Raw genomic sequence first — 71854 nt, forward strand, 5'->3', positions numbered from 1 at the left:
GGAGGGCGCCGAGCCTGGCCGTGGGCCTGCAATCCCCGACCGGCCGGAGCGCCGGGGGGAGGGCGGCGAGCCCGCCGCGGCTACGTTCTCCCCGGCAGCCAGAGCGCCGAGAGGAGGGCGGCGAGCCCAGACGGGGCTCTCCGCTCTCCCCGGCGGCCAGAGCGCCAGGGGGAGGGCGGCGAGCCCGGCCGGGGCTCTCCGCTCTCTCCGGCGGCCAGAGCGCCGGGAGCAGGGCGGAGAGCCCGGCCGGGGCTCTCTGCTCTCCCCGACCGGCCGGAGCGCCGGGGGGAGGGCGGCGAGCCCGGCCGGGGCCCCGCTCTCCCCGACCGGCCGGAGCGCCGGGGGGAGGGCGGCGAGCCTGGCCGGGGCCCCGCTCTCCCCGACCGGCCGGAGCGCCGGGGGAGGGCGGCGAGCCCAGTCGCGGTCCCGCTCTCGGGCCGGAGCGCCCCGCCGCGCCGCCCCCTCCAGGCGCCGCCCCAAGCACATGCTTGGTGGGCTGGTGCCTGGAGCCGGCCCTGGGAAGAAGGAATCGAGAGATGCTGATAGAAAAGGAAACAACAAGACTGGTCCAGTGTCTTGGGGCGGGATTCCACCCTACTATGCGGGAGAGACCTAGGTTTGGCACTGGGACTCCTGCTAACATGACTGGGATGGGAAGTGCTGTCGTGGCAACATGCATGACAAGCTGAGAGAAATGCACAGAGGTAGACGGGCTGGGTCACAGGACAGTGGGCTGTGCTAACAGCATTGGACACAGCAAGCAGAGCTGGTTAGAAAACTGACATTTTCCCCGCAAGAGAGATAAGATAGGTGAGGTTTTTATTGGACCAACTTCTGTTGGTGAGAGAGACAAACTTTTGAGCTTACACAGAGAGAGTACCTCTCCCACCTTATCTCTCTAATATCCTGGGACCGACACAGCTACAACAATCCTGCATTTCCCTGCAAGAAATTTTTAATGACCAAGCTTCATTCTAAATGTTTTGGTTGATTGTTTTCGGTTTGAATCAACACTTTCCCGTGAAAAAATTCAGTGTTTATAAAACCATATTTTGGGTCAGGAAAACTTTATGCACAAAAAATGCTGACAGCTGTAACTGTGGGATACCTGCTCCCTAAGACAGATCTCCCTATGTGCTTGCCTCCAGAACCACAATCAGCCTTATTACTGTAACAGGGTAGCCTGCCCCTTTAAGAGACATGGAGCCTGTGGCTAGCCAGCCCTATTCAATTATCAGACCCAGCTGTTGTAAAGGCTGAGCGTGCTCAACTAGCAGGAGCTGCTGGAGGGAGATGTGCTCCAGTGGTAGGTTCTGGAGCATGGGTGGGGGGTAGGGTGACCAGACAGCAAGTGTGAAAAATTGGGACAGGGGGTGGGGGGTTATAGGAGTCTCTATAAGAAAAAGACCCAAAAATCGTGACTGTCCCTATAAAATTGGGACATTTGGTCACCCTAGTGGGGGGGTTTGAAGGGAAGGATGTATTGTTCTTTCAGCCTTGGGAGAGGCCAGGGGGGAAACTCTGGGAGCTTTATGCTAGGGTGGGCAAAGGAACTGCTCTGTTTTGCCTATTTTGTGTTTGAGTTAATAAACTGAGCCCTGCAGGAAGGGCCCGAAAGAGACTTCGGTGTGGCAGTGAGCGTGTCCTGGGCTGGGGAGATAGGCCAGCAGCCTACAAGCCTGTATCCAGGGAGCTGCTACTTTGGAGAGTTTGAGACTGTACAGATTTGGGCACTGGGAAAACATGATGTTCACATTGGAACATTTAACATCATGTTGTGTCAGCAAATCACATTTCAATGTGAAGCTGGCATGACACAGTTTTGCCAGATCCTAGCATTCAAAAGTAATGTTAGCCCCTCCATCCCCCCAAAAAACATGAGACTTGCTCTAAAATCGTGAGGTTTTTAAATACAAAAATACCTTTTGAGGGTTTTTTTTATTTGCCTTCTGGTTTTTGGGACTTCAGGGTGAAACTGAGTCACATTTTCAGGCTTTTCTCTGCAAGCATCATGGCTAGAAACTTTTTTTTTTTTAAATAAAAGGTGAGATTTGTACAGTTTTATAGATTATAAGGCCAAAAGGGACAACTGTGATTTCCTAGTTTGACCTCATAAAACAGGCCAGAGGACTTCCTTGAATTAATTCCTGTTTGAGCTAAGGCAGATCTTTTTAAAAAACATCCAGTCTTGATTTAAAAATTGCCAGTGATGGAGAATCCACTGTGACCTTTGGTGGTTAATTACCCTTACCTAAAAATTTGCACTTTCTTTCTAGTCTGAATTTGTCTAGCCTCAGTGTCCAGTCATTGGACCTTGTTATACCTTTGTCTACAAGACTGGAGTGTCAGATATTTGTTCTCCATGAAGGTAATTAAGCTGTGATCAAGTCACCTCTTAACCTTCTCTGTGTTGGGGTCCTTGATTATAGACTCATGGAGCTCAACTTATTATTTTAAAGCCAAGCTCTTGACTTTTGTGGCCTGACTCACAGTTTATGGTCATTGGGGGTGAGTGATGCTGGTGTCATCAGGCCTCTGGCACCTTCCCTTTGGCTGGGTGCCCACAGGCACCCCGGCCAGGGACAATGTATCTGTTGCCTATAGAGGGGCTTTGGGGGATGAAAGATGGCCCTGGGAGCAGAAGTGAAGTGCTGCAGGGTGCCTGCTCCCCTTGCCAAGGCATCATGAGTGGGAGGGAGTGGAAGCTGCTGGCCCTATATTAACCCCACACTCCCACCCCACTCACAGCTCAGGCCCCTTCTTCTATTCAGGGGAGCCGGGTCGGGCACCGTATGCCTGGGGAGCTGGATAGCTCCCCACTGTGAGAAGGGTGGAGCGCTGCAAGCTGCGGAATCTTAGAGCCACGGCTTCCGGTGCCTGCCCGGGACGCATTGGGGACCGGAAGGCACGGAGTCCTCCGAGCGGCAGACCGCGTCTCCTAGCAACTCGCCAGCAACACCCGGAAGTGGCTTGAATGTCACGAGGGTCCGGGCCCGCTGTCTGTTTGACTGGGGTAGGAGAGGGTCACTCCCTGCGGTGGGGGGCGGAGGAGGTACGTTTGGGGGGTGAAGGCGTGGACTGCAGGGAGGGGGGCTCGGGTGGAGACTGGGAGGAAGTCATGGTGGCGAGGCTGCAAGGGAAGGAGCAGGAGAGGTCACAGTAGGGAATTATGAGAGGGAGGGAGCACGCTGGAGGATTGTGGGGGGTCAGACTGGGGCAATGTGAGAGGGAGGTGTCACACTGGGGGATTGTGGGAGGAGGCACTGGGGGGGTCACGCTGGGGCAATATGAGAGGGAGGGGGCAGTGGGGGGGTCACGCTGGGGGAATGTGGGAGGGGGCAGGCTGGGGGATTGTGCAGGAGGGGTCATGCTGGGAAGAGGTCACGCTAGAGGATTGGGGGCAGTGGGGAGAGGTGGTGTTGTGAGGACAGGCAAAGGGTGGCACTGTGTGGTGTGAACTATGGAGAGAAGTAGGGTGGGCTCACAGTGATGGTGGGGGCTGCAAGAGACAGTACAGTAACTCCTCACTTAACGTTATAATTATGTTCCTGAAAAATGAAACTTTAAGTGAAACGATGTTGAACAAATCCAATTTTCCCATAAGATTTAATGTAAATGCGGGGGGTTAGGTTCCAAGGAAAAAATTTTGGGGCAGACAAAAGGCATTATATACTGTACAGTACTGTACTGTACTGTGGTTGGGACGTGCCCCTGGATTACCCCACACAGGCACAGCCTGCTGCAGGCAAGGGCGCTAGGAAGCACCTTCGCAGCAGCAGCAGCAGCTTCTCCGAGAAGAACAGGCGCCGACTTTGCTGGGAATGCTCCAGGTCCGCCTCTTCCTACCCCCACTCCACCTCCTCTCCGGAGCACGCCGCATCCCCGCTCCTTCCCCCTCACCCTCAAAGTCCTAAGCACCGCCAAACAGCTGTTTGGCGGCGCTTAGGACTTTCTGGGAGGGAGGGGGAGGAACGGAGACAAGGCGCCTCCCCGCTCATCCCCCTCCCTCCCAGCGCTTCACGCTTAGGATTTTCTGGGAGGGAGGGGGAGGAGTGGAGACGTGGCGCTTCCCCTCTCATCCCCCTCCCTCCCTCCCAGCGTTTCCCTGCCGCCAAACAGCTGTTTGGGGGGTGCGGGGAGAGATGGAGAAGAGGAATTTGTGCAATGCTCCCTTGTAAAGTCGCTGCTGTTCCACAGAATCTTACAAGAGGTGGGCAGAGCAGGCAGCCAAATGACATTATAAGGGAGCATTGCACAACTTTAAATGAGCATGTTCCCTAATTGATCAGCGACGTAACTTTGAAACAACGTTAAGCGGGAGGACGTTAAGTAAGGAGTTACAGTATGTGGAGTATATTGGTTGGGGAAGGGTTATTGTAATCTGCTCACCTCTGTTTCATTGCTCTGATGAAGGGCATGTGTCTCTCTCGGGTCCTTGCACTGTATCCTCCATTCCCTGATGCTGGCAGCTCCCCTGTATGCTCTGGCTACCCGGATGGGATCAGAGACACTGAGCACCCACAGTCAGGCACCTTCATCCCCTGTGCTTCAGTCCTTTCTTAATCTGCACAGATCCCAGGGTCTGGTGCTTCCCCTACCTTTGGCAAGCTAAAGCCATCTGAGCTTGTGACAAGAACCCATTAAAACAAAGGGGCTGAAATGCGCCCCAAGTGATTTCCTCACCAGAATGAAATACTCTGGCAAGAGCCATGCAGTACATATATAGCCATGAAGGAGTTAAAATGAAGCCCAGTGAGTGAGCCTACTTATTTCTGCCAGCCTGAAGGAAATTGCAGTGTACACCAGTTCTGTGCTTGTACATATTCCTCCTCCAGGCTGGCCCTCTGCTTTAGATGCTAGCTAGAGAGTTTCCTCTGCCAATGGCTCCACAGCTTGTATGCCAGTTCTGGAGGCAGAGAACTCTCCTGCCTGTTGTAAGCTAGGAGGCAGCTTGGTAGCAGCCAGCTCACAGAGCAGTATTTGAACAAGGATCTCTCTTGCGGGGTTGGAAGTGGGGTTTGTGCTCTTGTATGGTTCTAGCCTGGCACCCCTGTGGACTGAAGTTCTTGTATTCATCTCCAGAGTGGATACAATCTGCCAATGTTTCTCGCTCCTGTCCTGGACAAACCATGTCTAGGGATGAGAAGGGAGTTCAGGCTCATTCGGTCTTTGGCCTCTCAACTGAGAGAGATGACAAGATGGTTAAGTGATGCCAGTTGTTGAGGTGATTTTGTGATGTGGACAGAAGTAATGCTAGGGAGGCAGAAGGAGGTCACAACATATTTCATAGAGGCAACTGAACATCCAATGACAGTAGCAGCTTTCACTCACTTCCAACCAGTACTGGATTTGAGCTGGCAACACTGTAATGCTCTATGTCCATTACCAGTACTCTGACCCAGCCAGTCGTCTGGGAATGCTTTCTCTGAAGCTTAGATCCCTTAGGAAAGAGTCAGATTTGAAAAGCAGAAAATGATACCTTAAAATATCAAGGTTTTTAATGAGTTGAGTATGAATTATAGAATCAGTACTTTAACTTTTGTTTATTTTTATATTAATGCATTTATTATATGGTGTCCCCACATTTTCCATTTCCAGTATTCCATAGATTTTCATAGTGGCAATGTATAACTGCATTGGAAAAGTTTGGGGGCTGGGGGAAGGTGGGGACACCTGAGTAGCAGGCATCTATGAGGGAGCGATAGGCAGTTTGGGACTTTGGTAAAATAAGTACATTTGGGGGATGTTTCTGCTAAAATGATCAGCAATGAAATACTAGGTCAGGGGTGGCCAACCTGAGCCTGAGAAGGAGCCAGAATTTACCAATGTACATTGCCATAGAGCCACAGTAATATGTCAGCAGTCCCCATATCAGCTCACCCACCCCACTCCCAGCGCCTCCCACCCACCGGCTGCCCCACCAATCAGTGTCTCCTCCTCCCTCCCTGCACCTCCTGATCAGCTGTTTCATGGCATGCAGGAGGCTCTGTGGGGGAGGAGTGAGGGCACTGCAGGCTGAGGGGAGGGGGCGGGAAGGGGTGGAGTGGGAGCGCCAAGTCTCTGTTCCTCCCCCTCCCTCCCAGAAAGTCCTAAGTGCAGAGCCAGGGGTTGAGCAGTGAGCACCCCCTGGCACATTGGAAAGTTGGCACCTGTAGCTCCAGCCCCAGAGTTGGTGTCTATACAAGGAGCCGCATATTAACTTCTGAAGAGCCGCATGTGGCTCCGGAGCCACAGGTTGGCCACCCCTGTACTAGGTTGTGGTGACATTTAAAATCTTTAGTTTTCAGATATAACCTATTGAAATGAATGAGGCAGTTTACACTGCAAGTCACTGGCAGAGTTGGAAATAAGCCCAGGTCTCATGAGTTTCCAGGTTGCTTCCCTGATTACCAAAATATGTTGTAGTAACGTATTAACATGATACAATTTATTTTCCTGCTGTAGAGATATTACATGTCCCCCTAAAAGTAATATCTGAGCTCCCTCTGCTCGATTTCCAGCAGTTAACAAACACACACATTCAGAGCTGTGTTGTTATTTATATTGATGCACAATTAAGGTAGTAAATAACTCCAGGTTAATTCTGGGGGGCAGGAGGAGAGAGGAGAGAAATACAATCAATGTTTCCCAAATAGAGAAGGGAAAAATAGAGACATTTTACCTTCATTCTTCTTAGTGGGGGTTATAAAAAGTTGAGAACAAAATGAATGCTAAAGCTACATGAAACAGCAATCTGTTTCTAAAATGATGGTTGAATTGGCAAGGACTCTGTGGAGGGAGAGTAGCAGAGCACACTGGAAATCTCTTGCTATAATAGCACTTTTAAAACTGCTGACACTACCTGGAAAATTTAAAAATAGAAATTCAGCTTTAAAGGTACACTGGCAGGATAAGTGTCACCATTTGAAGAAAAAAATATATATATGTATCCCTACCTATGCCATGTTACTAAAAATACCTTAGACTGTTAAAACGGAAACATCTACAATCTTATTCACCTTTCACTAATAATTATTTGAGGTTCTTCTAAGATCCCACTTCCTCAAAGGCTCCACATAGCAGAAATTATCCCTCAGGCCCAGGAGGGAAGGATGTAACTCCCTCTGTGGCCTGTGAATGCTGCTCTTGCAGTCTGCCCGAGGGGACTGTCAGACAGCAATGCAAGGAGCTCACTCCCCTCAGGAGCTAAGGGGACTGTCTGCTCTTAGCAACATTCAGAGTTCTGCACCTATGTTGCTACACTAAAAATCCCCAAAAACACTCATATGCACCCTGTTCAATGCAGGTATTGAGATGGCCTCAGCTGTTGTGAAATGACGGGGAAAATTCAGACCTGGGAGATATTTGCCTTTGATAGCAGCAATTGTGGTGCTTGCCCCACTGCCAACACATGCCAAGAAAACTTCACCTTTCCGCCTCAAGGGGCTGAAAGGAATTCATCCATGAGCAGTCAGTTCCTACCATTGCATTTGGCAGGCTGGGGGTTATGTGACTTGTCAAGTGACTTGACTTAATTGTTCCCCACCACCCTCCCCATCACAGACAAGTGTATCTTTTCATAGCAAATTGCCAGGTGCATAGATTCAGTAGATCAGTTAAACTTTATTAAATAGAGAGAAAAACACACACACCAGGGACTTCCTTGTTCTATGTACTCTCAACATGTTATAAATATACTGTGTATTTCTCTTTCCAATTGACTGCTCCCATCACAAAGATGCCAGCCTGAGGGATTCATGGAGTTTTCACATCCCTAGCACAGCACTGAAGGACAGAAAAGGACAACAGTCACCGGATGCTGATTATTCTGAGGAAGCACCCTCCTTAATGCAATTATATTTCTATTAGATGCTTCAGCATTATGTAAAGAGACATTGTCAGCTAGTTCAAGGCTCAAAATGTATTTATTTATTGTTAAGGTGATTTATAAAACCATAGAAATGTGTTCTCCCTGAATTGGGGAAAAAAACTACTTTAGATTGCAGGGTGGTCAGGGACTGCTGGCAAAACAGGGATAATAAGTGAATATAATATTTGCCCTTCTTTAGGACCTTCTATCAAAGGAATTAAATCAGACTTTAATCAGTTAAGCCTTCCAATCCTCTTGTGAAGTAGATCAACAGTTATCATTTTACAGGTGGAGAAGCTGGGACACAGAGAAGTTAAGTGACATAATCAAAGTTACACAGTGAGTCTGTGGCAGAGCATATCTGCAGCTCCAATGATATAAGTGAGTATATAAGTCCTCTTGTTTCAGGGCATAAGTCAACTTCTAATTGAAGGAGTTAGGGAGAAACATTACCCTATCGGCAGGTTATTATACAACTATCCATGTCAAGGTTTCTGCTCCTTTCTCTGGGCCATCTACTGCTGGCTGCTGTCAGAGACAAGATACTGGACTAGATGGACCCTTGGTTGGAGCCTGTCCAGCAATTTGCATGGATTTTAGTGCAGAGTTATGAGAGATGATTCCAACACTTGCAAAATGCCCTTGTGTCAGAAGCTCCACTACAAGGTCATTTGAAGAGCTTGTGTTTATCAGAAATGTGCCAAGACCCTCTTTCACCTATTATTTTAAATGCCACTTGGCTAATAGCACCAATGTCCGCTTCTTAATCTAAGATGCAGAGGCAGTTCTCAGCTTGCTCTTGAATTTGGTGTTTTGGAACTTTACTGGATCTCCTCAGCAATGGCTTTCATTAAGCTCAGGTTTTTTTTCTTTGCCTTTACCCACAGTCTCTTAAGTTTTATTTTTGTATTTATTGGCAGGTATTACGTTCTTCCGGGATTGCTGTCATGGTTCTTAAGGTCTTCTTCCCCTCTTGCTGTGCCACAGCAGAAAGTGGCCTTTTGATTGGCCGTTGGATCCCAGAACAGAACTCTGCTGTTGTCCTCGCTGTGGTCCACTTCCCTTTTATTCCTGGCCAGGTGAAGCAATATCTCTCTGAAGTCCAGCGGGTGACTCAGATCAATATGTGTGTGCTGGGCTCATGGAGTAACAGCAAACAGGAGAAGGAAGAGGTCCTGGACAAGTTCCTGGAAGATCTCAGCACAATCTTTTCCCATGAGCCCTGGATACAGCTCAGCAAAGAGAGAGACAGCAAGTTTTGGAGCTGCTGTATCTTTCAGAAATACCCCAGCAGCCCCAAGGAAGATGAATTCATCTTAGTATATTATGACCAGCGCAAAGTAATGCTTTCACAGCTGCATCCCACCGACAACCTGACCACATCTGCTGACCATAAGGGAAATGATGCCTCAAAACTAGGTGCTGTGTTTGACACCGTTGCAAAGAGCAAGGTACTGTTCATGACAGACAGATACGATGATGGGCCCATCAAGCTGACTCACTGGCAGTCAGAAGGAGTGGAAGCCAGTATAATCGTGGAACTGATGAAGCAGGCTTCTGTGCCTGTGTGTATGCTGCTGACATTCCTGCTTTCACTTGTCTCCAGTGTCTGTAAAAGCAGGTATGTGATGCAAGATGGGGCAGCTTGTGTGCTTCATTGAAATGTAGTCCAACCCAGTAGGGCACAAGTTTCCTGCTCAATCCCAGCAAGCAATGTGCATTGTGTTAAAATATCTCAGCCTAGGTGGGGGTGAGACAGTCTGAGTGGCCATCAGGGACCTGTTAGCCAACTCAGAGTCAATTTCCCTACAATGAGTAAAGACCATACTGTATCTGTCTCAAAACAGCAATTCCAACCCTGAGGAGCTGCTACTGATAGTAGCCCTATCCTATTTAAGTGGGAGGGCAGGGACCTGCTGTCTGTGATAGTCTCCCTAACACCCGTGGGCCAGCCCAGTACAAGTTAATGCTGAATGAATGATTAGCCTGTGTTGGGTGGGATTTGAGCTGGTACTGATGCAAGGTAAAATGTTGCCATATAGATAGTAACAGTTCCCTCAAACTCCAGGAGGTTTCTGGGGGAGCTGTGAGGTTTTGCAAGCTGAATTTCTTCCCTTTTTCACTGGGGGAAAACCCTCTGCCTCAGCTTCATGAGTTGAACCATGGGTTCTTCCAGCCACTGCTTGAATGACAGGATGATGCAAAGAGAGCTAACAGTTCGGTGTTTCACCCCAGTAGCTCTGTAGCCAGGATGCCCTAATCTCTGTTTGCTGTGAAGTGCCTCTGTAGCTGAGGAACACTGAAATGTTGGCAAACTGGGCATCTAATTCCAACTTTTGACATCAAATGGCACTGCTGCAGCTCTGGGACTGGATAGCAGGAGGTTAATAGGAGCACACTGGATCAAATACATCCTTGCTGGAACTTTGTTAATTTTACTTACCTCATGTACTGAAATGGAGTTTCACCAGGATGAATATGATGCCTCCAGTGTAACATCCTGCAAGTGCTGGCACCAAAGGGGAAATCTGAACAGACCTGAAGGAAAAAAGCTCTTGTATATAAAGCTTAGTACCACAGCTGGGAAAGCCGTCTAGTGAGATTGTGTTGTGTTGCCAAAAAGGGGATTGGTGTTCAGTGTTCAAGCTGGAAGAGGACAGTTTGATTAATCAGATTTGGATAACAGCTACTAAAGCATTCATGGACAAATCTTTTCAAGTATAGCCTCAAGCTATGGGGAATGGAATCTTTTAACAGGTTTCCAATTGTGTAATACTGTCATGAAAAATCACGGTGAACCATTTCATACAGAATGGTTTGTTGGATTTTTCTACTAGATGTGTAAAGCTGAAACTGTTATAATTTTTTCTAATTATCTGTTAAAGTTATTTTAGGGTCAAACTCAGACTTGGTGTAAGTAGATGGAACTCCATTGGCTCCAATGGAATTTCACTATTGTAGTGGCTCTGAATTTGGCCCCTTGATTATACTCATGGAATCATTATCTAGTTGGGTACAGCACTCAACTGGGAATCGTGTTCCAAGTTCTTTTTCCAGCTCTCCAATGATCCACTGTGTGGCCCTGGAAAAATCACTTTGTCTCTCTCTGCCTCAGTTTCGTTATCTGTAAAATGGGCAGAACACCTATCTAGCAACGGTATTTGAAGGTATTAGGCTGGAACTTAAGAAATTTGGGTTCAGTTCTTGGTTCTGCCACAAACTTCCTGTATGACCTTTACATATCACTACTCCTTGGGAAATTCTGCGCCACTGTGCATGCGCAGAATGTATGTCCCCCGCAGATTTATTTGCTTCCCCGCAGAAAAATGACTTTCTGATGGGAAGCAAAAGGAAGCCACAAGAGCGGTCATGTGACACCCCCCACCGTCCCCCAGCAATATGTTTCAGGTGTCTGGAGCAGCCAGTAGAGAGGTAAATCACTGTGTGGCGGGAAGCTGGACTGGGGAAGACCTGGCTGGTGACTCCTACCCTGTGCCGAGCTCAGCTGCTAGTCCCAGCTGGGCTGGGGAGGACGGGACTTCCTCTTCCCCTGCACGGCATCCGGAGCTGTGTCAGACCCAGCCCCCCCGTGCTTTCTGCATCCATCGCTCCTCAGCTGCAGGGGGAGGGATCTCTGTACAGGGATCTGCTCTCAGATCACTCCCAATCCCCGTGCATCCGGACCCCCCCCCATACCCAGACCCTCCCGCTAAGCCTCATCCCCCCCTTGCACTCAGAACCTCCCTGATGAGCCCCACTCTCCCTGCACTTGGACCACCCTGACGAGCCACCCGGATCCCCACCATACCAAGCCCCAACCAGTTGCACCTGGATCCCCACCCCACTGAGTCCCACTCCCCCAGCATCTGGACCCCACCACTGAGCCCCCCACACCCAGACACCCCTCCCATGCTCTATCCCCCCCCACACCCAGACACCACTTCTGCTGAGCCCCAACTACCTTCACCTGGACCCCCCTGCAGAGTCCCATTACTATTGCACCCAGAAACCCCCAATAAGCCCCCGTGTGTCCAGATCTCCCCCTGCACCTGGATCCCCTACTGAGCCACCCACACCCAGATTGTCCCACACAGAACCCTTTCAACCCACACCTGGATCCCCCCACATTAAGCCCCTCCACACTTGGATCCTGCCTTGCTGAGCCTGCCTGACCACACCTGGTGCACCTGGCACAGAGGGGCAGGGCTCTGGGGTGTTTCTGGTGCAGGCCCGGTCCTTTCACTGTGTCAGGGTTGGGTGCAGCCTCACCACTGAGTCCGTGACCCTGGGGAAAGCTGCACAGTGATCTCCCACCTCTGTGCAGCCAGTGGCCTGTGTTCCCCAGTGCCATGCTGGAGCCTCCACGTTTATTTGACAAATAAAATGTGCAGAATTTTAAAATATTGTGTGCAAATTTGTAAAAAAATTTGGCGCACATTGCCCTCAGGAGTAATATCACTTAATCTCACCGGGCATCTCATTGCTTAAGGCTCCTTTGTGTCAGCCTACTTGGTGCAAGGGTCACAGGGCAATTGTAAGGCTTCTCCCTCTCTCCCCCCCCCCCCGGAATACTTCCAGTCCTGGGCGGGGGGCATCTATATCTGGCATAGAACTGGCTCCACCGGGTCTGTGCTGCCTCCAGTCGCTGAGGGCATTCCAGGGTTTGGAGCAGGGGCAGGCAGGAAGAGGGAGGACCTGCAGCCCGGTGATTCTGCTTCTCTACGAAGCCTCCTAAGAACCACTGAAGTCTGCCCCTCCAGCCCTTGCAGAGAGGAAGGTGGTGGTGGTGGTTCAGATTTTGTACAATTTGACTTCAGAGAAGCTGGATATGGCAATGACTTTTGGCAGTCACTATTGTCCCTGGGGTAATTCTTTTTGATAATCCCTGTCGTGATAGAATTGTATTTGGTGAAGACATATGTGGTGTCCTCTCTGCCTGAGCTGCTGCAAGTGTACCTCACTGAGGTTGAAAGGTGCTTGGGGAGCTTCAGTCTGCACTTTACATATTGGATGCTAGTTCCTTCCAGCCTGTTAAAATCAAACCATGAGGTGATGAGTCTGTTATTGAGGGTGTTGGTTTTGATCTATAAAGGTCAAATGATTTGGGTCCTGGCTACCTTAAATACTGCAGCTAAGGGTACCTTAGTTACAGTCTTGTACCATAGTAGATGAGATCACCTGGGGTGCTTGAGCTAACAGTTCTCTGGTTTAATGAGAAGGGGCTTCTGGCAGGGTGATTTCAGTGAAGGGACCTCAGTTCTGGAACTCGCTTCCTCGCCTTGTGCTGACAGAGACCAAGTTTGATGCTTTTTGGGGCACGCTGCAAGGCTTATCTGTCTTTCCAAGCTTTTGTGCAGTGAGTGGGTTAGAAGGGATTATTAGTCTTGACGGGCTGGAGGATTTGATTACTGAAATCCACCCAAACTCAGGGCTTTTTGTATGTTTCTTTTCAAAACTGTACCTGCACATGCAGATAGGGTGGCACATGTAAAAATCTCATAAATGAGATTTCCCTGGCAACAACATAGGCTGAATACAGTGATTCAATGATTCAGGCTTACAAAATGCCCACACATTCTGTAGCAGGTACATTGATTTGAAACATAGGCATCTCTTCAGCACCACCTTGTGCCTAGCAGTGGTAATTGCAGCTTAATTTTTAGGGTTTGTGTGCAGAACTACCATTAACACTGAAAGGTCTCCAGTGCATTGTTAAGAGCATTAGAATAATTTAATATTGGGGCAGTAAATGCCACGTGTTCCTCTTTTTAAAAATAAGCTGCTTAATGGCTTCCTATTGATACTATCTGACCCTCAGAGTCGTCACCCAGTAGGGAGGCTTTGTTCCTGGAATTGTAGCGCAGAGCAACAAGGCAGCCAAGAGGTTCTAGTTAATGGAGCTTTCACATTTGTGTGCAGTCCAGATTCAAATATATTGCTTTTCATCTAGAATCTGCGATATCCATCCACAGTCTTGGAACAAATTATCTGAACTGGAAAATCAAGCCTCTCTGTGCAAAGTACGTTAAATTACTCGCATTTGGAAACACCCCCAATATCCACTCTCATTGCTCAGAACTTTTCCATTTAAACAGTGTAACGATATAAAAGCCAGTCATTCTGCTCCATATTAGAATTTTCTGATACATTTATAAGAAACCAGTCTGCATCCTATAAGGCTGAAAAACAAACAGGAGCATTTGTGGCAACTTGCCTTACATTGCAGCGGTAACATAAAATCCTGGAAGTATTTTTGCTTTTCTTGCTTGGATATTATTACAAATGGAAATTTCCATAGCTGATCCTACAATCGCTTTATTGGTCTCTTTCTCTGTGTGTCTGGATTAGATATATTTTCAAGATTACTGCTTTTTCTTTCTCATTTCTTTTGGCTAGGAGTGAGGAGTGGAGGCTGGTTTTGATGAAGTTTAGTACTAAGAAAAGAGAGAGAATCAGGCATAGTACAGACACGCATTGCACAGACTTCCTCAAAACAACATTTTAAGCATCCTCTGTTATTCCAGTCCTGGGCTTCCCTTGAACAGAGTCTGCAGGATGTAGTGGTTTTGTGATTTGGACAAGCATCCAAAATATAGTCGTATTCCTATCACCTCTCTTTGCTGCTGCATTGGGTCCAGGATTAGATATGACATTGATCTCTCACAAAGTTCAGTCACAGAACCGCCCTTGAAAGCTGCCAACTGATGTGCCAAGACTACTACTGCCCCTGCCTTGTCAGCTTAGGACTTCAGTGCCCTGCCTGGTTTGAGCCAGACTCGCTAGCCTGCTGCAAACCCAGACCCAGGACTGAATCATGTCCCCTAACAGCTGTAGGCTTACCTGAAAGTAGCTAACAGAGGTGTTCTTGTCTTTAACACTCAGATGCCCAACTCCCAATGGGGTCTAAACTGAAGTAAATCCGTTTTACCCTGTATAAAGCTTATGCAGGGTAAACGCATAAATTGTTCGCCCTCTATAACACTGATAGAGAGATATGCACAGCTGTTTGCCCACCCAGGTATTAACACATACTCTGAGTTAATTAATAAGTAAAAAGTGATTTTATTAAATACAGAAAGTAGGATTTAAGTGGTTCCAAGTAGTAACAGACAGAACAAAGTGAATTACCAAGTAAAATAAAATAAAACACGCAAATCTAAACCTAATACAGTAATATAACTGAATACAGGTAAAATCTAACTGTTAGAGATGTTTCAATAAGTTTCTTTTCTCAGACTGGACACCTTCCTAGTCTGGGCACAATCCTTTCCCCGGTACAGCTCTTGTTCCAGCTCAGGTGGTAGCTAGGGGATTTCTCATGATGGCTGCCCCTTTGTTCTGTTCCACCCACTTATATATCTTTTGCATAAGGCGGGAATCCTTTGTCCCTCTGGGTTCCCACCCCTCCTCACTGGAAAAACACCAGGTTAAAGATGGATTCCAATTCAGGTGACATGATCACATGTCACTGTAAGACCACAAGCCTTCATTCCTCCCAGCCTGACTCACAGGAAGGCCTGCCTGCAAACAGAGCCATCCACAGTCAATTGTCCTGGTTGTTGGGAGCCATTAAGATTCCAAACCACCATTAATGGCCCACACTTTGTATAATTACAATAGGCCCTCAGAGTTATATTTCATATTTCTAGTTTCAGATACAAGAGTGATACCTTCATACAAATAGGATGACCACACTTAGTAGACAATAAGCTTTGTAATGATACCTTACAAGAGACCTTTTGCATGAAGCATATTCCAGTTACATTATATTCACCCATTAGCATATTTTTATAAAATCATATAGACTGCAACATCACAGTATTCTTATCACCTCTCTGCTGCTGCATTGGGTCCAGGATTAGATGTGGCATTGATCTCTCACAAAGTTCAGTTGTGACAGTGTCTCATAACAAAGGTCCATGGAGATGTCAAAGACATTGATGTCAATATCAACTGTCAAAGACATTGGAGAACCAATCTAGTTTCAAAATGGCTTATTTCTCACATTTCTTACCAGTGTTCAAAGTAAGGGGTGAGGCAAGGGAGATTTCCAACCCCCAAATCAGTTATCTCCTGGGAGGAGCTTGCAGATGTTGACTGGAACAGTGGGTTCTTAAATTTTGGCCGCCTATGGACAACCTCATGGGAAAGGGGAAGAAGATCTCTCCCTTTCTCCTGCATTTGTAGCAGGATTCTTTGCCCCAGCAAATGTTCTGTAGGCCATAATTTGTGAACAATTGGGTTAGAACATGATCAGAAAAAAAACCTCATCTCCACTTGTGCCTCATTTCATCTGTGAAGCCAGGTCTGCGAGATCAGTGGCCAGTGTAATAACCTACTGTGCTTTTCCTCCTCCACCTATTCTTTCCTCTGTCACTTTGGATGTTACACCCTGACAGGCCATTTGAACAGCAGTGCATTAATTTGGCTGTGAGATGGATGGCTGTACTGACGAGCAGAATTATTCAGATTCCCTGAATTGAGGAGAATGATTCAGAGTACACTGCATGGGATTCAAAGCCAGTGCATCTAACATCTGTATTGGCAGGGTGGGGGGGATTAATCCCTCCAAGGCTCTGGGTTTTAAACTGACAAACCCACTGTGGAGTGCAACTGAAAAGGACCAGAGGTGCACCTTCACTGAATCCTGCAAAGTTCTCAGCCAGCCAGCCACCCAGTTACTGTTTGTGTGTTGGATTACTCTCCTCGTAGTTGAATAGCTAGAATGATGTATGAATTGCAGCACAAGGCCCAGTTGGTATGTTATGCTGTCCACTTTTAAACACATGCTCCTGCTGCTAGACCCCAGGCTAAATTCAGCCAACTGTAGTTTGGAGAAAGCAGGTGCAAGCCCCATGGAAATCCAGATCCAGCAGTGATGTAAATTCTAGAGCAAAGTAGGGTAACTTGCACAGATTTGGCATTCAGTGGGGGTGCATTCTGAGTGAAGCTTACGTGAGCATACCAAGTAACTGGAAGGGGTGGGTGATGTCCTTGAAAAGGCAACTAATAGGTGGGCATAGAGAAAGAAGCTCACTTACCCTTAATGTAATGTATGCTGCAGCCTCCCCAATAATCCCATGGCCAAACTAAACTCCGATGGAAATGAGTGCAACACCTATTGACTTCAGTAAAGAACTGACCCCCACTTGATAATTTTTCCTGCTTAGCCATGCTGCAGTCAGACACTTTAGTAGACAGTCATGATAACTAAGGCTGGAATTTTCAAAGGCACCCAATTTTCAGTGAAATTCAATAAGGGTTGGGTGTGAATAATCCCAATTTAAAAAGGTAGTTAATGCAAAAAGGCCATATTGTACCATTGCTCACTATGCAAACCTCCCATTAGTGGGAGATCTGCTGTGGATTGAGGGTAGCGTGCAGTCCTACACATACACCCTGACCCACAAGCCATAATTAAAAAATGGAATTAAGCCCTCTCTGGAGAATGAATTTGACACAAGGGAAGCTGGTAGACTGGCATCTTTATGGGGGCAGAGTTAAGGTAATTTGGGTGTCTTGTTTTGAAGGGCATTGCTTAGTTTTCTAATGGTAGAAGGTTTTTAAATCTCTAATTTTTAAAAAATTATTCTGCACCCAAACCACTTATGTGTGTGCACAACCTTAAATTGACCTGAAGTAATTGTTTGGTGTGGGAATTTGTAGAAGCCTAATATCACCTGTTTCACTGACAAAAGTAGCAGAGAGGATTCCCCTTGTGTTTCTGCAGAGTGCTGAAGTTTTGGCCTTTGTCTTTCATCTGGAGTAAACTCTCAACTTGTGAACAGTTGGGGCACCGAATGGAGCATCTCCAGATCATCAGCAGCAACAGGAAGGCTCAGAACCAGACCCAGCTAATGAGGTATGCTGTGTATGTTCTGACAGCCCACTGAATCCTTGACCCCTGTCACCAGCTGGAGCCTTCATCATCAGTGTACCCACCAATTTTTTTCTAGCTTTAAAGAAATTCAGCCTCCTCTGGCTCTGGTATAGCTAATACTGAGGTTGCCACCCAGTTGTTTTCCTGCACTGAATGGTTGGCTTGTTTTTTATTGGAGAAGCATCTTGTTTTGTAGCAGTAATATGATTTTACAGGAATATGTGGGGGTGGCTTTACCTTTTTGTGGAGTTGCAGTGTGAGAGAGACTTTTACTATCCCATTAGTCTCTTCCTCATATAATCCCTTTCCCCCCGCCCCACAACACATACTTGTGCCTGCAGAACATCTCTGCTATGCTAAGAAACATTTAAGTTCCATCCAGAAACTTAGTGTCACTGAAGCTACCCTGGGAAACAGGACAGGGATGCACTGGTTGAGCTGCACAGGGAAAACTTGCTCTGTGGTTCTGTAGAGCATAGGGTCTTAACCTTTTTCTTTCTGAGCCCCCCGCCCCCCAACATGCTATAAAAACTCCACGGCCCACTTGTGCCACAACAACTGATTTTCTGCATACAAAAGCCAGGATCAGCATTGGGGGGTAGCAAGCTGGGCAGTTGCCTGGGGCCCCATGCCACAGGGGCCCCTGCAAAGCTACGTTGCTCAGGCTTCAGCCCTGGGTGGCAGGGCTCAGGGCCCTGGGCTTCAGCCCCATGCAGTGAGGCTTCAGCTTTCTGCCCTGGGCCCCAATGAGTCTAATGCTGGTCCTGCTTGGAGGCCCCCTTGAAACCTGCTCACGGCCCCCCTGGGGGCCCTGAACCCCTGGGTGAGAACCACTGCTGTAGAGCCTTTGCTTTCACAGGCATTGAATTAATCAGATGGGATATAAAATCAAGGTTCCATGGCACTTGCCACAAGAGTAAGAGTATCAATCCCCACCCCCTTATCCCAGTGTTCTGGAAGATCCATCCTCTGGTAACTGAAGACAAGGAGTGGCAATAAACATCGAAGTAACAGAAAAACCAAGCAAACACAAAACCCCACAGTGAGTAGAAGAGGGAGAGGCAAAGATCAGAGATGGATATAGACTCCTTAAGGCCATCACTGTGCAAATCTTACTCTATGTGGTGCTCAGATACTATAGTCATTGACTCCGAGGGAATACTTAAAATACACTAATAGATGTTAAGGCCAAAAGTAATACTATGATTATGTAGTCTAATTTTGAGCGTAACTAAAGCCATAGAATTTCATCCAGAAACTCTTGCAGTGAGGGGGGAGTTATTCTACCCTACAGTGTAAGTAAACATTATTTAGCCCAATGACTAGTGGTTGAACTGAAGCATACCTTTTAGAAAGGCCTCTGATCTCAAATTAAATACTCCAAGTGATGGTGAATTTATCATAGCTGAACCTCAGCTTGAGTGCTTACCTAACATTCCTCTTGGAATTTCAATCCAACTATTCAGTCCCCCTGCGAAAACCTGTTGTGTAGTGTTCTGGCTTAGCATGGATGCTGTGTTTGACCCTAGAGACAGCAGTATATTAGTGATAGAAAGCAGTCCCTATTCTGTGTATACCAGGGGTGGCCAAACTCACTGACCCTCCAAGCAATCTTCAGAAGCTCGAGAGCTGGAGCACCCGAGCCGGGTCTCAGGGCTTCAGCCCCATTCCTGCTGAAGCCCCAAGCCCTGGCAGATGTATCCTAGAGGGCTGAAACCCTGAGACCCTCCTCCCCGCTGGACAGAAGCTCCTACCCAACCACCCCACTGCAAAGCAGAGGTCCCGAGCTTCCCTCCCCCACAGTCTGGTAGGCGGAGAGGACTTGCACTTTAATAGTAAAAGAGGCTTGCGAGCCACAGTTTGGCCACTCCTGGTGTATATCTTCAGTAAAGAGTCTTGATGGCCTTCAGAAATGAAAAGTACTATGTAAATGAAGCTGGTGATGATTGTTATCCAAACACGAAACAGCCTCCTTCCTGAGCTCTAATTTTGTTGTTCTTTCTCCTGAATGCAGGAAAGCCAACATCTTTGTTTCTCTCCTCATTGACATGGCTCTGGGAATACTGCTAATGTCCTGGCTGTACAGAGAGAATCGGATTGGTCAGCTTGCCGACACTCTCATCCCAGTGGCTGATGTAAGTCTGCCTGGAATCGTTTGTACTTAATGTCTAGTGTAGAAAGTGGAGAGCAGTTCATGCTTGTGGTAATTGTAGAGAGGCAGGGCCTGTGCGTGAGGATTTCATGCAGAGAAGAAAAGCATTGACTGAAGTCACAAAAATTAGGTCGCCTCAAAAGCGATTAAATCTTCAAACCAAACCTGTTGAGACTAATCAAACGTAACATTGCTCTCCTCTGAGTATCCAATGAATACAAATTAGATGTTTTCTGGAGGGCACTTCCTGCTCACAAGGTAACAATTACATCATGAGCACAGTAAATAACTCTAAGGCTGGAGAATAGTGTGCTTATCCGCCCAGGACACTTTTATTACAGAGTTAACAGAAAGTGCCCTCAAGCTGTTGTTCTAGTTGGGTATCTGGGGGGGGGGGGGGGGCAAAAGTTAGCCCAATTAGGTCTCAGAAATCATTAAACTGGGAACAAAACAGGAGAAGCTGAGGCAGCTATGTTTGGTGAGAGCATGTTGGTGGTGAGTTCTGAGGGCAGTAGCTAGTCAGGGTAGTTAACACTGAAATTCTCTCTCAAGTGTGCTAATGATAGATTGGGGAATTCACCTTCTCCTGTGCCATTCTCCAACCTCAGGCCCTCAATGGCCAGTATAAATTACCTAAGAACGAGCATGACACATAGCATCCTGTTTTTCTGTCACTAGGGACTTATCTACAAGGCTAATTAGTTCATGGCAGGGCTAGTGCACTGTATGACACCCCAGCTTGCTGTGCACTAACTAGCCATGTAGACGAGCCCCTAATTTCTTATATTTTGAATGTGTAACTTGAACATATGTGAGACCTTCGCTCCAATTTAACCTTTTATTATTTTTTTTCCTTTTTTTTTTTGTCCTGGGAACATACTGTGTTTGTGTGTAAATTATTATCTAAGTAGAACTTACCTTTAATAGGTAAAGGACCATTTTGTCATTCTGTGGAGCTGCAAAAAACCATAAAATGTGTGCATCCTGCTCTTGAGTTGCAACATTTGTGTCATGATGTTGTGTCAATATGTGCTGGTGTTCCATCATTTTGTGACTCAGCATTGTCATATACAGATGAATACCGTGATAAGGCTGCACAACATCATCCCTTCTCTGTCCCTTCCCTTTGGTTTCTGGGAAAGAGGGACAGATCTTTCCTTTTGTCTTACAATGCCTCTGCTGCAGGAGTCCTCACTTTACTGTCTCCAGCTTCTGGATGGGAAGGGACTCTCAAGCTTTTTATGAGGAATTCCATCAGCAACTTATTTTCTCTTCTTCATCCACTTATTGGGAGGAACTCACAGCTGCCCTGCTGTTAGTCCCTTTGCTCAGTGCTTATTGGGCAAAACTAGTAGCACTCCTGTGATCATCTTTCTGCATGTGACGCAGACACAGCAAGCAAAGTGTCTATCATGCACTTACCACGCAAGAGCTTAAAGCAGGGGTCTCAAACTCAATTTACCTTAGGGCCAGTGCCAGTCCTCAAATCCTCCCAGCGGGCCAGTGTCACTCATGCTGCCCAGAACCCACCCCCCAAACTCCGCCCCCCACCTACCTAAGGCTCTGGGACGAAGTTTGGGTTGGGGAGGAGGTCTGGGGTAGGGGATTCGGGTGCAGGCTCTGGGAGGGAGTTTGGGTGCAGAAGGGGTGAGAGGTTGGGCTCTGGGAGGGAGTTTGGGTAGGGGAGGAGGTCTGGGGTGCAGGCTGTGGGAGGGAGTTTGGGGGCTGGGGGAGTGTGGGAATGGGGTGCAGGCTCTGGGAGGGAGTTTGGGGGCGGGAGGGGGTGTGGGGACTGGGTGCAGGCTCTGGGAGGGAGTTTGGGGGCGGGAGGGGGTATGTGGGGAGGGGGTGGGGGTGCAAGCTCTGGGAGGGGGTCGGGGGTGTGGCGCGTACCTGGGGCTCCAAGGTGGGGCGGGCCGGGGGGCCTCTATGTGCTTCTGCCCCAGGCACCGCCCCTGCAGCGCCCCATTGGTCGCAGGGGCGATCGAGGCGGGGGCAGCGTGCAGAGGCACAGCCCTGCCCTGCCCCTAGTCCGCAGAGCCGGGCTGGCAGCCACTGGAGTGAGCAGGCAGACGCCGTTCAGCTCCGCTGCACTCCCGGGGCCCCTGAGGGGGTAGCGCCTGGGGGCGGCAGGTGGGGCCAAAGGAGAGACCCGGCCCCAAAACTACTGGAGCCCCGCGGGCCACATTGGGGAGGCTCACGGGACGCAGATGACCCGCAGGCCGGGCGTTTGAGACCCCTGGCTTAAAGTCTCATTGCTATTGTCTAGTCGAACTTTCAAGGGTGGGCCCAATTTCAGCTGCTCAATGTTGTGGGGAAAGGGGAAAGAGAGGGTGATGGTTGTGTGACGTTGTGCAGTCTATATGGTTTTATAAAAACTTGATAATAAGTCAATATAATGTAACTGGGATAGTTTTAGAGAAAATACGGTAATAAGTGAATATAATGTACTGGGATATGCTTTGTGCAAAAGGTCTCTTGTAAGGTATCATTACAAAGCTCATAATCTACTGAGTGTGGTCATCCTATTTGTAGAAATGTACCACTCTTGTATCTAAAACTAGAAATATAAAACATAACTCTGAGGGCCTATTGTAATTATGTAAAGTGTGGGCCATTAATGATGGTTTGGAATCTTGATGACTCCCATTAACAAGGACCATTGTCTGCAGATGACTGTGTTTACCTGTAAGTCTCCCTGTATATGTGTGTGCTGGCAAGTGAGTAATGAAGTCTTGCAGTGACATGTGATCATGTCACCTGAACTGGAATCCATCTTTAACCTGGTGCTTTTCCAGTGAGGGGGGGTGGAAACCCAGAGGGACAAAGGGTTCCCGCCTTATGCAAAAGATATATAAAGGGGTGGAAGAGAACAGAGGGGAGAGGAGCCATCATGAAGAATCCCCTAGCTATCACCTGAGCTGGAACAAGAGCTGTACCAGGGGAAAGAATTGTGCCCAGGCCTGGAAGGTGTCCAGTCTGAGAAAAACTTACTGAAGCATCTCTGAGGGTGAGATTATCTGTATTCAGTTTGATTAGGCATAGATTTGCGCATTTTATTTTATTTTGCTTGTGACTTACTTTGTTCTGTCTGTTACTACTTGGAACCACTTAAATCCTACTGTCTGTATTTAATAAAATCACTTTTTATTTAGTAATTTACTCAGAGTATGTATTAATACCTGAGGGAGCAAACAACTGTGCATATCTCTCTATCAGTGTCATAGAGGGCGAACAATTTATCAGTTTGCCCTGCATAAGCTTTATGCAGGGTAAAACGGATTTATCTGGGTTTAGACCCCATTGAGAGTTGGGCATCTGAGTGCTAAAGACAAGCACACTACTGTGAGCTGTTTTCAGGTAAACTTGCAGCTTTGGGACAAGTGATTCAGACCCTGGGTCTGTGTCTGGAGCCAGACTGGAGTGTCTCGCTCAGCAAGACAGGGTGCTGGAGTCCTGAGCTGGCAGGGAAAACAGAAGCAGGGGTAGTCTTTGCACATCGGGTGGCAGCTCCCAAGGGGGTTTCTGTGATCCAACCCGTCACAGGTTGGAATACAAATCTCCCCTTCTAATATTTGATCCAGTGGTAGGATTAATATGAGGCATAAACTCTCAACCTTTTTATACATTATTATTCTGAAGTCTGTTCCCATGTGGAGATGTTTCAGCTGGAAGATCACCTGCCCTCTAGTGCTCTCTGCAGTCTGCTTTCTTAGGCTTGGTCTACACTTACCCCCCAATTCGAACTAAGGTACGCAACTTCAGCTACGTGAATAACGTAGCTGAAGTTCGAAGTACCTTAGTTCGAACTTACCTCGGTCCACACGCGGCAGGCAGGCTCCCCCGTCAACGCCGCGGTACTCCTCTCGTATAGCTGGAGTACCGCAGTCGACGGCGATCACTTCCTGGTTCAACTTATCGCGTCCAGACAAGACGCGATAAGTCGAACCCAGAACTTCGATTCCCAGCCGCCAAACTAGCGGCTGGGTGTAGACATACCCTTAGCAAGTGTGAGACGACAATGGCTTTGGCTCAGTTCCCATGTGCACAGGTGGACTCAAGTGTCAATGGCAGATGGACACTCTCATGCTCAAAGTGCATTGGACCACACCACCTGTCCCGGATGAGCATGCTGTAGGAGTTTCTCATTTTCTCCTCTTCAATCATGCAGATAAATCATTCACTCCCACTTGGATGTTGCAATATCCATTACTTCCTTCTGGCCCCTTACCTTGAGTGCACACCTCTCAGAAATATAGAGGTGTGCACTCAAGAGCTTACTTCCCTGGAGATTTGAACTACCCCCTTGCTGAACATTCTTCTCAGTTTGCCCCTCACTGTTTGTCTAAGGTCTTGCTTTACTGGTATGTCCATGATTATTGGTGAGGTTTCATGCCATTTATAATTTCTCCTTGCTTCAGGAACGTGGTTTCTTCACTGTGGGCTCCATGGGCACATAAAGTGCCTCTACAGTCACTGGGAGCTCTTTCATAGACTTCAGAGGGCACGGATCAGATGTCAATACACATAAAAGAGGCGGGCCTGAGCCATCCAGAAATATCACCCTGATGACTTCAGCACATGTGGTGCAAGACAGCACCATTTTGTTTTCCAATATGACAGCAAAATCTCCTCTGACCCATCCTGCAGTGAGTTTCTGCTAGCTGCTGCATTTCTATCCGGCATTCATTATCTCCCGCACTGGAGCTCTGTCAGGCTGGCTAAAAATTGCCAAGTTTGATAATAAAAACTTTCCCAATGTTTTGGATTATTATAACTTTTCCCAGTGCACCACGCTATTCTAGTTCTGAGATATACCCTGGGTCAGCTAATGTCATTGGTCTCTGGGCTTCTTGTATCAGTAGGTCTGACAGTAAAAATAAGACGACTTAATCTGTTACCACAGTTCCTGGCCTTGAGAGAAGAGAATTGCCTCAGTTGATTTTATACATGCAAGCTTTTAACTGTGTGGGAAGAAGTGCAGTGCATAGTTTCCCTTGCTATCTCCTATTAATCCCATTCACAACAAGCCTCTTCTCTCTTGCTTCTCTCACTTCTATTGCATGCTAATTGGAATCCATCCAGCATACTGTAGATTTGACTCGCCAAACCTTCCATCCCTCCTGTGATGGAATACACCCTTGTATTCACATCCAAAACACTACTGTAATGACCTTTGTACAAGGCACACCTTGGGAGGCATCATTTGAAATCTCATAACATATTGTGGTAAAATGCTTGTGGAAACATTATGTGTGAAGTTGTTAACATAAGCTGACATCATGTCTGACGTGTGTTTCCCAAATAAGTTTGGGAAGTGGCTAAACCAGTTTCTCTAAGACAGAGGGCAAGCAGATGCCCCAGCCAGGTGTCAACAAAGCTGATGGGTCATCATCTATCAAGTGGCCATTGTTTGGCAAGAAAGAGGGGCAGGAACAAAGAGATCTGCATCTTAGGAAAGAAACAGCATGAGGTCTCCTTCCTCCACCAGCCCCTGTCTCTTGGTTCTCAGCTGGAAATGCTTTTCAGAGAGGGACTGACACTGTAAAAAGAAGGGAAACACCCCAAGAGACCCCTCCTCTCTCTTGCTGTCCATCTCACTCTTTGCACCTGAGAAGACAAAAGAAGCAGCCGTTGGACTCTGGGGGAGGGGTCCTGACCTGAAGAGTTTGGTCAGTAATACTGTTGGAAGCACGTGGTGAGAAACTTTGTTTTCAATCTAATATAGTTTGTCAGGCACTAGAATGAGTTTTATCTTTATTTTTCTTGTAGCCATTTCTGACTCCTATACCTCATTGCTTGTACTCACTTAAAATCTCTCTCTTTGTACTCAATAAACCTGTTTTGTTGTTTTATCTAATCTAGTGTGTTTAAGCTAAAGTGTCTGGATAACTCCATTTAGGGTGGCAAGTTGTGTGTATATTATTCTCTTCAAGAAATAATGGACTTAATATATTTGGACTGTCCAGGAGAGGGCTGGGTGGTATAAGGCATACATTTCTGGAGGAAAATCCGGGACTGGGAGTGTGTTGGGGCACCCTGCTGTATAACGAAGGCTGGTGAGAGTCAGGGTGTGACTGGCAGGCTGCAGTTACACAAACACATTTGGGAGGGACCTGCATGCTGGCAGGCTGTTTGTGAGCAGTCCAGATTGGAAGCTACAAAGTAAGGCATTGCAAGGCAACCCAGGTTGCATGGCAAGGGTGACATCCATCCATCCCCCCCCCCCCCCCGTGGATTGCACTCTGGTATGTCACACCTTCCCACTAGCCCTGTCTATGGAGACAAAAAATAATAGGTATGTCACTTTCTCCTTTTCCAACTGCCAGCACTGTAAGCCCAACCTGCTGTGTGGAAATCAAGCTGTGCTCCTCCCCCATCATTCATTATCCCCAGCGATAATGATTCAGCACTTAGCTGACAGTTGTCGAAAATGCACAAGACATCATCAGCTCCAGCTCCCTCTTTCACAGCTTGACTAGCTGTGCAGTGCTGACTATAATAACAAGTTGCTTTTGTCAGCAAATGAAGCAGATGTGATTCAGAGACATCTAAGGAATAGCTCTGTGCAGTATAAAAGGCCAGTTTTGGAGTCAGCTGTCTGAATGTATAGTGGAAAATAACCTTTCTTAGTTCCATGTCTGCCCTCACCTCCTCCTACACACCTTCCCACTTTCTCTGTTCAACCCAAGCTTCCCTGCTGGCAGCTCCTGACTCTGCCTTCTTCCAAGCTGCCCCTTCTCCCAAAAGCCTCACAATGGATCTTCCCTGTCTGAAAAAGAAACAAAACCTTCTAATTCCCTATCTTCTCTGTGAAGTGTTGTGGTTATAAAGGCCAATCCCCCACCCCATGCTGTCTGTGTTCTGTATTAGTTTTGCTCATGCATTTAAACTGTAAGCTCTTTGGGGCAGACACCTGTTTATTATCTGTCACAGATCATGCCCCAATTAAACCACGCTGAATATTTCTGATGCTATGCTAGTGATAATTGAATGCATCTCAAGTCAGACTTTAAAACAAGTCCCTTGTCAGTCATATTCTGCTAATCCATAAATAAAACAAGGAGAAAAGATGTTAATTTCATTATTATTATTAGTTATAGTCCAGTAGTGCCTAGAAGCCAGGGCCTGTTGTGCTAGGCACTGTACAAACATATATCAGAAAGACAGTTCTTTAGCTTTTGAACAGCTATGGTTTTGCTCTGAGTTTTATGAGACCACCCATTAAGAGCTCTTCCTTGCCTGTGCTTGTGCCCCGCTACCTATCTTGAACGGGCCTGTCATTCTCCTTTGATGCCACACCACCGTCAAAGTCTCTATTGAGAAGAACAGGTGCACTGCAGTTAAACAAGAAAGTCATTCCAGACTGAGCTGATCTAAACCACTTTAGCTGTGTTCTCAAGGTTGGTGATGCTCCCACAGCACCTTAATGAAATGACTTCCATGTAATGCACTACATTTAATCTATTAATATCTGACACATTCAGTATTAACGATTGCAGCTAGAGGATCGGACTCTTAAAGTCATGAATTTTAGTCTATTTCTTCTTGCTGTCAATTAGCTCTAAAGCATCCAACAGCAAAAAAACTCCACAAGAGGCTACACCTCAGGGCCTACAAAGCAACGACAGCCAAGACACCATGCAGGAATGCTTAGCAATAGTCAGGATTTAACTACAAATTGGAGTCATCTAAGGACTTCAGTAATTTTCCGTACCAGAAAACAACCTTGCAGAAGGACTGCTCTCAAACATTTAAATATTTAATTAAAATCCTTTTGCTAAGTTACAGCTGCAACACTTTAAATATTAACAGAGTTCTATTTATAAAGTATCTGGCACTTCTTTCTCAATGAGGGCCAGATTCATTGGTACAAGCCAGCCCTGGCTTGCAATGAGTGTTTTAAGGGATGTGAGGGCAAAGGAGAGTGGATGAGATGAACAGACAATCCTGTTGGCAAGGAAAACTGTTCACGTTGAAAATGTACTGCTACTAAACTAAAAGTATGTGTGTCTGTTATGTTTATAAATTCAGCAATGTCTGTGTGACTCTAGGTTGAAAAGACATTATGCACATGCATCATTGGGAAATTAGATCCATAATCCATCAATCTTGGGTACTAAGTCTAGATTCTCCTGCAAAATCCACCATTGTAGGCATATGTTTGATTTTGGTTATGTATGTGATTTGGGCACCTAACTCCCTTAGGCTTTCTCTTCACTGACACAAAGATGTTTTTTTAGATCGAGGTAACTAACGTGATAGTTATCTTGTTGTACAAAGTGGAGACAAGGCACTTGTAGTGTTACTGCCCTATGCCCCCCTCCCATGGCTGACCTCACCTAATTTATCTCATGGGAAACACTACAAGTGCCTTGTCTCTCTACTGTGGTTTTTACAGCAGGATAACTACACACCTTATTGTCAATGAAGACATAGCCTCAAGCTCTTCTGAAAATCCCAGCCTATTTGTGCAGCAATCTTCCTCCCACAGATTTCTCCACCCATCTTAACTATTTGATCATCTCTAATATATGTTACTTTGGGTAACCAGTTTACTCAGTTCTCAAGAGTTATCATTACCTCATGAGAGCCTTCTGTGAAAATCACTGAGGTTGCTCTTCTCCCTGCAAAAGAGTTGTCAGAAGCACAATCTGTGATCTAATTTCTGACAAGGCTTCTAAGGAGATCCTGCTCTTAGGTGGTGGTATCTTAAGATTCAGAAAGAGGTTCGCTGGCTAATCGTGAGGTATATGCTGTTTCTAGTGTAACTCCTATAGTATTTTTTGTGCCTCTGAGGCAGTTTTTCCCCAAAGGTTTTAACTTTGGGAAAAATCTCACCATTCCTCTATCAGTGCACGTGGGGAGTGTTGTGAACGTACAGTGTAATAGCTTTCCAGTAACTAACATTGCTTGTCTCCTTACGTTGTAGCATATAGCCAAAGAGCTCCAGGACCTGCTTCAGTGGCTAATGGGAGTGCCAGCTGGTTTAAAAATGAACCGGGCTTTGGACCAGGTGTTGGGCCGGTTCTTCCTTTACCACATTCACCTGTGGATTAGTAAGTGCAATTGTTTAACCTTTCATCTTTCCTTCTCACTTCTCCCTCCCTAGTGTCTAAGATTGTCCTAGTGATGTATGATGAATCCAAATTTGTATTGCAAGGACATACTGGTCTGTGAATCTTTCTGGTCTGGGAACATGAGCCAAATTTGGATTCATGGAATCGACACAGGGAAATGATGCAAATAAGTACAGTGCTCACCTAGTTACTTTGCATGGTGGTGGGGAAATTTTATTTGAGGGTTGAAGTACAGGACCTGTCCTGTAACTGACTTCTGTTTACTAACTGTCTCATGTTTGCATTCTTCCCCCCACTTTGAAACAGAATCTCACTGGTCATAAAGATATTTTTTATGTTGGAAAATAGCCACGTTGGACACAGAATCCTGTGACTGTCTCCTTCTGTTAATGAATGAAGCAGATCTCTGGTTTTCCAAGGTTTCACCCTACCTTGATGATGATCAGAGAAGCTTTATGCCACTAAAAATGTTGCACAAACCATTTTCACAACTCCTTTGCGATGGTTTCTGTTGGAGTAGGAGATTTTGGTGAAAATTGATTAGTATGTTCCTGAAAAATGTACCCCAGAGGATTAAAGGAATAACAAGATGACCTTGTCTGGACAGGGTGAGCAGGTGTTCGTGTGTCTCACTAAAACTGCCACACCTCGGCTGAGAAGATCGGGAAGGAAATGAGTGGTATTTGCCAGTCATTGTACTTATAAGATGGCAGCCTAACAGAATTTGCTGTTTTTACTTTCATATGATCTTGATTCTGATCTCTGCAACAACATTCTGCGAGGGGTGGGGGAGAGAGACGCTGAGGCCATCAAGAATTGCATCTGAGGCTCCAGAGAGCAAATAAATACCCTTTGTACAGTGTTACTCTTCCAACTTCCACCAGGCTATATCCACCTGATGTCTCCATTCATTGAGATGATCCTTTGGTATGTTGGCCTGTCAGCCTGTCTGGGCCTGACTGTAGCGCTTTCCATCCTCTCTGACATCATTGCACTCCTGACCTTCCATATCTACTGCTTCTATGTCTATGGAGCCAGGTGGGTGTATTGACCTGTTTGTTTCTCAAGTATATCCAGTCCAAACATCATATTAGGCCTAGTTGATCCCTGGTTTGACCCCATTGATTTAACAGGTTTAAAGCAGAAATTAGTTTGGCCAGTTATGTTATGTCCAAATGATTGAGTCTCAGCATTGAGCTATAAGCATCCTAAGTGTCTTAGATATAAGTGTCTTCTCCCTTTCAACAGTGGCGGTTAGAAAAGTAAAACTATGCTGAGGAGTGGAATGAGAGAGATCAGTTTGTCCTAGATTTGAGGGGATAATTTGTGTTTAAGGCTGCTCCAGAAGTGACCTCTCCGGGCCGTAGGGTTGCCAACCCTCCAGGATTGTCCCGGAGTCTCCAGGAATTAACCTTTAATTAAAGATTAATCTTTATGTCATGTGATGAAACCTCCAGAAATACATTCAACCAAACTGGCACCCCTACCTCCTACCTTGCTTCAGAGGATTGCATCCATATGGAGTAACCTGTCTGGATTTTCAACTGCAATATTCAGATTGCCCGATTTTGTGGTTAAATTGCTGCTGTATTACTCCCTCTGCCCCACTAGAGGGCCATGTGCACTTTACAGTCACTGGGAAATGGGTACGAACTGGGAAGGCCAAGGATATGTGTGTAAATGGCTGATGCTCATTCTGCCTTTCATGTCAAATTCTGTACTAGGTATGTCAGAGCTATTCTTGCAGTAAGAATTCAAAACAAAATATGTTCTGCTGATGGTCTACATTAACGTGGGGGCATCCTTTAAATCACAAACTGCGATAGCGAATAGCAGCCTTATAGAGAAAACAAAAAAGCTGAAGGGATAAATAGAGAAGCTCCTGCCTAATAAGTATAGAGACGGCATTCTCCCAGCAGGACGGTGGGGAGGTTAGAGGTATAGTACATTGTGTAGGACAGAAGGAATTTCAGAGGAGGCTGCCCAGAGTTCATATGTAATTCTGGAAATGGTTAGAGGTAGAGAGATGTCTAATTTAAGAATCTTACTGTTATAATTAAAGAGCTTAGGACTAATAGCAATATTGCCTAGTAGGAAACTCATCCACAGAGCTCTTTTACTTGAAGTCTCTCCTTCTGGCTGTAGAGAGTGCATGAGGGGCTCTGTTCCTCAGAGGGCTGGTCTACACTGGGGGGGGGGAATCGATCTAAGATACGCAACTTCAGCTACGTGAATAGCGTAGCTGAAGTCGAAGTATTTTAGATCGATTTACCTTGGGTCCTCACCGCGCGGGATCGACGGCCGCGGCACCCCTGGTGACTCCGCTACCGCCGCTTGCTCCGGTGGAGTTCCGGAGTCGACGGGGAGAGCGTTCGGGGATCGATATATCTTAACGAGACGCGATATCGATCCCCGATAAATCGATCGCTACCTGCCAATACGGCGGGTAGTCTGGATGTACCCTTAGGGACGGATCAGGGTGGGCGGGGGCAAAAAAGCGGGGGCAGAAGCTCTGTCCATGCCTAGCTTTTCTGTCTTGTGGGCTTTGACGTGCCAGTCTGCACGGTTCTGTATCCTTGTTAGAAGAATAGCTACACAAGACACTTCATCGTGAGGCCTGCATCAAGCTAACTCAGCTGTTGAGAATGACCCCTGGTGGGGAGGGAGAACCAGGCAGTGAGCTCAAAATACCCAAATAATAAAATTACCACAAAATCCTGGAATTTGAGCAACTGGGAGGAGAATTTCTGCAGCAAATGAATGCTGTTTAAGTGGCAAATTCACTGGCCAAGGAAATATGGAGTTCTTGGGGGTCTGTTTCCAAGGTAGCCACATGGTGAATAAATGACCAAGCATACATATACAGATAGACACAGAAGGTGTGGCAATATCAGACAGGCAGGTCATTGACACTTGACATTAAGTCATTGATTGCTTGGGACTGGGCATGTGCAGTATTAATCAAAGGAATGAGACGTCTGTGCACCAATCAGAGGAATTTGGTGCACAAAGGTTGAGTTGTCTTGGGAACACTGTAGCCTATGGATTACTGTGCTGTTCTGAGCATTACCAGCTCGTTAGTAGCATTATACTAGTCTCTTTAGGCTTTATGCTCCTTTCAGCTGTTTTCCTTTGTTTTATAAGATTTACCCACTTCCACTTTCACAATAGTGGTTTAGTGTTTTAACTGACTGTATATTTTAATTGCACTCACAAAACTATGCTAAAAGAACAGTAGGTTTGCAAAGTCAAGCACTCTAAAGTTAGGAAATGCCAGAACTAAGGTGGTCTGTGGAACTCTTGTGCATATGCATTAGGATAAACTCTTTACACAGGAATTATTATTAATTATTATAATTATTATCTCTTTTATATAGTGCTTTTCGTCAGCAGATATCAGTAGATTACATTTTACAGTCTTTAATGTATTTATCTTCACAATATCCCTGTGAGGTAAGTAACTAGAATTTTCTTCTTCGAGTGCTTGCTCATATCCATTCCAGTTAGGTGTGCGCGCGCCGCGTGCACGATCGTCGGAAGATTTTTACCCTAGCAACCCCCGGTGGGTTGGCTGTGGAGCCCCCTGGAGTGGCGCCTTCATGGCGCTGGATATATACCCCAGCCGACCCAGCGCCCCCTCAGTTCCTTCTTACTGCCCCTGACGGTCGTTGGAACAGTGAAGCGCGGCATAGCTGCTCTTCACTATCCCTAGCTTCTTATTGCCATTAGTATAGATAGTTGCATATAGTTAAAGTTCTTAGATAGTTAGTTGTTTAGTTTTCGTTAGTTGTAAATTGTTAGCGGGGGTTTAGGGGGTTGTCTTCCCCCCTTTTCCCCCCAGTGCACAGCCGGGCCCATGCCCAAGGCTCCTGGCTTTAAGCCGTGCGCATCCTGCGGGAAGCCTATGCCCACGCACACCTCCTGCTTGAAGTGCCTCGGGGAAGCCCATCAAGCTGATAAGTGCCCAATCTGCAAGGCCTTCAAGCCGCGGACTAGGAAGGAGCGGGACTTCAGGCTTCGGCAGCTCCTGATGGAGGCGGCGCTGAGCCCGGATCCTCCCTCGGCGCGCCCAGCCCCGGCACCGAGCGCCTCGGTGCGCAGCGCCCCGGCGGCTCCGACCGGTGCGGCGGACAAGCCACCTCGGCACCGGCCGACGTCGGCACCGCGCCCAACTCAGGGGTCTCGTCGCCGATCCCTCTCTCCGGGCCATAAGAAGGCCCGCAAGGCCCAGGACACGGCCGCGCCGAAGACGCAGGCTCCCCTGGTGCCGGGGGTAGAGCCGCGTCCGCCGTTGGACCGCCAAAAAGAGGCGGCCACACCGTCGACTCCTGCACCGAGGCCGTCGAGTCCGGTGCGGACTGTTTCACCACCTAGGCTGGTGGTGGAACCTTGTCTCCCGTCCACCCCGGAGACATTCGCAACGGCGCGAGACTTGATCGCCTTCACGGAGCCGGGGCCGTCACACCTTCCGGCACCAGTTGCTCCGCGCCAGGTGCAGTCCAGGGGCAAGCCTGCCCTGCTGCACTCGCCGTCTCCAGCTCTGGACTCGCGGCACCGTTCCAGGTCCCGGAGCAGGTCCCGACGCCGCTCGGAGTCCCGGCGCCGAATATCACCTCGGCACCGGTCGTACTCGCGGCAGAGATCACCTTCGCGACGCCGTTCCACATCTCGGCACCGTCGCGACGACCGGCACCGATCGGGCTCGAGGCGGAGCTCCCGGCACCGGTACGAGCGCCGCTCGGGCTCGAGGGGCCGCTCCCGGTACCGGGCCTCGTCAAGGTCTTCGTCCCGCTCCAGATCTGGATTTCGGCACCGGCGAGACTACCGGCACCGATCCAGATCTCGGCACCGTTCCCCGGCACCGCGCAGGGACAGATCGCCCTACGACCGGCACCGACCGGCACCGTACCATCCGGTGCCGGCGACAGTGCGCTCGGCACCGCCGTGGCCATCTAGGTCGGCGTCCCGATCATCGGACGCGGAGGCCGTCCATTTGCAGGAGACGGCCGAGGACCCTACGCAGGGACCTGCGCATTGGTCCTTCTGGACACCGTGGGCCTACCACCAGGCACAAGGGGCCCCACCATCTGCGTCCTGCTCGGCACGCTCCGAGCCCAGGGTCCCGGAGTCTACCATCTCCCGCCCTCCGCCAGGTGGCATGGAGGCGCCAGTGCCTACACCGGCGGAGGCCCTGGACCCAGGGGCAGGCGATGTCCAGCTCCAGGAGCACCTGGAACAGGACCCGCCCTTGGACCCCTTGCCACCGGGGGGATCCTCCTCCTCCTCCCCCGATGAGGCCGTAGCGGGTACATCCGCCATGGGTCCGCCTCCTATCGACCTTCGGGCTCACCAGGACCTGTTGCGCCGGGTGGCACGCAATATGGACCTCCAAGTGGAGGAGATTGTGGAGGTTCATGACCCTATAGTTAACATCCTTTCAGCGGATACCCCGTCTCGGGTGGCGTTACCGCTGATCCGCACTATACAGACCAATGCCACCACCATCTGGCAAACCCCGGCCTCGATTCCACCCACGGCCAGAGGGGTGGAGCGGAAGTACTTTGTGCCCTCAAAGGACCATGAGTACTTATATACCCATCCCCAGCCGTGCTCACTGGTGGTCTCATCGGTTAACGCACGGGAGCGCCATGGCCAACAGGCCGCTGCGCCCAAATCGAAGGACGCTAAGCGCTTCGATTTGTTCGGATGCAAGGTCTATTCTGCGGGAGGGCTCCAGCTCCGAGCGGCCAATCAGCAGGCGCTCCTGAGCCGTTACAGTTTCAATTCATGGTCCTCAATGGGGAAATTCAAGGAGCTGGTTCCCCAGGAATCGAGGGAAGAGTTTGGGGCTTTGGTAGAGGAGGGTATGCGGGTGGCACGTACCTCCTTGCAAGCCTCCCTCGATATTGCTGACTCGGCCGCTAGGACCCTGGCTTCGGGGATAGCCATGCAGCGACTCTCCTGGCTCCAGGTGTCAGGCTTGCCACCAGAGCTGCAGCAGACCCTGCAGGATCTGCCATTTGAGGGCCAGGGCCTCTTTTCGGACAAAACTGACGCGAGGCTCCAGAACCTGAAGGACTCACGTACAATGATGCGCTCCCTGGGGATGCATGTCCCAGGGCCTCAGCGCAGACCCTTCAGGCCCCAGCCGCAGAGGTTCTACCCTCCCCCGCCTCGTCCAAGACAGGACTTTGCCAGGAGGCGGGGTCGAGGCGGCAGGCGGAGGTCGACCGGCCCTCAACCTGGTCAGAACCAGGTCCAGCCTAGGCAACCTTCAGGGCCTAGGCAAAACTTTTGAAGGTGCGGTCGAGGACGGCACCACGACCGGTACCCAGGATCCAACTCCCCCCTTCCGGGATCGCCTCTCCCGTTTCCACCGTGCTTGGTCCCTTATAACCTCGGACCGTTGGGTCCTTCGCACGGTGGAGAGGGGATACGCCCTCCAGTTTTCCTCGCCCCCCCCCTCCCACTCCCCCTCCCCGTCCCCGTCCCTCTTCAGGGACCCTTCTCACGAGCAACTCCTTACACAGGAGGTTTTTGGGCTCCTTGCTATGGGGGCCATAGAGGAGGTTCCATCGGAGCTAAGGGGCAGGGGGTTTTATTCCCGCTACTTCCTGATCCCCAAGTCGAAAGGGGGTCTACGGCCCATCTTAGACTTGCGCGGACTCAACAAATTCATAGTAAAGTTGAAGTTCCGCATGGTATCATTGGGGACCATCATCCCTTCACTGGATCCTGGAGACTGGTTCGCCGCCCTCGACATGAAGGACGCTTATTTCCACATAGCGATTTATCCGCCTCACAGGCGCTTCCTGCGATTTGTAGTAGACAGGGTGCACTACCAATTTGCAGTCCTTCCCTTCGGCTTGTCCTCGGCTCCCAGAGTGTTCACAAAGTGTCTGGCAGTCATCGCGGCCTTCCTTCGTCGACAAGGGATACAGCTGTTCCCGTACTTGGACGACTGGCTGGTACGCGGTCGCACCAGGGACCAAGTTCAGGCTCATGTCCACATAGTGACACACACTTTCCACGAGCTGGGCATTCTACTCAACAGAGAGAAGTCCACTCTAGTACCAACTCAGAGAATAGAGTTCATTGGAGCAGTCCTGGACTCCAGACGTGCCCGAGCCATCCTGCCAGACAGCCGCTTTCATACCATCTCAAGCGTCATTCAAGGACTCAGGGCTTTTCGAATCACCACCATAAGAACATGCCTTGCCCTCTTGGGCCACATGGCCTCGTGCACCTACGTAACTAGGCACGCCAGGCTACGACTTCGCCCACTGCAGGCTTGGGTGTCATCGGTTTACCGTCCTCATCGAGACGACCTGAACATGGTGGTCATGGTTCCGGCCTCGGTCTTGGCCTCCCTCACCTGGTGGACGGATCGCACGGCGGTCTGTGCAGGAGTGCCCTTTCACGCCCCACAACCCTCCCTCCACCTAGTCACGGACGCTTCATCTCTAGGATGGGGCGCTCACCTCGGGGAGCACCATACCCAGGGCCTGTGGTCGGCGTCCCAACTAGCCCTGCACATCAACGTCCGAGAGCTGATGGCGGTGCGCCTAGCTTGCCGGGCATTCCTCAACTTCCTACAGGGCCGTTGCGTGTTGGTTCTCACCGACAACACCACGGCCATGTTTTACATCAACAAGCAAGGCAGAGCCCACTCATCGCTCCTATGCCAAGAGGCCATTCGCCTGTGGGACTTCTGCATCGCCCACTCGATACATCTCACGGCATCCTTCCTTCCTGGAGTCCAGAATACGCTGGCGGACCGTCTCAGCAGGTCCTTCCAGACGCACTAGTGGTCAATTCGCCCGGACGTCATCTATTCCGTCTTCCAGAAGTGGGGGTTTCCCCAGATCGACCTGTTCGCATCTCGGGCCAACAGGAAGTGCCAGGCATTCTGCTCCCTGCACGGGCGAGCCCCGGGCTCTCGGTCAGACGCCTTCCTTCTAACATGGAAGGACCACCTGTTCTACGCCTTTCCTCCATTTCCACTGGTCCACAGGGTACTGCTCAAGATCCGCAGGGATCATGCACGGGTGATTCTAGTCGCTCCCGCTTGGCCGAGGCAGCACTGGTACACCACACTGCTGGAGCTTTCGGTACAAACGCCGATCACGCTCCCCTTGAGTCGGGACCTCATCTCCCAGGACCACGGCCGGTTGTGTCACCCCGACCTGCAGTCACTCCACCTCACGGCGTGGATGCTTCATGGTTGAGTCGGACAGAGCGGCAATGCTCGCAGGCCGTCCAGCAGGTTCTGCTAGGAAGTAGAAAGCCCTCTACATGGACCACTTATCTAGCCAAGTGGAAGCGTTTCTCCTGTTGGTGTGAGCAACGAGCTACGTCTCCCTCGCAGGCACCTATCCCCTTGATACTGGAATACCTCCTGTCCCTAAGACAGCAAGGCTTGGCGACATCCTCAATCAAGGTTCACCTCGCCGCTATTTCCGCTTTCCACCCAGGAGAACTCACGTCCTCGGTCTTCTCTAACCCGATGGTCGTCAGATTCCTCAAGGGCTTAGACCGGCTGTACCCACAGCGACGGCAGCCGGTTCCGACGTGGGACCTCAACCTCGTTCTCTCCAGGCTCACAGGGCCCCCGTTTGAACCATTGGCGACCTGCTCACTCCTGTACTTATCCTGGAAGACAGCCTTCCTCGTAGCCATCACCTCAGCACGGCGTGTTTCTGAACTCAGAGCGCTTACGTCCGAGCCCCCATACACGGTGTTCCACAAGGACAAGGTGCAGCTCCGCCCCCACCCTGCCTTTCTTCCAAAAGTGGTCTCACCTTTTCACGTAAACCAGGACATATTCCTCCCAGTCTTCCATCCGAAACCGCACGCTACTCGTCAAGACCAGCGTTTGCATTCTTTGGACGTTCGCAGGGCCCTGGCTTTCTATATTGATCGTACAAAGCCATTTAGGAAAACGACGCAACTCTTCGTTGCGGTGGCCGACCGGATGAAAGGCTCACCGGTCTCTTCACAGTGCCTGTCCTCTTGGATCACGTCCTGTATTCGTGCTTGTTACGACCTGGCCGGTGTACCGACGCCACGCATCACCGCCCATTCCACGAGGGCCCAGGCCTCCTCGACTGCCTTCCTGGCTCAAGTCCCGATCCACGACATCTGTAGAGCCGCAGTGTGGTCATTGGTCCACACATTCGCTACTCACTATGCGCTGGTGCAACAATCCAGAGACGATGCTGCTTTCGGGTCAGCGGTTCTGCACACAGCTATGTCTCACTCCGACCCCGCCTCCTAGGTGGGGCTTGGGAGTCACCTAACTGGAATGGATATGAGCAAGCACTCGAAGAAGAAAAGACGGTTACTCACCGTTGTAACTGTTGTTCTTCGAGATGTGTTGCTCATATCCATTCCAAACCCGCCCCCCTTCCCCACTGTCGGAGTAGCCGGCAAGAAGGAACTGGGGGGGCGCTGGGTCGGCTGGGGTATATATCCAGCGCCATGAAGGCGCCACTCCAGGGGGCTCCACAGCCGACCCACCGGGGGTTGCTAGGGTAAAAATCTTCCGACGATCGTGCACGCGGCGCGCGCACACCTAACTGGAATGGATATGAGCAACACATCTCGAAGAACAACAGTTACAACGGTGAGTAACCGTCTTATCTCCATTGTACAGATGGGAACTCAGGCACAGGAAAGCTAAGGGTCTTGCCCAAGGTCACCCAGAAAGTCTGTGGCAGAGCAGAAAATTGATCCCAGGTCTCCCAAGTACTAGGCTAGTGCGCTAACACTATTTTTCCCTGGCTCATTCAGTGCGCAGGCTGGACACTGCTCACTGAATGAGCAGCTATTCAATATTTTGTTTTATCTCTTTGGTCAGTGTGTTTTGTCTCCTTGAATTTGTGTGACTTCATTAGGTTCACATCCTGCCCCTGCTGAACTGAGAGTGTGTGTGTGTAGCAATGGCAGTTGCTTTGTGGTATAGCTGGGGATCTCTTGGTTCTAATTTGTGGTGCTTCTCCCCTTTGCACAGGCTCTACTGCCTGAAGATCTATGGCTTGTCATCTCTCTGGCGCCTGTTCCGTGGGAAGAAGTGGAATGTCCTGAGACAGCGGGTGGATTCCTGCTCCTATGACTTGGATCAGGTAGTGGCAGAGCATCAAGGAGGTGCTGTGCTACACTCTGGCCACAAAGTCCTGCAGCATGACCTGATCTTGCCTCATTTAATATTGGGGTGCAGACCACCAACTGCTCCATTATATCCAAATTGAGTACAGCTCTTGGCAAGTTGTCTACATGGCTCCTCTCTGCTGTACCCCAGAGTCATCATTCCTCCCCAGATTCAAGGGAACTGATCCTGTGAGGTGCTGAGCAGTCGTAGCAATGTCAGTGAGAGTTGCAGATGCTCACCACCTCTCAGGGTAAGGGTAGAGGAGTGGATATGTGGGAGCGAGACAATTTAAATAATTATAGTGGTGCCCAGCAGTGTTGCCATAGTAACATGCTTCTTAGTGTTTCTATTAAAAGACCCTATTTAATTCACATTGGGTTGGAGCTTGGCCCACACGTTTTCACCAGCATGTAGAAAACATTTTTCTGGAATAGTGTAAATCTGCCTTTTAAATTCTAAAATGTCACAGAAACAACATGAAAGTTGGTCAGAGCCAGGCTCCTCCGGCCTGATTTTAAAAAGAATAATTTAAATGGTGCTGAGTAAAAAATCTCCTTGGCACACTATTTTGTATTTTCACTTACCTTGAGCTTGAGAATTGCAGGTACAATGATGAATACACTGAGAGAGTGGCTAGCTTCATTGCAGCTTCCGACCTTGCGTTTGTAATCTCTGCTGAAGTGCTATTTAGTAACTTCCGGGACCAATGCATCTCAGTGAATTGCAACAGATAATCTTAAGCCTCTTACACAATACTAGAGGAGCTATTTTTCCTCTTTTCCCCAATGACAGGAAAGTAAGAACGTCAGTGTCAGAAAGTCTGTGTGTGCTACTGCAGGGTTCTATCCCATTGTATATTGATGATAATGGGTTTGGCGCTAAGAGCCTCATCATGCTGACATTGAAGCCAGTGGGAGTTTTGTCATTGGCTTCTGTGGGAACAGGCTTTCAAAGCACAGACGTGAAAAGACTTTCTGAAATGCTAATACATGATGATTTTGCTAAGTAAAGGTGGGGGATGAGAGAGGAGCCTTTATTTGAAAAAATCAGCTGTAAACTAGAACTTGGCCAGGAGTGAGTGATAGTGTATTTCTGGTTATGTGCTTAAATCCATGATGTTGATCTGCCTCTGGGGAAGGACCCTCTGGGTACTATACTGAAGAAATGATGATGCATTATTATCCTGTATCCTCTCTGTTATGGAAAATGGAATCCAAAGCTAAAGAGTCAGGTTGGAGCTACGTTGATTTATGCCAGGCATTTATTGACGGCGGGATCACTGGAAGTATTCAGAGTAATAAAGTATTATTCACCAACTAGATGGGCTCAGAAGCAGTGGCATGGGGAGAGGGGTATTGAGAATCTTCCACATGCCCACAGTCTAACCCAGGGGTCGGCAACCTTTCAGAAATGGTGTGCCGAGTCTTCATTTATTCACTCTAATTTAAGGTTTCGTGTGCCAGTAATACATTTTAACGTTTTTAGAGGGTCTCTTTCTATAAGTCTATAATATATAACTAAACTATTGTTGTATTTAAAGTAAATAAGGTTTTTAAAATGTTTAAGAAGCTTCATTTAAAATTAAATTGAAATGCAGAGCCCCTCCCCTCTTCCCCTCCCCGTCCCCCCAGACCGGTGGCCAGGACCCGGGCAGTGTGAGTGCCACTGAAAATCAGCTCGCGTGTCGCAGGTTGCCTACCCCTGGTCTAACCACTTATTGCTGTCTAAATTTCTTGTGCCAGTACTCTACTAACAATAGTTTATTGTGTCTTTTTTTCCCAGTTATTCATTGGCACTTTGTTATTTACAATCCTGCTATTTCTTCTGCCCACGACTGCACTGTATTACTTGGTGTTTACCTTGGTAAGATTCAACCCTTAGAGGTGGTCACATCTCATCTATGTATGTGAGTGAAGTATAAATAAGATTCCTAGTCATTTTCCCCCATCCCCATACAAATATATTCCTATGACTGTCCCAGGAAGGGTTCTTGCCCGCAAGCAATGTGGACCAAGCAGATGGAATTCAAGATACACACTTGTGTTTCTCTGAAGGGAATTCCCAGAAAATCAAAGTCATCGGGACAAACTGCTCCACTGTCTTTCCCTGGAGCCATGTTTAATCTTTCCCTCCCATTTCCTGGGGTGGCTGCACCTCTGGTTTGACCCAGAACTTTTCCATCTGGAAATTAACCTTTTCCATTAAAATCTACTTGGCAAGACTTTTGGGGAGGGAATCGGACTCTTTGTCCAATCTCACCAGTCCGATTTGAGACATGGATGCACATTTTTCCACTAAAAGCTGGAACCTTCACATAATTTTAGCCCCTCTTTTGAAAGGGAGAAGGTAAAAATAGTACAGGACTCAAATGAGTTTGACAGAAAAAATGATCGATAGTATGACAAAAGAAGGTGCTCAAATCAGCAATGGCAAGGCGCTGTGTGAGGATACTAAGCAGAGAACTCATTTCTAACTGGCGTGCTCCTGCTTAAATGCTCTATAAAGGGATTCTTCAGTCACAAAGAAGCTATTTCTAGAGACAAGGGTTTGCACCTATTTGCCAGCAGCTGCTAGACAGAGCGATGGATGCTACTGGAAACAGAAGCCTGAACTCCCCACATCAGCCTTTGATATCCTGGCCCATTATCTGAAAGTAGAGTATACCGCATGCTTTTGCCACTGGCACCAAGGTTACTGTTATAGACTTAAGGCAAGATTCTTAAGGAGCCTGACTCTGACAGGGTGGGTGCTTAGCACTTTCTGAAAATCTGACCCATTGAAGATGCCTTGTGGTGAGCATCCACAACTTGAAGCCCCCCAAATCACTAGTCCCTTCTGATGTTGTTAGCCCAACTGCTTACCTCAGTCCTGCCTGTTTACATCACTAACTGTTTCTTTTTAGCTCCGTCTGCTGGTGGTGGTTGTGCAGGGCCTGATCCATCTGCTCGTGGACCTCATTGACTCTCTGCCCCTTTATTCAGTCATCCTTCGGCTCTGCAGATCCTACAGACTTGCAGGTTGGTCCTACACCACTGCACTGGCAAAAGCACAGGCTTCTGCATTCACAGTGGTATTGTGAGTGGGCTTGATCTAATGCACAGGTAGCTTATTGCACTGAAAGAGGCAGGGTGCCTGAAAAGTACTCAGGTTCCTAATGCAAAATCCATGCACTTGTCAATACTATTAACCAGTTATCCTGCGAAGCCTGATGATAAAGTCAGTGGAAACTAATGTGACACTAAAGCTGAGTCATAGGCAACATTATAAAGAACATTAAAACAAAAGGTGCCATTCTACTATACAGCTTTTAAATCAGTTCAGCTTATTCATAGCAGAATAGGCCAGCTGGGTCAAGTAAACAGGGACTGGTCCAAACCTCAAATCCTCTGATATTCAGATAAGTTGTTAACTTGTGCTTTTCTCTTTAATTTTCACCCATCCCTATGTGGCTGGGAACCAAGGTATAGATATACTTCAAGAAAATCTGTTCTTCAGAAAAGTTAGGCCCTCAGGTTGCATTGATTTCTGTGGAGTTATACTGATTTGCATTAGCTAAGGATCTGACCTGTGGTTGCTAGCTTAATTTCAGAGCCCAAGAACTCTGGGTAACTTTCAGATAAGCATCCACCTTTCTGAGGTTAACCTGTCGCCATTTCAAAGTTACTTTCTCCCAAGCCACTGTTTGACAGCCATTTTTGGGACCAGGCTAAAGGATAGCACTGAAATGGGGTTAGCTGAAAACAGAGAGAGCTCAACCAATTTAAATCAAACAGGCTAAACCACAAGCCCCAAGCAAGTTTAAGAATATGAAGCACAGAGTTCTAAAAGCAAGAAACAGTGTGAAGAGCTTGATCGTCACTGAACCAAGGCCAGTCATGAAATGGAAAGGAAGCCCGAGGCTGATGATAGTGGCCTTGTCTATTGGAGAGATGCCAGGCTCAGCTTTGGGAGCGAAGGTGGCGAATGCTACCAACAATGTTGCTTTCCAGTGCCTGTTGTCAGTCAGTCTCCATGTATTGCCTTGCAGGAAGTTCTTGATCTGCTAGGAGCTGTCTTTGTGGGACAGAAATGCAGCTGAGGAAAGTTGTCCAGTAAACTGCAAGTGATTAGCTAGAAGGAAATCATGTTGATATTGATAAATAATAGATAAATAACTTTTCTATGATACAATCCGGCCTTCAAGATGAAGGAAAATGAAAATATATTAGGACCTCTGTTCAGGAGGGACATCATGGGAGGTCATCTTTTAGGGTTTCCATGGTCTCTGACCACCCCCAACCCAGAACAGGAACATTTTATCTGAGACAGGTGGAGAGAGAAAGGATCTGATCAAAATTCAAAGCAGAGATAGCCCTTCAAGAACCAGCATTCTTTCATTTCCCTCCTTCTTGGTTTCTGTCACCAATTACAGAGTCATGTCCCAGTGGTATTGCTTTTTTGGCATATGTTACTGATCAGTTGATCTTGGAAAGATCATGAAGGTTGTTTCAACACTCTGAATTTATTACTTTACTATCACTGAGGATTTAGTGCAGTGTTTAACTGCAGCTCAGTTCAGTCCTGACATCTGGCCTCTGATTTCCTTGGCTTAGACCAGGGGTGGCCATTCTGAGCCTGAAAAGGAGCCAGAATTTACCAATGTACATTGCTAAAGAGCCACAGTAATACGTCAGCAGCTCCCCCCCACCCCCACAGCTCCCAGCACCTCCCACCCACCGGCAGCCCCATCGATCAGTGCCTCCCCCTCCCTCCCTGCACCTCCCAATCAGCTGTTTCGTGGCATGCAGGAGGCTGGGGTGGAGGGGGAGCGAGGGCATGGCAGGCTGAGGGGAGGGGGCGGGAAGGGGTGGAGTGGGAGCAGGGCCTGTGGCAGAGCCAGGGGTTGAGCAGTGAGCACCCCCCGGCACGTTGGAAAATTGGAACCTGTAGCTCCAGCCCTGGAGTCGGTGCCTATACAAGGAGCCATATTTTAACTTCTGAAGAGCCACGTGTGGCTCCGGAGCCACAGGTTGGCCACCCCTGGCTTAGACTCTGAATTGACAATACTCTGGTATTCATGTCACCTAAACAAGTGTAGATGGGTAATGATCAATCCATAGGTTAGAAGTCTATAGATCTTACTCCTACACACCTAAAGTGAAATGTTTTTATAAAACCACCTGGAAATCTATCAGAGCTGTAGTCCTCCAGCCAAGAGAGCTGTACGCCCAGCAGTGACAAAAGAGAGAGAGACTGAAGCAAGCTGTCCTGAGTTGGGGTGGATATGCTGCATTCTGGGGTTAGAACAGTTTTTCTCTTGAAAGTGGCATTATGTAGTGGGTGAGGCACTGCACTGAGAGTCAGGGAAACTGGGTTTTGTTTCTGGCTCGGCCACTGACCTGCTGTATGACCTTTGGCAAGTCACTTCACAGTCCAGCCTAGCCTTCAGGCAGGAGAAGCACACGTGTTCTTGCTCTGCTAGTCCTCTCTGCAGCATTTGATACTATTTGAACATTCCTGTCCCATCTCAAATAAGTTGCTGGCATGAATAGAAGTGCCCTGAAATGGCTCAGATACATCCTGTCAGACTGAACGCAGAACGTCACTATGAGCAACCGTTCTTCCTTCTCCAGAGCCCTGCTAACACTCACAGGGCTCAGTCTTCTACTCGATATTATTCACTATTTATATGAAACCACTGGGAGCCATTGAGGCAACATGGGCAGAAGTGCCAGCAGCCTGCAGATGGCACCCAGTTCTACATCTCCTTTGTGACAAATGTAAACAGCATCATTTCCCAGCTTTCATCAATGACTGACCGGAATAAACACCTGGATGACAAGTTCCTGGCTTGAGCTGAACCCAGACAAGACTGAGGTGATGCTGGCTGGCAAAGGGAAGTGCTTCAAAGATCTTGCCTCCTCTATAACGCTCTGCACTGTCAAGGGAATCTGCCCTCAAATTTCTTAAGTCCCCAGCCTTGGGGTCCTTTTGGATTCCTTGGTGCTATTGAATGCCTAAATAGTCACGGTAGCAAAAAATGCCCACTACCATCTGTGTCTGGCCAGAAGAGTGTGCCCCATCCTATTGGATAGAGACTTGCCCATAGCGATCCATTCATTCATGACCGCCAGGCTTGATTACTGAAACTCAATACATCTGGGAATGAAGCCACAGGCTACAAAATGTGGAAGCCTGTCTATTTAGCAACACAGATCACCAGAACACATCACCCTGATGCTTTGCTTTATGCTGGTTCCTCAATTAAGCCAGAATCCAGTTCAAGGTCTCTGTCCTGATATTTAAAATGCCCCATGGGATTGGCCATAGCTACGTGAGAAACACCTCTCCCTCCATCGCCATGACCTTCCACAACATTTACCTTCCACTGGGGAACAGTGAAACTGTCATCCTATAGGGGAGGCTCATGTGGAGAATGAATTCCCTATTCTAAGGTCCGGTTGCTGTGTAAATTCTGCTTTACACAGGAGCTGGACTTTAGACTAGACTAGGGAATTCACTCCAACAAGAGACAAGAATGACCACAGGCCTCACCAATTGCAGAACTTAAATGTCATACTCCTTTGACTTAGCTTTCCCTTAATTTCTACACACATAACTATAAACAAACAAACTATACAAACAAACTATAAACTAATCTAAAGATTAAGAAGGGGGAGAGGTTATTTTTGTTTTTAAAAAATTTGGGATGCACTTAGATACTATGGTGATGGGGCCATATAAGTACTTATATAAAGGATTTTATTTCTGATTCTGCAACTGACCTTGGGCAAGTCACTTTAGCGCTCTGTGCCTCAGTTTCCCCATCTGTAAAAAGGGATAATAATACAGACCTGTTTTGTAGGGGTGTTCTGAGGATTGATTTTATTGGGGCGGGAAGTGTTTTGAGAACCTCCAATGAAAGGCCCCTCTATAAAGTGCAAAATACTGTATTCTCCCTCTTTTAAATGTTACGTTAAGCATTGTTTGTCGAATATGTCATAGCTTGGATCTACCACCTTCCCTGTCTGACTTTAAGGTACTGTGGGATTTAGTGAGCCCTGGAGGGAATACAGGAGTGAAAACTGGAGTGGCAGCTGCAGCGGTTAATAGCATGCTGAAAATGTATGAATGGCTTCATTGTGATCAATAGTCATTGATTGTTTTGAATTTACTCAAATGTCTTTGTGTCATCCACTATCACAGGCCTACCCCCACCTAGTCTGAAAGCAGAAAGGAAACATATACATGTACAGTAGCCATATGAAAAATTACTAAAGGAGAGCTTTGTCCCTCATTTACGTGGGGTAGAGCATTCCCCTTTTTTGTTGGAATGCTGGGAGCAAATATCGATCATTGTAGTTCCCTTGCCATGATCCCCAGGCTTGCTTTCTTGTGTGACTTTTAGGAAATCCCTTTCAACTCATTGATCCAAGAAGAGAATGGAGATTGTTCTCCTCCATCATGGTTCTTTGTTTGTTTTTCAGCTAGCGTGAAGTTCAGAGTCCTTGAACAGAAGGCTGGAAAACCCCTTCGACTCTTAATGCAGGTAAACCACAGGCTGCTTGGTGCTCACAGTTACGTCCTCTGCTATAGGATTGCCAGCAGGACTGTCCCTATGATTCTGACTGCTTTAGAAAGAGTTCTGATAGCTCTCCCAAGATGGAATTCTAGGGAAAAGCATCTCCAAAGTTTCAGTGGAGTTCTGGGATATGCAGGTGGGGGAAAGTATATTTCACCTCGGTGCTGCAGTTTATCGCTCCTAGCTAGTGTGCCTTGCTTTTGTGTTCATCTGGTTGGCTTCTAATGAAGCATTATACATAAGAAGCAGCATTCTGTATGTTACAAAATGAAACTTGAATAGTTGTGAGTAATGATGGTCCATCACTTCTATGCTTAGCATTATCTCACTGCCCTGGTATCTGCAGCTGTGCTTTAATAAATGCTGTGCCTTGAGAGAGGCAAAAAAGACTGGCCACGCTCAACCAGGGTAGCAAACAGTTAAGGAGAACCAAAACCCAGCTCTAGTAAGAGGGCCTTCCCTTCCAGATGAGCTGCTAAGCATGAGCTACCTAATGCACCAGTCAGCTTGGTTCATTGTAGACAGGAAAAGAAGGGTGGATGCCTTGTGAAATGTTCTTAGTTTCAGGATTGCCCTGTGATGAGCTGAGGGGAGGAGTCTCCTCCTTGCTGTCTTTCAAATCTTACATTTTCCATCCTCTAAGGAACAGGCGTTCAAGGAAGGCTTTTCTGAAAATGGGCTGATATGGTGGCGACAGATAATTTCTCATTACAAGTGCAGGAGCAATTGGGGGATCTCCATTTCCTCATCACTATTTGCAGAGCTAGTCCATTCTTGCAGTACAGTCTGCTGGTCAGTAGAATAGCAAGAAGCAAGACTTTGACAACAGTGGGCCAGTTTCTTTGCTGCAGCTGAGATCTACTTGTTGCAGTAGAAGGGGGGCCATCAAGAAGTCAGCTACAGCTCATCTATACTTTCACCTGGTTCCACCCCCGCACTAACTCCTACTTGCATTTCCACATAGGATAGAGCAGCCTGGAGCTAGTCTAATCTGCACCAGCTGGCAACAGTTCTCCAGGTACCATCCACGAGCTGGGTATAGCAGAGCTAGAGCACGCTGTGACCATACTGCCTGTTTCCTCTGCTGGGGCCAAGGGATGGCATAAGAGCCAGCTGCTCTGACTACACTCATAGGGATCTCCCCCACAGGGAAGGTGTGCACAGTTTTGGCTTGCTTTATGCCACTGGAGAGATGCAAGGCAATATGGTGGGGCTGAGGATGTGGCCCCAGTGATTATAGCGGCATGGTGGTGGCTGCTCCAGGTTAAAGGGATCAAGGAGTTAGTTGGTGAGCACAATAAGATCTTGATCAATAGGCCCATCACAGAAAGGAATCTTCCTAACATGTGGCACCATATATTGTATCAAGAGAGGTTCAGAAGGGCCTGGATAGACAGACCTTCTGTATCCTGGTCCTGCCACGAAAGGTCAGCACACAGTAAAGGTGGCTTTCTGCTGCAGTGTGGGGGCAGTAATGCCAGGCAGGCCTGTCTCAGAAATCCGGTGGGCCTTGCCACTATCAGATCAGGATTTGCAGCATGAAAATCTGGAAAACCTATTTTGACACAGATTAAAATTCACACAGTGCTACACTGAGAGCTCACTTGTGCTATTTCTGTCCCCAGCTTCCATGATAGTCTTGCCTTGTGTCACCTGCCATTATCCCCATGTGCCTCATTACCCTGCGGAGCAATGCTTCCCCACACTGTGCCAAAGGGGAGGAAATTTGGGTGTGTGTATAATTGTGCGCACACGTACAAAATATAAGACCTGGACGATTGATGATTCTCCCTGTCTCTGGGCACTAAGCTGATCTAGGTGGCAGCAGATCAGAAACGTATGACAATGTCATGATAGAATAAAAATGATTAGTAGACTAATTTGAATTGGGCTGTCTCTGCAGCTGGTTTATGAGGATGCTTATTTCCCTTGGGATTCAGCAAACGGTTGGTTTTTTATTTTAAAAAAAAAGTTCAGTGTCATCAGAATGTAGAATCCAAATACAAGTATATTGGTGAGGGCAGGAAGGTTCCACGGGTGTTTAATTCATTCCAAAAAGCACTATGCAATTTAGTATTTACACTGGATTTTAAAATAATGTCTTCTGTAAACATATCAAAAAATACTCCTGGTTACTAGCTATTGGCTTCCCTGATTTTCATGCAGCCAAGTTTTATAAAAGGGGATCTAGAGGAGTTGACTCCTTTACAACTTTGATCCCTCTCTGCACATTCACCCAGAAATTTCCTTTTCCACAACAACCTGTTTGGAAAGGGTTAAGCGAAAGAGAAAGGGAAAGGAGAACGATTCCATTATGAAACAAGGGAGGTATATTTTATCAGTTTATATAGCCTTGAACTACAGAGATTGTATAAAAGGAACTCACGACAGCAACTTCCCTAACAAAACTGTTGGTTTTTTTAATTTAAAACATGACAGTAAGACACTATTATGCTGTGCTGGGTTGAAAGCCATTTCTTATCCCTCAGTAGGTGAAATTCACTCCTATGCCACCAGTCCTCCACACAGATGTACATTTCAACTAAATGGGCATAGGAATATTGTGTCCAAATAGTCAATGGCTACCAAGTGAATGTACAAGATGGCTCACTTCCCTAGCAACAATCCCTTGTCGTCCCCCCACAATGGACCTGTTTCCATCTAAGATTTAACAGTGTGGATGGAGCTGGGTGAATAGCTAGTAATAAAGTTATTCAAATGTTGCTTCTTTTTCTTTTGGAAGATTCCCTGTGGTCCCCAACTTGAACAGATTGAATCTATTCAGAATTACTCTCCAGTAACTTCAGTGATTAATTATTGGTCTGGAGATTGAGAGTATTTGAAATTTGAGCTGCATGAGTTATTTTGGGTTAGAAAGACAAATCTCATAGTATGATTCTTTTCCCTGACTGGATGAGCGCAGCTCTTAGATTTCTGCTGCGAATTGACAAATTCAAACCTAGCTTCCTGTGAATCTGCTCAGTATTCACTTAAAATTATTTTTCCATGAACATGTCTCATTCACTAGCAATTGGTACAAAGCAAATACGAAAGAGATGTGAACCCAGCCGAAGAGAATTAATTTTAAAGTGTTAGTGACAAGTCATGTGAAATGTTCTGTGGCATGCATCCAGTTCTAATTGGACTTGATGCTGCAAAAGGTGGAATAGGTGCTTGCTGGATCGGTGCCACAGTGCTCAGCCTCTTGCAGGATTGAGCCAATAATTAATTAATCTTACTGGTATATTCCACAGAAGTGCTGTAAAAATGTGTCCCCAAAAGAGTATTCTATTGAATGCCATGTCTGTGGACATGGTTACAGTACAGTTCCATTTTGTCAGGTAGATGAAACCTTAGCAGTGCTCTAAAACAGGCTTATGACTTGGGCTGTGCCTCTGTTTCCCTATCTGTAACATGAAGGTAACAATTCTTTCCCCACTGAGAGATTGTGAGGCTAAATTCATTTGAGATCTGCAGGTGGAAGGTGCTGTAGAAGAACAAAGAATTATTACATAGCCAGCAAACTCTTTTAATCCATTAGCGTGCAGCTGGGAGATTCTAATAGGGCGTTAATGTGATGGTACAAAGGCAGAAAGAATTGCACACACACACCCTCGCTTTCCTCAGTTGTCCACAGTTCACACCATGACCCGTTTTCATTGCCATTGTCCCTCTTCCTTCTCTACTTCCAGATAAACCCTCTGTCCTATGGCAGCGTGGTGCAGACCTACAGGCTCACAACCTATGCTTGTTACCCTAAGGATTCCTGGAGCTCTCTGTGCAAGAAGCTGTTTGTTGGAGAGCTGATCTACCCTTGGAAGCATAAAGGGGAGAAGCAGGACTAAAGGGAAGCAAACGAGCCAGGCCTGAAAGAATGAGCCAAAAAACACCATTCAAACCCACTCGCTGCTCCCAGGACCAGTGAGCCTGGACCCAGCAGCTGCTAGCTGGGACAATGCTATCAAATCCTCTGCTGAGACTTTGGTAATATGCGAGGAGGGGCTGCATTTTAAATGGGAGTGTTTTTATATCAGTGGTTCTCAAACTTTTGTACTGGTGACCCCTTTCGCATAGAAAGCCTCTGAGTGCGACCCTCCTTATAAATTAAAAACACTTTTTATATATTTAACACCATTATAAATGCTGGAGGCAAAGGGGGCTTTGGGGTGGAGGATGACAGCTCACGACCCCCCACATAAGAATCTTATGACCCCCTAAGGGGTCCCGACCCCCAGTTTGAGAATCCCTGTTTTATACAATCTCCTTCAGCTTTCCCCTACCTATATGGCCCCATCCAGCTGACTTGGTTTCAAGGCTGTTCTCTGCTAATGAAGTGTTATTCCGCCCTAGATTACACTGTTCCTGCCTGGCAGCACTAGGGACTAGAGGTTTAACCCTTCAGTACCTCTCCACGGCAGCATACCATGTAAGCCAGGGAGTAGCTCCTGATCAGCCTGATGGTCTGTTAGTCTTTCCATGCAAGTTCATGGGGCCTGGGGCCTGAGGGTGATTAAAGCCAAAACGCTGAGGTGGATTATTACATCCAGGTATTCTGGACCTTTCATATTCACGTGTTCAAGCCAATTCATCAAATGCATGCTCTCAAACTGGACAGTCAGCTTGGAAACAGTACTGGTATGTAGCCCACTGATTTGTCCCATTGCTTTTTCTTTGGTAATAGAATTGGCTTTTTCCCACTGCAGCACCACAGCAAGGGTGAGCATAGAAAAAATGTAGCATGGAGGCCAGAAAACACACACTGCTCTGGGATCATGCCTAACCCACCGTTTACAGCAGGAACAGACACAGGTAGGGTTTCACCACAAAAAATCATCTTTGGCCTAAATTTTCCTAACTGACTAGTGACGTTGGACGTGTCTGTTTCTCGGTGCCCAATCTGAGACCTTTTAAAGGGGCCTGATTTTTAAACAATCCAGACCCTGTAACGGCTCTCAAAATCAGCCTCTAAAACTACTAGTCACTTTGGAAAATGTAGACTCCATTTCTTAAGAATACTTTTCTTGCTTACGGTACTAACCTCCAGATCACAATGAAAACAATGGTCTCTTTCTCTGTCAGGTTTTAAGTACATACACATTATGGTGTCTGTTCCCCTTTCAAAGTGTTCCTCCTATTAACCCTAATGGGAAATACATTCATGTGTTGGCCAGGGAGTAGATTCTTTAGTATGTACCTATCACATACATTTCTGTAGTTTAAAATAGACTGTATACAGATGTGTAAGTACACTGTGCCTAGGTGTACAACCGTCACTTCCCATATCCTAAACAGGATATGTAGTGTTGCTGTGCACTGTTGCCAGGTTGCATTCCAGAGGTGGCTGCATTATATTGGTGGTGAAGCTATTCCTATGGACTAAATCCTGCCTCTTCTCCTTTGCGGCCGAAAGTTCTGCCTTCAGAGGAACCAGCATGGGAAAGCAGGGTAGGATTTCTGGTGTATACGCTGCAGAGCTCTTCTCTACATTCCTGTGTAGCTGCTGTCACGGAGTATGGGGGGACTCAGGGCCCTGCACCCCCGGCGTCCTGCGATTCACCATGACTCTCAGCCAGCCAGTAAAGCAGAAGGTTTATTTAGATGACAGGAATACAGTCCAAGACAGGCCTTGCAGGCACAGACAACAGGATACCCCACAGTTAGGTCCATCTTGGGGTCCTTGGGCACCCCAGCCCACCTCCTGGGGTCAGAGCCCTCCCTGCCTTCCAGCCACCTCACCAGCCAGCTTCCCAGACTCTGCCTTCAGCGACCCCACCCACAGCCTTTGTTCAGTCTCTGGGCAAAGGTGTCACCTGGTCCCAGCCCCCTCCTGGGTTCTCATGTTACAGGCTCAGGTATTTCCAGTCAGTCTCCCATCCCCCAATGCCGGCTATCCCAGCCACACTCCCCTGTCAGCATTCACAGACCACAGTAAGAACAGACCCAGTTCGTCACAGCTGCATACAGGGAGGAATGGGGTCAGGGTTGGCGGAGCCACTACCGCATGGCTCCACTAGCTGTCGTCCTCTGCAGGAGTCCAGCAGGAAGGGAGACTATTGCAGCTTTAGGGCTGCAGTAGTTGTCACAGAACATATCTACTGGCACTCTATAGCCAGGGCAGTGGTGGGTGAGGGATCTTTTGTCCCATCCCCGTGTTCAGCCTGATTACATGGGCTTGAGGGAGGAGGAGTTATCCCCGTGTATGTAATATGCTTTGAGCTCTTTCTGGGTGAGTTAAGCCCTTTTACACTGGTGTACATGTAGGTTAAAATCGTCATTAAGGCTAGGTCTCTACTTGGAGCTAGGGGTGTAATTCCCAGCTCGCGTAGACATACTTGCGCTAGCTCTATGAGACTTAGTCCACTAAAAATATTAGTGTAGCTGTGGTAACATGGGCAGCAGCGAGCGGCAGCATGGGGTAGCTGTTCTGAGTACAAACCCACCTGGACCCCATGAGTAAGTACTCAGGGCGGCTAGCCCATGCCACTGCTGCCTGTGCTACTGTGGCTACACTACTGTTTTTGGCACGCTAGCCCAAGTATATCTATGCAAGCTGGGAATCACACCCCTAGCTGCCAGTGTAGACATAGCCTCAGAATGCAGCCTTCACCTTTACATCCACAGGCCTGAGCTGAAAAAACAAATGTGTTTACATAAATATTTGTTTAAGATGTTCTCTAAAACATTCCTTACTGGCAAAAGTAAAGTCTGCCAGTTTTACAAGACATTTCCAGGTCCTTAGTGAGGTCATTGCACAGGAGAGAGCATGTTACGCTGCCGGTATGGTTTGGGGATTAGTGCAATCAGGAGAACGTTTTCTGCTTGCATGGTACAAAATAAAGTATATTATTGAAAGCAACTAGTTTGGCAAAAATCCCTCTTATCACCCCTAATACTTCCAGGGGTTTTCAATTAAATGTTGATTTGTAGGTATGACATTCCCCAGGGTACAATCTGGACTGCTGTGTCCCCTTAGCTCCCCAGCCTGTGATGCCTTTTACACTGCTTTGCTGGTGAACAGCAATCCCTCCATGCTCTGTGGGCACACAGCCACTAGCATGTAAAATCACTCCAAGATGAATACATGAACGCTGTGCCCAGCCATCCATGAATTACATACAGGGTGACACCCACATATGCCTCAGTTCCAGCCTTGTCCCCAGAAATGTGTGTCTTGTACTGCTCAGTAACCCCCTGGATAGTACAAGCTCATAAATAGTTTGTCATTCCAACACTCGGTAATGATTATGCACCAACCTTGTTTACCCTAAGTAGAGTATCAGGGGGTAGCCGTGTTAGTCTGTATCTACAAAAACAACAAGGAGTCTCGTGGCATCTTAAAGACTAACAGATGTATTTGGGCATAAGCTTTTGTGGGTAAAAACCTCACTTCTTCAGATGCATGGAATGAAGAAGTGAGGTTTTTACCCACGAAAGCTTATGCCCAAATACATCTGTTAGTCTTTAAGGTGCCACCACACTCCTTGTTGTTTTTACCCTAAGCAGAGTTTCCCAGATACTTCAATCCAAACACACACTGGTTTAGGTGAAACAATAAAACAAGTGTATTAACTAGAGAAAGACAGATTTTATGTGATTAAAAATGTTAAGGCATAAAAGTCAGAATTGGTTACAAAAGAAATAAAAAGATAAAACCGCAAGCTAATTCCTAAACTTTATCAAGGCTAGTAGGTTAAAAGCACAAGGCCCGTCTCCCATACGCTGTAGTGAAATTTCACAGGCTGCATCTCCTTCCAATCTGGGACTGTTCCCCTTCTTAGCTCAGTTCTTTCAGAGTCATTGATGTCCTGAGCAGAAAGGGGTGATATGAAGGTCACTGTCTCTTACTTTATACCCTTCTCCTCTTACCGCCTGCCGGGTATAGACAAACAGGGGACTGTGTACATGAGATGTGAAACATTCCTGTGATGCAATATCATTTTTTTGTTTATATCTTCCCATTGCTGAAGAATGGCCGGTTAAACAGGTAATGGCTCTTTGACACCTGTTTGGGGTGCAAGTGTGTCTTTGTCTCTGAAAAACTGATTTGGACCTGCTTGTCTTAACCTTGGAGCAAGTTATAACAGTGATACATAGTAGAATCTAATAACTTCTCATACACCATTGATACACACATTTTACCAGGACAACAGTATTCTGCAGATTATGAGTTTTCAACTGATACCTCACAAGGTATACTTTGTACAAAATATATCATAACCATATAAAAGTGGTGAACAGGGGTACAGGGTGTCACAGTAAGTGGCTCCAGACACCATGGAGTTCTGTGCTGATCTTTAATGTTCAGTGTGTCAGTCAGTTTTGTTGGTTTTTTTTTTAGAACAGCGCAGAGCACACAATGTACAAACTGTTGTCTCCAGCATAGGTCTCATTAAGGCCAGATTGTGACCCCTTATGTTAGTGAACAGTCACAGTCAGTAGAACTGTTCTTGTGACCAAGGGGTTTAACAATCTGGCCCTTAGCGATTAAATAACCCTTCAGATTTGCCTCCTTGCTCTGTGAGTTTAAGGGCCAGATTTTAATGCCCTTACCTTCAGAAATACCTTACACTTCTTGTATTTAATCCCATTGAAACACCTGTATCATGCCACTGGCAATCTGTAGGTTCCTACTTGGAGTTGAAGACAAACTGAATCAGGTAATTCCATAACTGCTTACTGCAGGGTTCCTTACACCTCCACCTAATCTGATATCCTATCTCTGACAATGGCCAGTAATAGCTGCTTCAAGGGAGGTGCAAGGAACCCTGCAGTAGGCAATTATAGGATAACCTGCCCACAGGGAAAGTTTTTTCCTACCCTTTTACCCACCTGGACAGCCTTAATGTCTTCACTGGTGGGAGGGCAGAATCTGAAGACAAGAGGATGGCCCAGCCACTGGAAGTTTTTTGCTTGCAATTCTTTGATTCACAAATGCAAAAAGAATCCAGTGTGCTCTCCAAAAGCTCAGCTGGTCCTGCAGGGCTGACAACACTGCACAGATGAAACTGAATATGCACCGGAAGAAGATTTGAATTAAGGTGCCATTTTTTCAAACATAGTCACTTTTCACACTAGAACCACACTTTACACTGCATCTATCAGCAGCTCTGTCACTAGGGCTTTGCCTCTTCAGCACCTCCCACTTTTGCAAGCCTTCTTCCAAATCTTGGATCTAGCTGGTTAAGTCTGATTCTTGTCTGAGATCAGAAAAAAGTTTGGCCTTCTAAGGATCACTTGTCTACTGTAGTTAATAGATTATACCGCCCCCCCTTTCAGAGCTTGTGACCCTTCTTTTTGGCAAGTGCCAAATTTGCTAAATGCTCCAGTGTTAAATTAGTTCTAAAAAGACTCTGACATTGATTTAAGAGTTGTTAATTATCAGTAGACCTGGCAAATACCCTCCTGATCAACCTAACGCACTGACCCTTCTGAGACACACAGGGTTACCCTGGTTTGAGCGAGACAACTTGGAAATGAAAACCACTTCTGGTCATGATCCCTGCCTGGGCTCTCCTCACTGGGATTCAGGTTGCTACTGACACCCCTAGTGCTCTCTGCCTTTGGTGGGACTTGAGCCTATGGAACCCCTATTTTCTCTGCCTGGTGTTCACCATGTACCTCCTTTCGGTTGCTAGTGTGGGAAAGCCATTTGTCAAACCTTTTTTGGTTACGAACAGAGACACATTACAACAAAGCAACATTTGTCCGGCTCAGGGCTTCTCAACCCCACTACAGCCACTCTGTATATAAGCATTCTTCTGTGCTGGGATCAGCATCCTCTTCTACTCTAGCACGGGCTTTGTCCCAGCACTAATATTTCTTTGACTGAGAGAAAGAGCTGCTTGTACTGTTGGGCTGACTTAAACACCAAGAGCGTGCTGTTGTTGAAAGGAAATAGCCCTGTCAGTTCTCCTGCACAAAAGGCCTGGCTTGTGGTTTTTGGGGTTTTCCCCTAATGCAGTCCTGCAGTTGGACTCAAGCCTTGTTATGCAGGCCCAGCCACTGTATACAACTGAGATCCATATACTGAATGCTTTCATTGCATGCCACACCATCTCCAGTGATGGCAATACAGGTTCTAGATAACAGGAAACAGATCAGTGCTGATATGTTAACCCCTGTTCCACAGCCCCACCGCACCCACATCTTTTGCTAAAACCAATATGAATACACCTCACAGGAGAGCCCTTAAGGTAGCTACTGTAATTCTATACTAGATCGGAATGTACACTGTATTAAAGTGACTTTTCAAAGCCTTTAGAAATAACCTATAAGACTCACACCACCCTACTCACTGGGACTGGAGTGGGTGTCTCTATGAGGGAGTTGCCATTTTATTGATACATCTCAGCAGGGGGAAAACACCTGAGGAGCCAGGTTATTGGATATTTCCTGATGAGTGGTGGCTGAGGAGCTGCCTGCCAGCTCTGATGTGGATTAGAAAGACAGAGGGAACCATTGTCTGCCCTGATGACACCACACGCCATCCCATTAAAGCCAATGGGGTTGCATGGCATGTAAATTGGTGCAAGGGCTGTGATTCCTACTGGGATGTATGACCAAGGAGGAAGGAGTCTTGAAGCTTGTTGTATGGCAAGTTAGAGAAATCTCCAGTGGTGTAACTAAATCAGTGTAGTTATACGGTGTAGCTACTTAACATAGACACGCAGCACCAATGTAAAGTGGGGTGCAATGGGGTATACAGACCGCACTCAGGCTGGAAAGGGTTAATGAACTGCCAGGAGAACAATCAGCCCCGCCTGCTACACCTGTAGTGGGTGTCAGGCCTGTAGGAAGGGGATTGAAAGGGGAGAGCTCACTCAGTTGTGGCTGGCAGGAAAGAGAGACTAGCTGCTCTCATTTGGGGAGAGAAGCCTGGCTGGAGCCAGGACTCAGTAGGACTGTGCTGATTAGAGCCTCCCTGGCAGGCAGGCCTGATGCTGGACTATTTGGGTTTGTCAGGGATCTGCTGATAATTAAACCAGGCAGCAGAGGGTATCTCACCTGAGGGGAATGGTGAGATCTGTAAGCTGAGCCTGGGGGCAAGTTGGATGAATAACCTCACATGGGCTGAGAACTAAGCCCACCTGGGATATAGGTGCCTTTATTTCATGTTTGTTTTGAGACTGTGACCTTGGGCTCTGCTACCCCAGAAGGGGAGGAGGCTGAACATTCATAGTGACTCAAGCCAGAGCACTGAGCCTTAAACCACCAGAGTGGGCTGGAAACCCTGTCAGGGAAACTGAGGCAGGGCGGCTGCAGAACCATGCTTGACCTCAAGGATGCGCATAGGGCTGGTGACCTAACAGCATGGGGCTCACACCAGTAATTTACTAGATTAAGTCTCAGTAATGTTGCTGCAATGTATCTAGGTTGGGGTTTGCACCAGCATAGTTACATCAATGTAGGTACTAGTGTCAATGTCTCTAAGGTAGAGTGGGCTTTAGGGACCAAAGGAGGAGCTAGCCCCTCTGTCTGCAGTGGTAGATCCAGGCTGCTCAAAGGAGTTGAGAGGTCAGAAGTTTTCCTTTAGTTTAATGAGCAACCTTAAAGCAGCTTCCTGCTGTGTCCTCATAGAGACAGAGAGCTGTTTTCTTCCACCCTACACTGCATAATTGTCCTATTGTGCTTCCACCTTCCCGCTTGACTATCTTTAAAACACTTTTAATTACTTAGTGATTTACTCTTTTCTATGGTTAGACCTAGTTTTTGGAACATCGTGTATGTTACATTGGATTAGAGATGGACCTGAACCAGAACCTCCAATCAGGAATCGTGTCTTTTTCTCCCCTTCCAAATCTGCCTCTCTGGTTTTGGGTCTGCATCAGACCCAAAGAAAGAGACCTGTTCTCTGGATCTGGTAACAATGTGATCCAAGATGACAGAAGCCTCACAAAAACAGCTGATCTCATGCAATTTTGATTTGTCATATGTATCTAGATGCTTATAATGCATCCACCAACATGGTATTTGATTGCATATTTCCACCATTTTGCATTGAAATCTCAGAAGAGGAGCTTGGAAGAGGTTAGCTTCCCTGAATCTCAGCCCTGGTTCAGTCTTGAACCTGATCTCCAAAGCTTCATCCATCCAGGTCCTAACTGAATGAAGAATCCCTAGAATGCTCGTGTATGTGATTATAATTGCTAGAGGCTACAAAAGATGAACCTCTACAGTTATCAGGAGTTATGATGTAGGTCAGAAAGCGTGCTGCCCATGTGAGTCCTGACCGTATCTATTCTGTGAGGCAACAAACCCAGTCAATGGGTGTGCGTTTGTGTGTTTGGGGACCTATGTATCTCTGCTGTGGTTTTGTAATGTACTCAAAGAAACACATGATGTTATGAAACTGTGTGAAGATTTCCCAGTGACTGTTGTATTTAAACCTCCAGTGTTTAAATCTTTCTTAACAAGAAGATACCAAAAAGGGTTGCACAAACACTTGGAGCTTATTCTGAAATGCTGCCGTGTGTGTGTCTGAGAGAGAGAGGGAGCTATTTTTAAAGTGTCAGTCAGTTTTGCGTTTAATGGACATCTGCTGCCAAGCACAAACAAAATGTGCACATACAAACGAGACTGGTGTTTGTTTTAAAATGCCACTGTTATGCCACTTAAAGCCGAGACTTCCTTCCCATCGTGATCCTGTTTTAAAATGCAGCAGACTGGCTTAATAGTTCAATGAGCAAGTCCTGGCCTAATAAATGTAATTGACTAGTGCTCACTGGAATAAAGTTTGTCACAACAAGAATCCCTGGCATGGTGGTGAGGATCTTACCTTGACTGACTGTACTGCCATGGTGGATTCACATACAGCTGGGGCTGAGAGACGATGTATAATAGAACTGCATTGTACCAATGTCCTTTGATTTTGAAAGCCTGATGTTTTGTGTTTGCATTATATGACCTAGTGGTAGGGATCTTTGTACTCCTGGCAATCATTTCTTAAGTTAGCTATTTTAATCAGAACTTACAACTTATTTTGATTACATTAAAATAAAGATGTTTTTAGAAAAAGTATTTACTCGTTGGTCCTGACGGTGATGCTGTGGTGGGCGTGGGAAGATTGGTAGCCCCTAAGTTCTGCATCTGTAACTGTTCAAGGTAAGGCAGATGAGAGGTGAGCCTTGCAGAGCCTGGCATCTGGACTCTGGTCCTCTTTGTGATTGGACTGCCGTTCTTGGTCCTGAGCATCAGGAACCGACTTGCTCTGCTTCCACTGTCCATGATACAGATGGTGATCTGGCTGCTGAATTGCTTAAACCTTCAGGATTTGTGTGTCGCATAAAGGTGACTCACTCCCTAAACCCTGCACTTGCTGTCACCGAAATCAATGGCAAAATCCTCACCAACTTCCATGAGAGCAGGATCAGACTCTATAATGCTTTATTCCTTTCAATGGGTGCTCTTGAGCCTACTGGTAACTCAGTGCTTAGTGGAGAGGATTGTGTTGCCTTTGTCATGCTGCTTTTTCTCTCCATGGTGTTAGAGCTCCTAAAAAAAATTGGAACTCGTTTCCCTGCTAATTTGAGACACTTGCAAAACACTGATTTGCTTCCTTGTGGCTATATGATGCCAAAGCCGTCCTGCCTTCTCTTGATTCCTTTCTGAGTGCACCATCCACACCAGTGATGGCAGCAGGAACCAGCACTGATTGGGTAATTGTTTGGGTGAAGGGAGAAGGATCATTGACTGCTCCACTCACATAATGGTTTTATTGGGTGGGGCCCATTTAAATAATGTTGGCTTTGTTCTAACTGTCACGTCAACCCTCCTCAACGGGGTCTGTGTCCTGGGGACCATGATCTGAGGGTTACCTGGATGATTTCAGAAGGGTTTGCACACGATTCTGATTGGAGCTGAGTCTGTGGGAGTTCCAAGGCCTCAGCACCACTCTGGGTCAGGCCCTGAATGTCTTGTGGCTGCGGAGTGGTGCTATGGGAATTCTGCTAATATCTAGCATTGTTTCAGGCCCACTGACTGTCAAGTGTAACCAGTTGACTGCATTGATGTGACACTTCTCACCCCACAGGTACAGTCTCTGCTGGGATTTCCCTGTGCTTTTATAGAACTCTGAGGCTGATGTCTCTTTCCCAACACACTGTAGTGAGCTTCTTAAATAACTAAATCTCTCTGGGGCACATCCCCAGCTGGTGAAAACTGATGCAGCTCCACGTCAATGGAGCAACACTGATTTATGCTAGCTTAGGATCTGGCCATCTTATTCTTTCTCTTGCACCAACCCCCTAGGAAACAAGTGATTGCGTGAGTTCCCACAATTCATGGAATTGGGGTTGGTCCTTGAGGTAAAAATGTTTGGGTGTCCCTGTGACATTACCCAGGGTACAATCTGGACTGTTGAACAGCTGTGTCCCCTCAGTTCTCCAACCTGGGGTGCCTTTTACACTGCTTCACCAGGAGAGCAACCACTCCTGGCCTGCTCTCACACAGCCTCCAGCATGTAAATTACTCCCAGCTGAGTTATAGGAGTGCTTTTAGCTAGCCACACCTGAATTATATTGCAGAGTGACACCAGCAAATTCCCAGTTCCAGACTTGTCCACAGAAATATGCGTCTTGTACTGTTCAGCTCTTTCCTTCTGGACGATACAAGCTCATAGGAAGTCCATCATTTTATTAATAGAAGATGATATGCACAAATCTTGTTATACCAAATGAAGTTTCCCAAACACAAACACACACTGGTTTAGATAAAGCAATAAAACAAAATCTATCTTTCTGTCATTAATATACTTAAGTGATTACAAGTAATGAGGCATAAAAGTCAGAATTCGTTACAAAGAAATAAAAGGTAAACCACAAACTAATACCTAACTTAAGAAGCTAAGTGAACTTAAAGCAAAAAGGTTTCTCTCACCACATGCTCACAGCAATCTGGCTGGATTCCTCTCAGCCAGAACCCCTCCTCTAGTTCAATGATGCTTCCTTTTCTTTCAAGGGTTGTTGATGCCATGAGTAGAGATGAGGGGAGAGAGGTGATTTGGGGCCTCTGTTCCTCATTTTTATGTTTTTCCTTTTGTTTGAGAATCATCTCCAGCAGGGGTTCAGGACACAAGGTCTGGGGCCGGGAACTTCCAGCTGTGTCTCTGCAAGATGTAAATTTATCACTCAGACCCTTTTTCCTGGCAAAGAATGGCCACTTAACCAGCTGATAGTCTATTTGATTTTTTGACACCTGGCTGAGGCATCAATTTGCCTTTTTTCTCTGAGGAACTGGTTTGCGTCTGCTTTTCTAAACTTGGAGCATGTCTCAGTAACGTTATATGATAGAATCTTAATATTGCCAAACGCATTTTACCAGGACAATAATATTCAACACATTATGAGTTTTAAAATGATACCTCACAAGGCATACTTTGTATACAGATCCATTATAGTTTTGTAAAAAGGGTGAACATAGTCCCCACTGTAGATAAAGGCAGGATTACTGCATTGTAGCGTGTGGGAAGAAGACCTCTAGGAGAACTCTACACTGGTTTAAACAATCCCTTCCCATTCTCCAGCTCCTCCATTCAGATCCCAGCACTATTTTGGCTTTGGATCAGACAACGGCAGCTTAATTTGGTAAATGACCTTTCTTTTCTCCTCTGAAATTCCGACACATGCGCCTGCATGCGCTCTGATTTCACTTCAATCCCTTTCCCGCCTTCCCCACCCCTCATGTTTCAACGAGAGTTTTATATGCAGTCTTTAATCTACAATCCCACAGGTCCCCGGAGAAGGTTATTGGCAACAGTGGGAGGGGAAAAAATAGCAGCAGCAATGCCGGGTGAACTCAGCAGGACATCTGCTGTTTAATTTTTCTTTTGTACATGTTGTGATGAGCTGTTGACGTTCAGGAAGTATGGGTGGATGGTGGACATTTTTGGCTGCTGCTATTCAGATAGCAGAAGAAAAGAAACAGTATTAACTATGAGCCATGGAACCACCACCAAAACACTGCCTTTTGCAGAACGATTGGAGAAAGATGGGTAGCTGGCTAGATTTTTGACCATCTCCTTGTACATGAAATGCTGGATGAGGCCATCTGCCAAAGCTGGTCTCTTCTATTTGAATCTCTTCATAGAGCTGGGTTTCATTTTCATTGACATAAAATCTGCCTCCTGGGAAAAGATTATTTTATTTAAACAAAATTGGCCCAGGTCCTCAAAGGTATTTAGGCACCTAACCCTCATTGAAATCAAACTTTGAGGATCTGAGTAAAAACCCTTCCCAGACTAGGCCCATCCATAAGAACTAGAATTTCCATGGAGCACATCAGCAGTTGAGCTGCACCGAGAATTTAAGTGCCCGCTTCATGAGGCATACATCAAAATCAAAGCAGCTTTTGATTCATTTGACAGGTCAGTACTTTGGCTTGCAGTGAATGGAGTTGGTTTTCCAAATGTTCTGCTAAATCTAGTGCACTGTCTTCACACCAGCACCAGTTCAAGAGTGTGCATTGGTTCATGGCTTTTGGTGCATTTCTGCATACCCTCAGGTGTGCATCAGGAATGTATTCTTGCCCCAGCGCTATTCTGTTGAGCTATCAATTGGATATTAGGACTTGCCGCTCCACATGTCAGAATCAAGGTGGGTCAAGAAGAGTTTACCAACCAAGACTATGCCAATAATGCTTTCCTGCTTGTGGAGAAATCAGGGAATTTCAGCCTGCCTTCCAAGGTCTCCAAGACACCATCTGCACTATATGGTTGAACGTCTCATGGCAGAAGACCAAGGTCCAGAACCTTGGAGCTGGGCCACAAGAACCCTAGTGCAGGTGGGGTTGAGTACCGAGGAGAGAACTGATAAGTTCATCTACCTAGGCTGCAAGCAGAGTTCAAGCAGTTGCCACAAACTGGACATTCTTCAACAAATAGGTCTTGCTGCCTCCTGCATGAAGCCCATGTCTTGTTTGTGCACGCAAAAACATCTTTGCAGTGAGACAAAGTTTAGGGTCTATCAAACCTATGTGCTACCTGTATTGCTATATGGGTCAGAAATCTGGACCCTCTTACAGGCAGACTTGGAGCAGCTGGAGGCATTCCATATGCACTGTCAGTGACAAATCCTCAGCGTAAAGTGCTTTCACTGTGCGAAATGTCACAGTCTCGCAGAGATCTGGCCTTCCTTCAATCACTCATTATATTCAAAAGCGGCAGTGCAAGCTCCTCAGCGATGTCACCAAGATGGACAAAAACCACCCCAGCGCACCTTACCCCTAAACTTTCCATCAACGTGAGAAAGGGGGCATCCCTTGATCCTACCTGGCGCCACCCATGCTCTCCCCCCCCCCCCCCCCCCCCCCGCCACCCGAGATTCGTGGATTCACAGGATAGAGCCAGATTTGTGAACGTCACTACGTGATGCCTGGACTTGACGCCCTCAACCATGGTCATTTTGGCTGGTGCAAGGGTACTCAGCAAACTGTGTGTGTTTGATGATGACAACAGTGTTTGGGATGTGGGGCTGGCTGGATTGCACTGATAAGTGGGCAGGAGTCTGCTGCCTGCTCTCCCTTCCCCCTCCAGTGTTCTGCCATCTTATAGTGTGTGGCAAGTGTATGTGCCTTGAAGAGAGGTCAGTTCTAGCATTGAGGAATCCACTTCTGATCTCACCAGAGGCCATTTCCAGTCCGCCTGATCTTCCTGCCTCCCTATTTCCCCTGCAACTGAGACCCTGCTCAACCTCAGCCTTACTGCACCCTGAACAAAGACAGGGAGTGCGCCACATATCTGCAGGCTAACTCCTGTTTAATCCTTTGCTGCACCCACCTCCCGCAAGTGGTAGCAATGGGAGAGGGGTAAGTGCTGTCAAGCTACCATATGGCAATTGGAATGTGTGGGGTTTAAATGTCTGGTTGAAATACAGTCCCTCTTCATTAGAGGGAGAGACTTTAAATATTCCTCAACTGAGTGATGTGAGGCAGTGGGTCTCAGTTGAGGGATTACTTACTAGGAAGGGAGTGTGACCTAATGAGCTGGATACTGGACTAGGTGGCTGGAGCCCTGGACTCGGTTCCTGGCTTTGCCACTGTCATACTATGTGATTTAGGACAAGTCATTTTGCTTCCCCGTGCCTCAGTTTCCCCACTTGTAAAATGGGGAGAATGATACTCCCCCCGGCTTGTCGGCTGCTTTGAAATCTGTAGAGGAAAAGCACTCTGTAAAGTGCCAAGTGTTATTCGAGTACCTACTTGTTCTAGATTAACATCTCTGCAGCACGCACCCCTGTGTCTCTAGACCTTCAGTGGACAGACCATGTCATCCCACTGCTTTCTCTTCCCGGGATTTATTTTAACTAAGTGCATTAGTCTGCATCTCCCCTGGAGGTACCAACAATAAAGTGGAAGTCGACAGTTCTCTGTTGTGCAAAACCCTCATTTAACCCACTTTCTCTCCCGGGACAGAGAGCTGAACGAAACTGGCTGAGTTATTGGCTGTTGTTTTGCAGCTCTCTTCTCCTCTGTCCCTCTAGCTCCTGCTTTGCAAAAAAGCCAGGTGCGTGCACTCGCCTGACCAATCTGTGCTTCATCATTAGCCTGACATCTTTGATGTGCCTTTTAAGTGTCAGGAAGGTGCTGTGCACAGGCGGTGGCTTTGCAAATGCTGTGTGCATTAGTGCATTGATCCCTGGTATTTTGATGTTCAGAGTTCCAGTCCCAGCAGGCTCTTGGTATAGGATAGAAATAGCCTTGGCCCTAGCCAGGTGCTGCGTATTATGCTGAAATGTCCGCTCCTCCTTAAACATCCATTGATCTCTTTTGGGGAGCAGGGCAGTATCTGGGATACACTTCCTCTCGTTAATCATGCAGCTCAGGTGCTCTTGTCCAGCTTTTTCGCCATGGCTAGTGTTTATTCAAGCTGTTATGAATGGTTCTGCCTCTCTTTCACATGGCACATTTTGCTCTTCCTGTTTAGGAGCTTCAGCTGCTCATCACGGTGGGAGCAATGACAGCATGAAGGGCCCCTCAGTAACAGCAGGGACAGAAAGGAAAACTCCAGGTTAGCCATCTGGCACTGGAAATACAACATCATGGCACTGCGCTCTCCCAAGATGAGCTAGCTGGCCGCACCACCTCAGGGAGACAACAGGCTCACATTGAAGCAGACAGATGCTTTGGTCAGTCCTTATGCTGATATTCCCAGCACCAACTCCTGACGTGGTTTGAATCTCAGCCACTTCCTTTCAGACAGAGCCTACTGGGAAACAACAATGACTCTAGTGGCCTGAGTCATCTTGGACCTGAGAGACGGGGCAACAGACAGTCGAGACCTCCAGGCCTGCCTCTGCCATCGACTTGAAGGGTGATCTTGGGCAAGTCACTGCGGCTGAAATATTCAAAAGTGGCTTTGAGTTTGGGTCCTTCTATATCTGGTTGCCCAAATCTATTCACCTAGGACGTGATTGTTAGGGGTGCTGTGTTGCTAAATTTGGGCACCCGAGAAGCCAGACACCACAGAGGTGACCATTAAAATTACTTTGCGGTTCCAGTCCAGTTCCAGGTGCCAATGCCTCAAAAGACACCATTCTAGCTGGCGTTAACTGGCATGGTGGCACCCTGTCAGCAGTCTCCGCACAACAGGCCATGTACGCACCCACACACATTCCCATGGCACAAGGGTGCCTCTGGTTGCTTTCCACAGCCACTCCGAGACCAGCTGCAGGAACCTGGCAGACAATGTGCAGGGAGCAGGAGCTGCCCATGCTGTACCTGCTCTGTGGCTAAGCAGAGGACTTGAGGTGCTAGGGCTTGTTGCTCTGGCACCTTTCATCAGGACTGAATTCCCACACTCACTTAGGCAAGGCAAGCAGCTGCCAGGAGATGCTTTAGCCATGGACTAGCTTGCGGGGTTCAGTATTGATGGTTGTCGCATGGGCCTTGCAATGGGAGCTGCAGGCTCTTATGTAATTGGATGGGGCAGTTTGTCTGGTTCTGTTCAGACTCTTACATTGCAGTATCAGTGTCACTGTCACGTCTGGCTTCTCTGCAGGATGCTGTTTGGTAACTCCCTCCAGTGCAGAGCCAGGCAGTCTGCCCATCCCTGCACCATCCACGGAAACACAGGACTGGGGCCACGTTCCCTGTGTGGTGGTGGAATCGATCTCCTGGGGTGCCGTGTGCTGCAGCAAACTCTCCCCTCCCTGTGCTCAGAGTGCTGACCTAGTGGCTTTTGGAAGCTGTCTTGAATTGGCTTTGCTGAAACATGCGCTACCCCGAATGCATAGCTAGTACTGGGGCTGGCGAAGGGCCTCTCCATTCGGCCTCCCAAGTCCTATGGTTTGGAATCTTTGGTGTTTTCCTGCCCAGCGCAGAGAGCTCCCTGGAGGAGGAAGGTGAATCATCCATGCAGTAAAGGCTGCTTTGAGCAGGAATTAATATTTCATATAGGTAAAAAATCCTGCTGCTGCTGCTGCAGCAACTTCAGGCGTGCAGGCAGAGAGAAACGAGTACAATGAGAGAAGCTGGGTGGGAAGCGGAGCTGAGCGGCTGACTCACCACCCCAAGGGAAGCGGGGGTTGGATTGAGCTCTGCAGCCTGACAGTTTAGCGTTTCCAAGCTACTGGCTGAGGCAAGGATTACAGGCAGGAAGTTTTCCAGGCCATCATCCCACCTCCCAGCGATTATGGTCCGCCATTGGTCAGGCTTTTGAGGGCTGACCATGCCCCACAGAGGTGCTGAGCCCCCGTGGAAGGAGAGCTGAGGATCAGGCCCTTACTGGTACAGTGAGAGAACTCGCAGGAGGAGGCAGAAGGAACTGGGAAGAGACTGCCTGCTGCTACTTCAGACCACAGGGAAGATGGGCTTTGAGATCGGCAGCCAGGCCCCATGGTCAAGAGGGGTAGAGGGGCCTCTGGGCATTCGAAGTTTGGAGACAGCATCCTCGGCGTGTGGCACTTAGAGGGAGGACTGGAAACAGCCCCCTCCTCATGGGTGGCGTGTGGGATTCTGACAGCTGCAAGGGGCAGGATGGAGACTGCACTACTGGGGCGGGGTCGCAGCAACGCTGGGGGGCTCATGCACCGTGAGCTTGCTGAATGAGCGAGAGGCAATAAGGGTGGGATGCAGCAGGCTGGGATAGCTGAGGTGCCCCTGTCCCACGCAACACATCCTCCCCCTCATACACAGCTGCAGAAAGCTCTCTCTGGTTTTTCAGTGCAGTGGGTTGTAAGTATTTAATGAATTGCCAGGTCACTTCCCAAGTAGGTTATGAATTATTCACTGTCACAACACTCTGTCAGACGCCCCTTGCCTTTGACTCCTAATCACTGTCGAAATGATAAAATGCAGAGCCCCTCTGCCCCCGTATCTAGCACTCCCTCTGCCCACTCCCTCCTTCCTCCCCCCTCCCCCATTCCTGCCTGTTTCTCTGCTGATTTGGTTTTAAAATGTGGAACGGGGGGGAGGGGGGGAAGATAAATCGCTCCATGGCCAAGGATCCCGGCTGTGCAGAGAGTGCAGCTCTTCAGGCACCATCTTCTCAGCCCTCCCAAACCTCTGTGCTGGGCCAGGGGCCTGCCTGGAGTCTCTCAGAAGGTTTTCTGCAGCGAGAGGAACTCTTGTAAGTGGCATATTCCTGTGTTTGCCACATAGAGGCTGGGAGGAAATACAGGCCTTCCTGCCCAGCCACATGCACTTAGACATCCCTCACACACCAGGGTGACGAGCCCACAGAGCCAGAGGGGCAGCATGAGCCATTGGTATGGCCTTACCAAAATCACCATCCATTTTGGTCAATTTCACAGCCATGGGATTTTAAGAATCGTAAATTTCATTATTTCAGCTATTTAAATCTGAAATTTCACAGTGTTGTAATACTAGGGGTCCTGACCCAAAAAGGAGTTGTGGGGGGCCACAAGGGTATGGTAGGGGATGTTGCGGTACTGCTTCCTTTACTTCTGTACTGCTGCTGGCGGCGGCGCTGCCTTCAGAGCTGCGCAGCTGGAGAGCAGCGGCTGCTGGCTGGGATCCCAGCTCTCAAGACAGAGCCACCGCCAGCAGCAGTGCAGAAGTAAGGATGGCATGGTATGGTATTGCCACCCTTACTTCTGCGTTGCTGCTGGCAGGGTGCTGCCTTCAGAACTGGGCACCTGGCCAACAGCCGCTGCTCTCCAGCCACCCAGTTCTGAAGGCAGTGCAGAAGTAAGGGTGGCAATACCGCAACCCCCCTAAAATAACCTTGTGACCCCCGTGCAACTCCCTTTTGGGTCAAGGACCCCAATTTGAGAAACACTGGTCTCCCCCATGAAATCTGTATAGTATAGGGTAAAAGCACACAAAAGACCACATTTCACAGGGGGAGACCAGAATTCACAGTCCATGCCACGTTTTTCATGGCTGTGAATTTGGTAGGGCCCTAGCCAGTAGGTAGGGGGCTGGGTTGGACTTCAAAACCTGGATTCTAACGCTGACTCTGCCACTGATGTTGGGCAAGGTGCCTTGCTGCTCGGTGCCTCACTGCTGGATGCCTCAGCAGCTGGATGCCTTTCCCTTCCCACCCTTTGCCTTTTTGGATTGTAAGCTCTTCTGGGCAGACTGGCCCTTGCTGTGTGTCGGTACCATGCCTTGCACTATACAGCCCTGATCTGGATTGGGCCCCCTCGGTGCCACTCTAATGCAAATAATTTGCATAATGAATTTTGGCTGATCCATATTGTGGACTGCTCCCCTGGGGGCTTGGGGAACTCAGGGAGGGGCCCCTCAGAAAGTTTCCACCAGATCACTCCTCGGGGGGCGCTGGTTTGAAACCTCCCTGGCTGTGGAACAATTGAGGGGGGGCTGATACTGGCATGTGGCTATTAGGGGCGTGCACAAAGGCACAGGTCCATCTGCACTCCTCAGCTCTCTGCAGGTCCCAAGAAACATGACTCCTCAGCCAACCACTGCCCCTGGGCACCCCTGAGCCCCAGCAGGCGGCTCTGTGGGAGGCAGAGGAGGGTGAGTTAGTGCTGACCAGGCTCCCAGCAACTTCCCCACACAAATCCCATGGGCTGAAGTGGAAGATCATTGGAGCCTGCTTGTCGTAGATCCTAGCGGGTGCCCCTTCCTGGCCACCCACTAGGGCTGCTGTGAGGGGCCCCCAATTCTCTGTGCTCTGAATCCCCCACCTGTTTCAAGCTCCTGGAGCCTGAACAAAGCCCAGCCACTGCACCTGACTCAGGGTCCCTAGGCACACTGAGGGCACAGACCTTCCAACCGGCACCCCTCATGTGGGTCGAGACCCACTAGACGCCATCTGGCCCCTCGGGCACAGCGCTGACCCTTCAGACTCCCCGGTGCATGAACCACATCCCAAGGGGTGAAGCTGCAGACTAGAGTTTAATGCAAGGGCACCCACAGCAGTTGTGAAGCAGCCAACGCACGCGCGCTTTGGACCTGCTCACCACTGTATGTTGCTCTTTACAGTTCATTGTGGAAAGCACAGGACAGGACAGATCACACGGAACTATCTGTGATGGGTTCTCCCCGGGGTGCCACCTGGAACCAGGTACACTGAGCCCCCTGACCCACTAGCCTGGGCTCCCTCTCATACTGTATGGCTGTGACAAGCTGCAAAGCCCTCCAGCCTGCCTTTTCACCAGTATTCATACAGATAGGGACCAGGAGCCCCGCCAGCTTTTTTGCCGCCCTAGGTGGCGGAAGGTCCCGCCCCCGAAATGCCGCCCCCGACAGAGGCGGCGGAAGGTCCCGCCCCCGAAATGCCGCCCCCGACAGAGGCGGCGGAAGGTCCCGCCCCCGAAATGCCGACGACGACCAGGGTGGCCGAAGATCCGGCCGCCGCGGTCGCCACCCCCCAAATGTTAGTGCCCTAGGCGACCACCTAGGTCACCTAATGGGATGCGGCGGCCCTGATAGGGACACACCCAGCTGCTACTTCCAGCTCCATAGGCACACCCCCACTCTAGAGTATAAACCCAAAATTATACTGTCTTGTGCTGCACAGGGAACTGTATAGCGTAAGATCATAAAATTCACCTCCTCCCTCAGTGTGGAGAGGAATATGCAACAGCCTTTGACCCTTGAGCTATGATTCCCACACACTTCACTCCGACTCACTGGTTTAGATAAAGCAAAAACAAGTTTATTAATTACAAGATAGATTTTAAGTGATTATAAGTGATAGCAAACAGATCAAAGCAGATTACCTAGCAAATAAATAAAAATGCAAACTAAGCTTAATATACTAGATAGATTGGATATGAATTAGCAGATTCTCACCCTAAGAGATGATACAAGCAGGCTGCAGGTTCTTAAGGGGCAAGCTGCACTTCTTTACAGCTTGGAATCCACAGGTGTTTCATTCACAGGCTAGAAATCCATTTAGCCTGGGTCCAGCACTTCCCCCAGTTCAGTCTTTGCTCCTCGGATGTTTCCAGGAGTCTTCTTGGGTGGGAAGTGAAGAACAATGGATGATGTCACTTCCTGCCTTATATAGCTTTTGCATATGGCAGGAACCCTTTGTTCCAAAGCTTGGTTTCCAGGCTGGTTTGTGGAAAAATACTGACATCCCAAGATGGAGTCCAGCATCATGTGGCCTGGTCACATGTTCTTGTAGAGTCATAGCAGCCATTATTTACAGGCTGTTTGGAGTGTTCACAGGAAGGTTCACCAGGTGGGAGATAAGCTTCTCCAAAGGCCTATTTTTCTCCCTAATGGCCCATTGCCCTGAGCAGGCCCTTCCCCACCCACTATCTAGACTAAAAGCATCTTGTCTAGAGGGCGTCACCCAGGTGTAACTACATTTGAAATACAGATACATAGTGAATATTCATAACTTCAGATACAAAAATGATACATGCACACAAATAGGATAATCATATTCAGTAAATCATAACTTTTCCAATGACACCTCACATGACTTACCTTGTACAAAATGCATCATAATTATGTCATAATCATATCATAATAACATCACTGAAGAATATGGAGTGCAGTGTCACACCACTAGCCTAAGCGCAACATCCCTCACTGCTCCCCCATCCCTTGGGGGATCAGCTGTGTTCCATCATGCAGGCAGGGGCCTCTCACCATTTACCTGCCTTAGCCCTGCAGTAGCCTCCCACTCAAGCTGGTGCAAAATGGCTCCCTTCCCAGTCCCCACCTCCATCCCAAGTGCTTTTATAGACCTAGTTGGGGTCACCTGCTGCTTTGTTCTACCTTCTGGTAACTTTCCAGTACTCCCAG

General features: G+C 47.8%; 1 protein-coding gene across 1 annotated transcript; it reads left to right on the top strand.

The window, feature by feature from the left end:
- The first annotated feature begins 8772 nt into the window (after nt 1-8772).
- PIGQ (phosphatidylinositol glycan anchor biosynthesis class Q) lies at nt 8773-50700 on the top strand. The gene is made up of 10 exons (XM_029910789.1): nt 8773-9470; nt 17580-17711; nt 19744-19864; nt 28814-28940; nt 29846-29999; nt 38974-39085; nt 40894-40974; nt 42014-42128; nt 46578-46639; nt 50365-50700. Exons 1-10 carry the CDS (start codon nt 8797-8799, stop codon nt 50515-50517), a joined length of 1731 nt encoding a protein of 576 aa, XP_029766649.1. The 5' UTR covers nt 8773-8796; the 3' UTR covers nt 50518-50700.
- The last annotated feature ends 21154 nt before the right edge of the window (nt 50701-71854 follow it).

This window comes from Terrapene carolina, unplaced genomic scaffold (assembly GCF_002925995.2).
Source record: "Terrapene carolina triunguis isolate 2854851 unplaced genomic scaffold, T_m_triunguis-2.0 Scaffold67, whole genome shotgun sequence".
Lineage (NCBI taxonomy): Eukaryota > Metazoa > Chordata > Testudines > Emydidae > Terrapene > Terrapene triunguis.

Coding starts and splice junctions, on each gene's coding strand:
- PIGQ (XM_029910789.1), top strand. CDS start 8,797: ATGGTTCTTAAGGTCTTCTTCCCCTCTTGCTGTGCCACAGCAGAAAGT. Junction 9,471..17,579: donor TCCAGTGTCTGTAAAAGCAG/GTATGTGATGCA, acceptor GTGTTTCTGCAG/AGTGCTGAAGTTTTGGCCTT. Junction 17,712..19,743: donor AACCAGACCCAGCTAATGAG/GTATGCTGTGTA, acceptor TCCTGAATGCAG/GAAAGCCAACATCTTTGTTT.